Genomic DNA, 70,997 nt, shown 5'->3' on the forward strand with positions numbered 1-70,997 from the left:
AAATAGTGCACAATCAATATATCTCAATACCTTTCAAAAAATGAAACACTAAAATGTCATTACAGAATTCAACAAAAGCAGTTGGTGCAATCCCTTGCTTTTAGACATATCCAAACTATTTGAAAACAAAATAATTTGAACTATTTATAAATTATACATAAGTATAGAAGAAAGTTTCGCACACCGGAGAAAAGCAACTAATATATTCCTTAGCAAGAACTAGAGGTTAATAAGGCAATGCAAAAATCGGAGAGTATATACTATTTAAAATGCAAAAGTTCCATGAACTAAATTATGTAAGAACAAAATACTGGTTTGACTATGCAAAGACTTGGTAGATGCACATTTTAAAAAGGTAAAAATCAAACCAGGGAAATGCTATTACATGAAGAAACCAATTCACATTATTTCGAAGCTTTTATAAATGTAAACTGTATCAAGAGTTGATTATCGATAATTTAGTCATCTATGACATCATTTCTATATCATTTATTAACTATATAACTATTTCATAAAATATATTATAGTTAAAGCGCTAGCAATTACGCCAAATATTCGAGTGACAAATAAGTCGAGTATACAAAGTCTAGTGTTAATTAATTTAACATTTTCTTTGGTGTTCTTTTCTTTCCGCAGCAAAGTTTTCGATTGCTCGCATATTGTTTTGTACAAAATTCATATAGTAAATGTCATTAAACTTGCACTCAATGCATAAGGCTATAATATACCCTTAATCAAAGAACCCAATGAAATATATTTTTACATTTGCTGTTAGATACTCTTGTTTTAATTAGGTCTTCAGTTCCTTGAAATTATCATTTGGAACATATATACTTATCAGACATGCAACTCGCATTATTAATACGCCTGACAATGCCTTTGGACAGTTTAGCTGATTTCGCATTTATAAACAAAATTATTATGCTTTTTATATTGATTTGCTTTCGCATATTGTTTTAAATAGCCAACAATTCCATGTTTACTAGTTACGTCTTTGCATGGTGTATAAGCCTTGCTAATGGCTTTCTTCTACATTGCTTTGTTTTTGTCGCTTTTGTCACTGTTATTAAATCATCTATGATTCGAATAAATATTTTATCTCCATTATAATCCATTTAAAAAGCATACAATGGCAAGTGTTCCTTGTGTGTAGGTTAATAATCATATATACGATTGATGATCCTGGTGAGTTGTACGATACAATCTAATATGAGGTATTATTTAATGAGCATGATTCATGAATGATACGTCTACTGATAATGGATCTACTGAGATGTTTCACACTATTCAAGAGTCACGTATAAATATATTTCACGAATGCATAGCAGAGCACACACAATATTAAAAGTGGTTTTAAATCGAGATGACGATAAATTATATGATTATATATTGTGTATTCGAGACAGAATATTGCATTACATTGAGTAAGCTGGAAAAGGAATTATATAGAATCAATCAAATGAAAGCTTCCCAAGAAGGAATATATGGAAAGGTTAGAAACGATAGTTACAGACATACATTCAATAACTATGTATGATAACCGTGATAGCAGATGTTTTAAAAGAGATAAGCAAACATATTATAAACCAAAGAAATGAAAATGATAATCATGAGACAAGTGATTTAGAAAGAGTTTATTCGGAAACATTTGACTATTATGTTCTATATCAATAAGACAAAGAACCAAGAGGCTATGGAAATCCTGTTAATGTAGTAAACTAAAAATAATACTAGCTATCAGATGTTCAAATTTATGATTGACTGGTAGATGAAATAAGAAATGCTATAAGCGGTTTATACGATGTTAGAAACAAAACCAAATTATAGGAAATAGCGCAGACTTTCGACAATAAAATGGCTTTAATGGTTTGGCATTTAACAGATTTACAAGAAACGTTTACCGAAAATATTTAACAAACTTGATCTAAAAAATTTATGAAAACTACCATTATGTAAAATGTTATAAACAGTGTTTATAAAAGGCTTCAACAATACTGTTATAATTACAGTAATAGTATATTTTCGTAAAGGTTTAATAGCAAAAGGCGGAAAAACAAGTCCGTGAAGTGGTGTTAAAGGTAATGCACACGCATAATTTGGCGAACGTCAAAGAGATATAACATTGGTTGCAAAGTGTTGATATGGGTTAACTAAACTAGCATCGTCATCTTTACTTCGTATTATTGGTAATGTAATAAGCAGACGTTTAAGAGTAGGTTGAGATGTTTCGCATTAGCTTATATTTCCGCCAATACATATGGAAGCTATAGTGCTTTGTTATGCTAATTTTGAGCCATGTCCTGAAAATCATGCGCAGCGTCTTTTATATTGAATTCAAGATTTTCACAATTTTAATTATAATTATCAAATTAATTCTTAATCCCCATCTTTAATTTTATGGCAAAATATGTCTATAGTCCAAATTTTACAGGCTGGCTGTTTACAAGCTCGTGTAATTATATATTATCACATTACTGGTCTGTACAGCTACTTATCCTCAACAAAAACTTCTAATATAACTTTAATAATATGATATTATAGCCTACTATACTATCTTGTTTCATTATAGGATCACAGGTGATGTAAGTCTAAGATAGACGTCAGGGTTCATTGTCCCCATTCATAAAACCTTTTCCGAACGACCGTCTCTATAATATACCTGACTGTGCGTAATGCATTCACATAGTCACAATTGTCCTGATTGAACATCTTGATTAGGTTGTGTTGAGAATAGTTGACGCAATGGGACCTTACGTCTGTACATGTAGCATAGGATACCATGGAAAATGTTGAAAGTGAAGACTGTAGTGTTGCGCGCCTGCTATGGATATAAAGTATACACGAAGCGATTACGCAATGACTGTTACTATTGCTGCTATATTGTAACACGTGTTCCTGTTATAGATAAAGATGATTTCAATTTAGGTTTTGAATGACTTCTTTGATCGCCGCAACCAGTATTTTCCAGAGACAACCATACCTCCATCGCCATCATTATCAAAGTATGATAACCGCAGAAAGAAAAATAATGACGTGTTGTTGCAAAGCTTTAGACAAATCGACAAAGAAAAAAAAAAGTATTTCATTCAGCAACAACAGCAGACATGACATAACATACAAAACTGTATGCATACACAAAAGACACACCGTGTTAAAAGTGGTTGAGAATATGTTTGCCTTAAAGATGTGTTACGAATGTTACGAGTGCCTCTAGTATGCGATTTCATTCTAGACCTGAAGTATGTTTTATCTTCAAATACAATGTATTAAAACTAATTACAAACAAAACAATCAAATAAAAGGAACGTGCAACTGAGAGGCTCTTATTGGAAAGGAAAACGTCACTGAAAGTAATCAGTGGTATCCCGAAAACAGGGATTTCGAAACTCTACAAAAGCTCAACTGGGTGATCTGGATGGATTTTCCAGATATTACACAATTGTAAGTGGACGAATTAGGTTGATTTTGAAAGTCAGACAGATGCCTTGAGCTACAAAACACTCAGTCGTAATATTAGTCTAGCATTGGTTTTAGAAATGAACTTATCTTTATTATTACAGTCCCGGTAATGGTTGTAGTATTTATTTTCAGCTGACTCAACAAGTTCTTACTAGTTACACTATGGCCTATAGACAGGTTAACTGTTTATATTAAGTGATATTCGAGGTGGAGGAAAACGGATACCTGGAAAATGAAACCACCTTTTTTGCAGGGAAATGTTTTACTTGTCTCTGAAGTCTCATGTCTGAAATATGCCCTTAGATTATATTTATTCGTGGTCTTTCAGTTTCACCTACATTCTGCGTGTTCCACTCAAACAATACAGTACATAAATTAACGTTGATATGTCACATGGAATATGTTGCTGATTCTGATATATCTACCCGTTGTCATGTCTTCTTTATGTCTGAAGGAAGTAAACAACAACACAAGTAACAACTATTAAGTTTACACTTACTCTCGAAGCTATCCTTCATGTCGTTATTAATTTCATAAGAATTAGCCACGGTGGCAAATTCAAAAGCTTCACGAAATATTGGTGCCAATCACAAAAATGGTGTAAACCATGTCTTGATGTAGAAAATGAATGTCTATTTAAAGGAATAGCTAATATAATCATTTCTTTGTTACGATAGGTATCTTTCTTAATGTCTAAGATAACATCTTTCGATGATTTTGTAAATAATTTCACATAAACTTGCAAAATGCAATGATCAAGCATTACGAAAGCAACTAGGGTGGAATCGCAGCATTAGGAATATAAGAATCCAACTGAACATATGCCGTGTATTCGAACTATTTTTGTTTACCAATTGATGAGTATCAGTTTAGCTGATGCGTAACTTAGTATCCAGCCTTTCCATATCTCTGTATCAGCGGTTTTTCTCTTGTATATGGTTATTTCTAAGCTTTCTACACGTTCGTAAAAAAATAGTTTTATATATAGTTGGTGAGTGGCGTTTATTTGTTCCGTTCAGTTATGAAACTCCATTACCTCTGAGTGAATCGAAATGAATAGAGTATCATTGTATAACCTAACATAGGAAAGTGGCAGATATTGAGCCGTAACAAACAATTATTTATCAAATACAGAAAACACATGTTTGTAAAGGTGATCGTCATATGCTGTAATGTTCTTTTGGAGATCATGTTTTGCATTAAAATTTAAACGTTATTTTCAGGCAATCAGACAGATACAACTATACGTCGGCAGATATATGTATAGGTGTGTGTTAGGGGGAGAATGCGAAGATGTTTAATATATAAATTGATTGAAGATTCATGGACAGACGGTTATATTTACTTCGTTTTGATATAATACTCGCTTTGAAACTAACTGTTACTACTTACCTATGTTCGCTTTTTATTCTACAACTCCCGTCTCGTGAGCACAATATATATTTTCATGATATACCATTTAATATGATGCAACATCTATGTTAGCGTTTATTCTAAAATAACATTTAACACATTGTGAGGAAAGGTAAAACCTTGCATTAAAAAAGATTTAGGCCACTTTGACTGCAATTAAATTATCATTGCGTTACACTTTAGGATTTTAGTAGATTTGACCAATAATTTGAGTAAAGAATGTGATAAGTGGTTGTCACATACTAGACAGGAATTACATAACTTAAGCACAACGAAACATATATATTCGATCCAGTCTAATAAAGTCAAAATCTACCGTCATATATACCAGATCGTATTTGAGTTGATAATGAATAAAAGAATTTTTATTTTTTGTCGGTCTCCCGGCATATTTTCCAAGAGGTAAGTCACCCTCTCTCCCTTTTTCTCTTTATATCTATAATCTTTTCCGGTAAAACTAACATATTTTTTGATACCCAAAAAGAGCATATTGAGAGAACTATTGATAACATGCCAAAATCACTAAAGTTTTATCGAAACATTTGGCCAGCGCTAGCGTGAGAAACATTTTTCTAAGGTTATTAAGAGGGGTGGGATGTTAAGCGCTTGAAGGGTGTGACCGGACGATTCCAGACAGACAATTTAACACTCAGTGATGCTGACCTCACTGACCAGTTAACCAACTCATAATAAGCACTTTGAACTGTAAACTTCACGAGCTTTGCCAATAGGAACATTTTGCAATAATGAAGTATAATGCACTCTTGCCAATTTTAAGTTTTCAGCACTTTCATAAAAGTGAGGAATGTGCTTATGTACATCTTTTGGCTTCAAAAGGCGTTCTAAGCTTATAATTTTGCTAACATAGTTCCTCTCGTTTTGATTTGCCTCTATTCCAATTTCTCTATCTCGCTATCTCTCTCTCTCTCTCTCTCTCTGCATTTTTTATTTCAATTTGTCCATTTTTTCTCTCTCACTCTACATTTGTATAGTCCTATTTTCCTTCTGAAGCTGACGCTTACTTAACTATTTATCATCTGTTCATATGTAGTGTAATTCGTTTAATTTCGATTCAAAACAAGGTGCAGAGATACTTAACAAACTCAAAACACTAGAATCCAAATATTTTGTTTTCAATAAATACTTATCAAAATATTCATTTTATCTTGCTTTGCTATATAAGCTTTTGCTGGCGAGATCATAATATATTAGAAGATTAGACAACTCGTCCTGTGTTCAAAAACTGTTATCCTTCCTTAGTAAGTTTTGCTGCAAATATAGCATTCATAATGCTTACTTGTTTCACTACGTATATTCTGAAATATGTAAAATTAAAATCGTTTACATTAACAGCGAAATTAACGAAATGAATTAATTTAAATTTCAAGGTCATTTAATATCTCGTTTGTTTAAAGTCAGATCCCACACAATACTATAAGGCTTTACACTGAGGTACAGAAAGGATCATAGCAAACACGTTTAATAAAATCAAGAAATACATGTATTTATCAATTATGTAAGTTTCAAAGTAACAATTTAAGATGTACTTACAGCATTGTAAACTAAATCCAGAATAATTTTAAATTTTCGATCACGAGTCCTATAGTAATGAATGTTGCGAATCAGTTTCAATAAAATCGCTGAAAAAACAGTCGCAATGTATCAGAAATAATATAATTCAGAATAATATTCAATGAATTCACAATAATACCAAAATAGTGCTTTAGGTGCAAATAATGAAAAAGGAGCACATTGTAATTAATAGTGTTATTCCTCTAAATTTATATCTGAGCAAATAATTAATGATCGCATAAACTGTATGTAAATGCCTAAGATAATAAAATTACAAGTATTTGGGTGGAAAGGTTTCTTCCATAACATTCAAGACCTTGGCACAACTATAAGTAAACAACTTTAATAAAAATAACAAAACCGTTTAGGCCTTCGCAGATATATTGTCCATCACGGAAAAGTGTAAAGTACACAAAATAAATTAAAAATGTATTGTGGCTTGTCTACGATAGGGTATATTGTACAAATACACATAAATACTATATTTTATATTTAGACACTCGATGCATCTTAGTGACAGGAATCCTAGTTACAATGCCGGTATGTATACAGTCTCTCTCTCTCTCTCTCTCTCTCTGTTTCTTTATCTCTCTAGTAGCAGAGTCAAATGTACCATAACACTTATGTTATACGAGCTGCAAACTATGGACTGATTTATTATTTTGGAGTCACTAACCATTAGACACGATGGAATATTCAAACTGTTTCCAGTTGGTTTGATAAAACATAAATGTTTAAATGGGGATATAGAATGTACTCTCATTATATACGTACAAAGTCAAAATTATACCTTTTGTGTCACATAAACAGTCTAAGATTAATGTTAGCGGTTATATTTTCCAAGATGTGTACGTTTACAACTATATGTGATCTTATTTACGACATACCATTGTATAAGTCATACTAATAATGTGCTCCTCAATTAGTTAATACAAATATATTGTAATACCTGCATATACAACCTGTGAATTTGACCAAGAAATTTGAATCGTAGTTACATCAAACACTCTTTAGTGACATTTGTCCCTTGTTCCTCGTATAATAATTACCTACGTCAGTCATAGATCATGGAATTTATTCTGCATTTTTTCTATAATAGTTTTAAATTTAATCCGGTATTAATTGCATGACGTGTCCTAACCATCCTCAATTGGATCATTATACTTCATTTCTGTTTGCTCACCCGTTTGTTCTCAGGTGTATATGCTTCACATTGTGGGGCATATGTTTTACATGTGAACTCAATAATTAACCTTATAACGCAATAAAATATTGCCGATAGAAAACTCTTTTAAAATGTAGCACTAACAGATTCCATTCACAAAATGACGTACATGCTAACAGAAAAAACCACATAAACAGCATATGGTAGCGTGATGGGCAATATAAACTGTATACGATATAAAAAAGTATAAACTTGATAGCATATTATGAGCAGCTAAGATCCGATAGTTGTGACTGTGTTTATTCAAGGGTTGAAACAGCGGATTTTCATAAGTGGATAAAACCATGCTCCTACACGCTCGTACATATAGATGCAGTCAAAGCTTGTTATCATGCCAATATTTGTGCAGAGGACAAACATGGATTAATAATCAGGAAGGCGTAACTTTGTCCTGAGAGATTATTATAACAATAACTATAAGTATAATTATGAATATTTATATGTTGAAGGTATTGACTTACAAATATAGACTAAACTGTAATTGTTTCCAGAAAAGGTAAATGATAACATAAACAACACCAACCGACTTAACTCAAGCTCAATTCAATATCATTAGTTACGTCAATAAATATAGTCTGTTTCTAAGTGATCATTGTTATAAACAATATGAAATAACATTATATAACAAGATTACATCATAGCTTATATATTACCAAGCGTAACTGGTTTATTCTTGAACGAATAATTGACATGGAAATACAGCATCGATAAATGATATTTTAATACATGAAAGCTACATACAACTTGATCTTAATGATACATACATACATACATATACATATATATATATATATATATATATATATATATATATATATATATATATATATATATTGATTACTATATAAACATGTATGAAAAAAGACAGTTTTATTTGTATTTTTATATATGCATGATTAACATCATTTCAATAAACATTATACCTTAATATATTATTAACGAATGTTCAATATTCCATCAAACCTATAATTAAATAACAAAAGTTATGATGTGCATAATTATTATTAGTGTATAAAATATTGCGTAAATAATTAATCATAATATAATGAAAATTTTTATATAACGCACTATTTTTCATATAAAGAGTTAATACGTTTAGTGTTATGATATTTGTTTATGGTTACAATATTTAAATTATTATGTAATTTAAAAAATAAAAAATATTATTAAATAATTGTAAAACGAGGACATTTACCATAGTTACATTAAAAAATAATGTTATTCTCAGTGACAATAGATAATGTTCATTTACATAAGACTAAGAAAGACGTTTAATGTCCTTTATTAAGTCTTTATTTTTAATTAGAAAAGATATTAACAGTGTAATGATTCGAACAAAACTACGCATACAAATACATGAAATGGAAAATATTTATAATAATAATAATAATAATAATAATAATAATAATAATAATAAGCTGAGTACTAACAGTGCATAACACTATGTAGGATTGCACTGTTCTTAGTAAGTTTATTACATTTATCTTAATCAATCCCTGATAAACGTGATCCCTGTCTCGATCCAGTCCACTTGCAAGAACTGTTACTCGCCATATATATATATATATATATATATATATATATATATATATATATATATATATATATATATATATATATATATATATGTATATATATATATGTATATGTATATATCTATATATATATATCTATATATATATATATATATATATATATATATATATATATATATATATATATATATATATATATATATATATATATATATATATAGATATAGATATATATATACATGTGTGTGTATGTGTGTGTGTATGTGTGTGTGTGTTTATATAGCATTCTGAGTTTGCAATGAGGGCAATTCTTTTGTTTGAAAAATTAGTTTTTAATTAGTTTACATGTTTAATACCTAATTTCGTGCAAAATATTATATCTAGCTATACATGTTAACGATACATAAACAAATTATTTCTTCAATACAGATTCAAGAATCTTGAATATCAATGATTAGACATCTCATAAATTGTTAAGAGTGAAATGTGATTTTGTTATTATAGTGATTATGAAAAATGCAATTATAGACTTTAATAAGGTAAGATTAAACAATGTATAATTTGCAATTATGACGTAAAAGATGTATTATTGTTTATATTAATTTTGGTGTTCGTAATGATCAAGTAATTTGTCTATTTAATAAAGCATTTTTTTCTTCTTCCCATTTACTTTTGCAAAAAACCAGCTCGCATGCGTTTTATTAAAACATTGTAGACTACATGCAAACAATGCATGAGTTTTATTAAAACATTGTAACCTAGATGTAAACAATAGTTTTCAAAGAAAACCATATTTTTAAGAAAATAAAGTTAAATAAAATGACTTCAGTCTTTTTGTAATCTAAGGTCGCACCTTTCATGCCATTATGTGACATGGTATCGGATGAAAATATTTCAATATTTTCATTAGACTGAATTGATATAATAAAACTTAATACAGATATCGTAACATATGAAATCGTGTTGGACGCACATATTTATGTACGCTTACTAGCCTGAAATAGAGGACGAAATGCCAAAATAGTGAGTATAAAGTAATAGATTCAAAGCAATACTTAGATCAAAAGGAAATGTATCTATCCTTCTGTTCTTGCATCTTCGATATTTCTATATATTAACCATCTGCTTATCCTACCCCAAGCACAAACACACACATACACATATGTATGTGTGTGTGTGTGTGTGTGTGTGTGTGAGTGTTTTATAGAAGTAAAGAAGTCAAATTATAAAAGTTATGCCAGAAAAAGGATATATATAACCCTCATTTACAATATCTGTGTTCTTTTGTGTTCTATTATAAAGATAATTTTGAATGTTCAATTCTGTATCCCATGAAAAATCATCGACAAGACGTTAAACAACTATTATGATGCAATCTTATGCATATCTAATTAGTCTGTGATACGCGTGTTACGTCACATGATGGACTTACTCTGATGCTATTATTTTACGAGTCCCTGGCCAAATCTCCCCCCCCCCCCGGGCTGATGGGTTGACACATAAGTGTCTGTTCTAAAATTCAGTAAGAACAATTCTTTCTCATAAATCATACAAATATCTAAAATATACATCTTTTAACGCCAAAAAATGTATTGGATGAAGCTATAAATAATTTTAGGAAATGAATGCTCCATCATTATGAGACTAAAGCCAATGCCATACTCATTAAGAAGGTGCTTATAAACAACTTCATTGCTGGCTTACTGACAACTCACTTTTGATTGCAAAGCCATCTTGTTTCCTCATAGGTAGCATAATCAATACTCTAAAATCGGACGTTACCTCTTCTACAAATATCTTTAAGTCCACGCGTCACCATTCGATAGGAACTATGTGCATGCTCCAGTAGCTAAATCAGATACTCTTAAGGTTAAAACCCATTTACTGCAATATTCGCTTGTGACGCATTAATTACGTATTTAATATTACATACTATCAACATACTAGTGGAAAATGGAATTTTGAAATGCAAAGTATACAATTATAAGTAATATGCATTTAGGCGATACAAAATGTAACATACATTACACAGTCTTGCCAATAGAAAATCGTTTGTCGAGAATGTAATGTTGTATGAGTAAGGGTATGAGACAGGATGAAAGATACATTCAGAATTCAAAAGCCTAATTCAAAGCCGTAAGTATGGCTAAACTATATCATAAATGCGATGGTACATTTTGAGCCAAGTTTTACGGTTTGAAGTCTCAATCTGTACTCCAGACTTTAGCTAAATTGTGGAGATAACGTTCTACTGAACAGGTGGCAGATAAGAAAGCATCTTTGAACGTTTCAGCCACCTTAACAATGCAAGGCTAATACACAATTTTTGTAAACTTCCATATTGAGCCTGCAAAGGATTATACTTTTGTATGGAGATCCAACTAAGGTAAAGTAATTAATCTTTGCTACTTTGATAATGTGAAAGAATCACAACATAGACATTCCGCCTCAAAACTCAATTATATACTATCTTGAATATAGCTGCTTTTTAATAGTAAAGTGATGCATGAATAATGAACCAGTAAATTAGTACCGTTGGACTCACGCGGACCTGCTATCTTGTACCTCTGTATCTGTCATGTATAACTCGTGAAAGAAAATTCATGCATAAACTACAAATGGAGAGTAAAATAAAAGGCTGTTGCATGTAGGTGTCACATTGGCTTTATGAACTTTTTTACATTTTAAACAAAATGTACTTTTTTAGTCGGAACAAGGTTTATAAACGCATTTATCCCACGCAATTCACCGATAGGCACTATATATAATCTGCTATTGATATAGTAGTCATGATTAACAAGCAGCATGACGATAAAACCAATAATCGTAGACATAATACATGTCTAGCGAGCTTTTTGCAAGCACTTATGAAAAACGTTAGTTACGTGACGTTCTTGGCAAAATACTACAAAAATCTTGAAATTGTTTCTTAGGTACACATTAGTCCTTCCCTGGTCATGCAATTGTTTGGTGTACAGATAAATATGGATGATCCTTATATTTAATACTGTTAGGAACTGATTCCAGAGACAGGTATATCCAAAATAATATCTGACTAATAATGCTTAACATGTATTATTATAAACTTATATTAAATATGATAACATAAAAAACCCAGATATTTCAGGCATTTCAATAAGTCAGTGGTATTTAAATGTCGTTAGGACCTTTAAGTTGTGTTTTGCAATGCGGTTACTAACTTGCATCAGAAAGGTGAAAACAGACGTTACCGTTTTTAGTTCAACACACTAAATTTATTATTAATGTTAATATGAAATATTCGTTTACTTAATGCTTATTATGTATATTGATTTGCATAGATTCTCCCGCGTAAAATTACGGGTACATTATTTACTGCTAGGACGTGAATTACTGGATTTTCCAAGTAAACCAATTCTGATAATTAAATGGAGTGAACTACTTTAAATAATTTCACTCCTGCACCGATAACACGATGACCGTTAAATTTGCGATCATTCTTTGATGCGCATTATTTCCTCATGTGTTATTTTAGTTTGAATTGAGAAGGATAATTAGGTAACTTTGTATATATTGAAAACTTAATTTATTTACAGCCTACTATAACACAATATTTATATTAATATGTGTTCAGCGTAATTACAGATCATTTACTTGATTCCTTAACGTGCTTTATTGTTATATATGTATTCCTTCTTGTAATGCAATTCATGTATAATGTATTCTCAGAGTGTTATACGTTTTTTTTTAAATTATCTACAAGTAGCCTGACAACAGAAAACATGCAAGTTGCATTGGACCTGACCATACGTTATTTCTTCATATTTAGAATGGTGTCTACTTCTTTGTTGGCCTTGGCAACATTAGCAAAGCCAGTCCGTTTGTGCAAACATAGTGTGCATTGCTTGCGCTCATTATCGAACCCACCAAAGATCGTAAAACTAAAACCTTATATTTATATATTTCAGAGGGGCAACAATCTCAGCCAAGCAATAGCAAGCACGCTCATAATTTAAATCTGTATAGGCGTTACTGATATAAGCATTGATTCCATGTTTAATAAACATCAGAACGTATATATGGTTCCAGAATGGTAACGAGGTTAACGTAGCAGTTGCAAGATCATCTCATGTCTGTGAGTAATTAAGTTCATATGTGATTTTGTAGATGTAATTATATATTATAAGTTTGAAATCGAATCCAAAAAATTACACTTCAGACTGGTTACAAACAAATGTTGAGAACGAAGCATAAAGTACGATGGAAACGCATCCAAAGAAGACCATGGGCAAGTTATGTTACCAGAAAAAATGGTTATTAAAGTTCATCATGCGTCACGTAAATGATATCTAATATTTACAAAAATACAACGGGGCATTATGCTGATCATTATAAATAGGAAGACTTTGAAAATGTATACACGTTATGTATTTTTATTCAATCATACTTATTTGTTCTGAGAAACTCTCAAAACAATGGCACTCATACAATTAATAGCCTATACTTTTTAAAGGAATAATTAACACAAAGAGAGAGGGAGAGATATAATAATGTAAGGATATATATCACAGTGATAAATCAGATGAACGTTTCATTTGAAAAGCGAAATTTAAATATATTAAAGAAGAATACAGATCAAATGTATTATTATAAATACAAAAGCTAAATGGAAAGTAGGAAAGGTTCTTTTTTTAGATAAGGCACTGACAAAGTGTTAAACATAACTGATTTAAATACAGTCGTGAATGAATAAAATTTATTCTATAATGATCATTATTCTTCTGTACGTTATGTAATTGACCATACGCAAATAATGAGTTTTTTTATCAGCTTAAACCCATTCGTAAATAATTTGGCATCAACTGACGGAACATTTTTTGAAAGTTAATATTTTCGGCCCGAACGCATTCCTAACTGGAATACTATAAATGTTTTCCTTTTGAAGTCCATGTATTGTTTTGGGATAAATTTAGACCGTTATGGTATGGGTCCTGAATTTTGAAAATGCAAAATATTAATCTCTGGTGCACAAAAATACAACTATTTAGTATGCATCTTCCAGATATTTGGAATATACCAATTATGTTCGAAACGCTGGGGATTTGCATCAATTTTGAATGTTGGCCTCGAAATTCAGTTATACAAATATAATTTTTAAACTTTTAACAAAAGTAATCAGCGAATCTCAATCAGGTTCGAAAAATTAGATACAATGTAGATTGTACCCGATCCGCTGTGAATGACATTGACAAATAAATAAACAAGCAAGATAACCAAAATAAAACATCATCAACAACAAGAGCTAGAACAAGAAGTAAGATATTACAGCAATGCAAGTCGTACTGGAGTTTTTATTATTATGGAATCCGTGAACTTGTTTGAACCGAACCACTAGATAATCAAATCGCTTACATTTTTCCAATGCATTTAAATTAATGAACACTGTTCATATATGTCCCACTGAATAGGGATTAAGAATAGTTATTGGCTACATTTTTCAAATTGTTAAGTGCTGATTTAACGAATAATTAGCGTATACTTAGCAATACATTTTGTAATCACTAAATGTATACGACAGTGTGTATGTATATCAATCAACCCTTACCCTAGCTGATGATGACACCTGTTTTTACACTGCATTAGTCGAGGAAAACAAAGTATCACAGATTAGCTAGACATCTTCTAGCTGAAGAGGTAAGGACATCGAAGATTAGTCTCTATAGTCAAGAAGGTTTTATGAATTTGTTGGAAATACGTCGAATCTCTATTGAAATCTATTTTTGTATATATTAGAACATTCGAGGCAAACGTTTCATAGCACGGTCCGTTTAGATATGAAAGAAACTATTAATTTGAGAAGATTCAGGGAGAAATTGATGTGTGCATTCTTTGATTACTCATAAAAATATTATGGAGCAATTTTAAAGACCATTTTCCTAACATTTAGAATACTCATAAATACAATTTCTTCGAACACTCAGGTATTACCCTTTCGTTCTTCTCCTCACGCACAACACAATAATTGTAATTATTCAATGCAGTATTTATTTTACGCACAAAGCAAGAATGTTTATAAAAAGGTTTGTCAAGTGATTAAGAAATTGCAAGTAAGCTCAAGTCATCGTAAGTGATTTATTTATTAACCAATGTTAAGTAATTATTTGACTTAGTAAATCATTTACTTGGTAAGATATATTTTCTCAATAAAAATTTTAATCAGTGAATTATTACTTATCAATTATTTAATTCAGTAAAATATTACAAAGTACGTATTTGGGCAAAAATATTTCATAGTAATACATTTACTAAAGATGTCATACTTATTAATAACTTATTAAATTCATTAAGTAAGTTTTTAGGAAACAGAAGAATTAGTAATGATGAATACTTAAAGTCGAGCAAGATCATCTGTTCTGGAAAATACAAGCTTGCAAGGAGGTGCAGAAGAAGAGGCAGACATAAAAAGAGGTGGGACGACTACATTAAAGAATGGACTTTGCATGGGCTTAGGTGATTCCCATAGGGCAGTAGAAAACAGAGAAAGACAGAGAGAACTGATTGTAAAGTCAATTGTAGTGCCCGAACGACCTATTGGGTTACGAGATTAATGATAATTATGAAAGACAAGGAACCATAAGTCACTTTAGGTAACACATATCAGATTGGTGAATGTTGCATCAACATTGTGGGCAAAAACTATGTTCTTATCAGTATGCAAACAATATAACTCGGTAAATATTCGCAATTTAAGAAAGCAATTGTTTTCTATTCTATGAATAATAAAGTAAACAATGTATTGCTCCAATCACCAGAATTTAAATTAAGTAGCTTTCCAATAAAATTTATATCACTGTGGAAATCCCAGTGACGGTTATTTTTATTACTGAAATTTGAAAACAGTGTACTTGCTTCAAATTTCAAGTTTCTTTCGTTTTATTACAGGTCTTAGAAGCTTGTATATAGACTAAATACTCATCTTTGCATGTAAAACTCATACTTCATGTTCCAGGGAGGGAGATACGGCCTGGATAAAAAAGACCTTCGCATCTTCGATATAAAATTATTCATTATTTATAAGGTATGAACTGCCACATGAAAGCTGGGAACTGGGCATAGGAGGAGGACTGTGGTCAAGTAATTCACTACTGTGTGTCATTTCAGTTTAGATTGTTATGATTTTTATAGTAGTAATTATGGGTGAAGGCCATGTAGTAAGCTTAATTTGAAGATTAAAAATAAGTTCATCTAGAAAATATCATTGGTGTTTGTTTTCGTGATGGACATGCATCTATTGTTAAACTTCATACTAAATTGTAGAAAGATTTCATACGGTAGCAACAACAACAACTTTTCACTATGATGATGATGATGATAATAATAATAATAATAATAATAATAATAATAATAATAATGATAATAATGATAAAAATAATAATAATAATAATAATAATAATAATAATAATAATAATAAGAAGAAGAAGAAGAAGAAGAAGAAGAATATTAACGTCAATTTGTGTACCACACACGCAATGATCAATTTATTAAGTATTCTAGTACGGAGATTTATAATGCATGGACGTTTTCTTAGAACAGTCATTCTACATTATCTAAACCGAAATCGCAAGCTATTCGTGCAGGCTTGAGACAACTTTGATGAAACTTATTATCGTTCAACATAGTATGTAGAACTTCGCAGCGAGTTGGCGCAAAGCACATACATGAAATATCATTAGCTTGAGAAAAATCGCTGGAAAAATGCACAATCCAAAATATTGCAATTTATGTGATTAACAAGGCCTAAAATTATATAACGAACAAATTTGGGTAGCCATAATCATTTAGACACCAAGCTTGCACAATCTATCAAAGTTAGTGCACACTTATTGAATACTCGTTTGTGTACAATACTGCACGCAAAACTAACATTATAAACAATGCTAATGCTCTTCATGATGATGAAATAGTTGCAGCTAAATTAGACAAGAGGTTATAAATAAAACAAGAGTCAAACAAATTTAATATAATGTAAGTACTTTTAAGGTCGATTTTTTGAAACAGCCTTGTTCAAATCAAAGTTTTAAACAGTTTTTATAAAATTAATCTTGCATTTAGTAGGTCAAAGGATAAAGCTCTGAAGTCTTGCTTCACTTAGTCATTGAGACGACAACTTTTAAGATGATTATTATGTCCTGTTGTGCCTGTCGAACTGCAGTTTTCTATACAATATTGACAACATTTCATTAAGAAGTAAACTAATATTTGGGAAACATAGATCTGCAAAGTTATCGTCTCAATGGACCAAGGTTGCAAAATCGTATAATTTCTTATTAAATTGTAAAGCATACAGCAACCGTTACAATGTCGACCCGTAAACCCACAAAATGCAACGAATTTTGATTTTACTGATCAACATGATAATTCGTTGATTTTATATTATCTCTAGCGATGCAAGATCCGTTGCTGCACATGTTCTTGCTGATACTGTTTGGAATGAAATGTCCCAAATTAAATAGTAAGGGTTCAATGATTAAAATGCAGACTATTTGAAAATGAGGCTGCCGTCTTAGTTCCGTGGTCTAGTAATTTGAATATGTTAGGAGCATTTTTGTTCGTAAACCATTCTTAAGAATGTAAATGAGGGAAGTAGCCTCAGATAAGGTCTTAGTTAGGTCTGCGTACTTTATTTAAAACCCAATTTTACCTTGCGTGATTTGTTCTTTGATTTCTTTTTTTTTGAAAAAATAAACTCAGGCAGTTTTATTCTTTATAAACTCCGGCAGTATGGAGTATATCTCTGTCTCCGTCTCTTTTTCTCGAGAAGAACACCTATTATATACATTTTAATGTTTTATCTCGTATGAGAAGCGCTGTAAATATTGGCAGCATATACTACTATTACTGATATTATTGCTCAACATCACGATAATTATGTTGTTTAATAATAATAATAATGGTTCAATGCTTAAAATGCAGAATATTTGAAAAAGAGGCTGCCGTCATAGTTCTGTACTCTAGTATCTATTGCTCTAGTATCTTGAACATGTTATGAAAATTTTTGAAAGTTCGTAAACCATTCTTAAGAATGTAAATAAGGGAAGTAGCGACAGTTAAGGTCTTAGTTAGGTCTCCATATTTCATTTAAAACCCAATTTTTTTGCGTGATTTGTTCTTTGATTTCTTTATTTCAAAAGCGAAACGCAGGCAGTTGAATTCTTTATAAACTCTGGCAGTAAGGAATATGGCTCTCTGTATCTGTCTCCGTTTCTTTTTCTCATTGTGAACAGTTATTATATACATTTTAATGTTTTATCTCGTATGAAAAGAGCTGAAAATACTGGCAGCAGATAGTGCCATTACTGCTGCTACTGCTCAACATCACGATACTTATGCTGTTTTATATATTCACAGCAACACATATATTAATAACATTAGGAACTGGCATAACATGTCTGATGATAAGAAGCATACGATTCAGAATAATACAAATTTACAAATAATGGGCAACATATTGAGATATGCTTAACCTTGTATGTACTTATATAAAACTAATCAATTGTATTGAGTGATGTTACCTTTCTATACAAATGCAGATAAATGAATTTTGCAATTACTAGCAAGGTTTTAAGAACGTTGTATCCCGTATCACACAGGACCGTACTGCAGAAATGATATTATGATTCTATTGAAGCTTTCCGTGCAATTCTTATAGGAATCTCTAGATGCTTTTTTCATGCAAGTCTTTAAGGGAAATCCGATAACTTTTACAATATATAGTATGTTATTCTATAATATGGCTATCAATCTATATCAGTTGGAAGATTCAACGTTAATGGTGATAGAGGGACATGATTGATTTCCAATCATTTAATATCGCACGAAACTGCTTTAGACAGTATACATTTTCCCCACGAGCTATTAAAATACCGACAAATTATCCTTTTTCAGTAGTAACGTTATTGGTCATTCTCATCTTTGAGCCTTATGACTAATATGAGATTTGAAAGATTTTTATACTTGTACTATAACTTATTTTCAAGTGATTGCTACTTGCGATGTGACACTATGTGCTGTTTAAAATTAGTATTCGTAAATTCGATCTTTTGGGGGAATCGTTGCATTTGACCTTATAGAATTTGCTGGGCCTTCAAGTTGTACTTATAATTTATGCGGATACAAATGAGTACATTCTATTGAATATAACAAAAAGCACATAATGTATTTCGTACTCGTACCTCACTGATTATATTTCCTATATTGCATGGTTGAGTTGAACATTTTCGTCTTCAAGCGTACAACGTTTCAATATATTTAATGAAAAGTTAGATTCTTTCCTTATTTCATAACAAATAATTAATAACTGATCTTCATAACAATTACCTTTGAGCATACTTTTATCTTCCAGATATTTAAAAGCATAGGTCTTAGTTTGAGAGGTCGACAAAGATGTTTGCCGTCTACAATCGTGAAATATTGGAACCACATATATGAAATATGAATATAAGGCATACTGCATATTTTTGTTTTCTCTATTCTCGGATTTGTCTAGAGCTTTTCTTGTTGAACATTAGTCATGAATGTTTTTTAAATATGACGATGCATAAAAGTAAGCAATCTGAATTGACAGCATCCACATATACGAAATCTTACAGCTCACGCAATCAGCTCTCCGAAAGTGATTCGTTCTATTTTCTTCCACAACCATAATCACAAAAACTAAAACTAAACTAGACTTTACTATATCGTTTGACAAGTCAGGGTAGAATAAAATTTTGATCGACGACTCACGTACTCACAATTAGTAGACCAACTTTTAATTTTTTTCAGCATGACTCAAAGCACATAGTTAATTATTTATGTTACAGACAAACGACCTTTTAGGAGGTGCACTACTTTTCTCCTTACTCTCTCGAATGTTCCTTCAAAATATTTTATATTTCTAAATAGCTAGCAAATATACCAAAATAAGAACTTTCAGCAACAATTATAAATTGCTTGTTTATGGTGCATCTTTTCTTTCGTCGAAATAAGGTCATAATCTTGATTTGGATTACAAGGCTAATGGCTGAGGATTTCACTTATTAGAAATGAAGTTATTAATGACATTGCACGTCTTTCAGGTATGGGACAAATGGCATACATGTTGTATTTATAACTGTGATTTAATTGTTATACTAAGTTGAAATAAACAAATATAATGGTGTAAAGGCTATATATTGTAATACATTACAACAACACAAAAAAACATTTTAACAGTAAAATTATTTTCAACGAAATAGCAGGACACCAATATAAATGTGAATTGATTTCGTTTTGGTAGGAGAAGCAAAGAAATAGACAAGAAAGCCGACTAGATTACAACTATTTATCAAATATTGTCAATTCTCATAAGTCAATGATTTACTCTGAACATATATGATATGTGGTAGAAAGTATCATTAATCACCATATAACATTTAATGCTTCAAAAAAGATATGTATGTATATATATATATATATATATATATATATATATATATATATATATATATATATATATATATATATATATAGAGAGAGAGAGAGAGAGAGAGAGAGAGAGAGAGAGAGAGAGCAAATTCTGAAAAAATGGATGCAAACTATCCGAGATATTTGTTTTTTTTAAATTAAATTTGTGATATAAATCGTGCATCTTGGGGAGATTGTCCTATAATATTGTCCTGTATAACTCGCAAACGGAGATTGAGTGCAGTATTTTAGATCTGATGCGAAAATAGTGTATATATGTAAGTTTATCTCGAATTTATCCGTAAGGTGATTGCCATGTCGTATTCATTGCACTAGACACATTTACTTTATGACCAAAGTAATGAAACCGTTGGATCCATTACTCTAAACAATATCAATTAATCAGCGGATTAATCACGATATTGCATCCATTTCGCTTGCAACATGACAGTAATATAGAAGTAATCACCGTAATGCAGCCATTACGATAGGCAACATGACTGTAACAGAGACTTAATCACAATACATCATTAATTCCGCTAGACAAACAGATAGCAAAGTAATCACCATGTTGGATTCATTATGCTAGGCAACATTACTCTAATAGCAAAGTAATCGCCATAATGCACCCATTACGCATGACAACTTGACTGTGTCAGTAAATAATCACCAAGTTGGACCATTACGCTAGACAAACTGACAATAAGAGCAGGATCACGGTAACAAGGCGTTACGTAACGTAAACTTCAAGGAAGTTCAGATGGATAGGTGTATAACCGATACACAAACAGACGAACGAACGATGTAACACTATTATGCCCGTTCAGACATATGTATCAACTATGTGTACTGGATTATATAAGAATACCCTGTTGAGTGCAATTTATGACATATAAAAGCGTGTGAGGATGTAAATTTTTTACTGGGATAAATATATGGACATCATAACAGTGATCTGACATAACATGTCATTGACAAATTATAAAATAAATTTTAATATCGTGTCAAACAACTCGGAAGCCCAGACATATTTCATTTGCATACTTGGCATAGATTTGAAGACTGCGGTATGGACCTGGAAAATACAAGAGACTGATTTAATTTACTGTCACCTCGAATCAATAAGGTTAATTTGTTCTCCTCAATAATAAGTATTCAAGTGCATATAGTAATTATCATTGCAGTTATCATCATCATCATCTGAATCAGGATCGTCTTTACCAACATCAACGTAAAATAATAATTAAATGAACCTCTAATTGTAATCCATCGCAATAAATGAATTAAAGATTCAGGTTTTATCAGTAAATTAATCTGAAGTGTACTTTTTGCATTTGTTCCCTGTTTATTGTACCATCAAAATATACACACGGTACAGAGGCAAATGGGATGCTATCGCGAAGGAAACACCGTGACTACCGACCGCTCTTGAGCCGAGTTGGATTTTATGCTGCATCCTTTTAATACGAATCTGATAGGCAAACTATTGGAACATTGGATACAAAGAATGTACTCACTTATTTCAGACCTTTTTAACACATTCTCCTTGTTGACACCACTGCACAAAAAAAGAATAAATATTTGAACAAGTGCTAATTCATACATATCTGAAAATTACACAAATTGAACCTTTAGATTTCGAAGCAATAGGCACATCTGCTTCTTAATTTGATTGAGTTTCAATTTAGTGCATATAGCTTAATAACTGATTATATTTGCGTTGCAATTACTGTACAAAATAGTAAATAGTTTCGTAAAGAAACAAATATAATTTAATTTTTTAAAACTTCCGTTGCTTACGTCATAGCTTTTCTTACGAACTGTCATCTGATTAAGACGAAGATACAGTGAAAAAGACAGATAGAGACATCGAAAGATAGAGAGACACGCACAGTGACTGAGAAGGATATTACCATATTTATTCCACACGTGGTTCCAGGAGCTGCACTGAAATATTTAGCTATGCATTTGAATGTCACTGGATGCGTGCAATACATAAACCGACAAATCCTTCCAGGCAGTGCCTTTATGGAAAATAAAAACAAACAAACCTTTGTACATCAATGGGTATGGAGTTACGTGATCAGCCAAGCTCAATAGGATAAATCTTTTTAATGCTGTATTAATGGCTTTCGATGATAGAACGCATCTTTGAAAACGAACTATTAGACTGTGATCAGCCGCTATATTGCCCCTTAAAACTACAAGCAAGATCCTATAGTAAGGCACATACCGTTGCAAAGACAAGCATGGCTTAATTTGCAAACAATTGCCAGAGACTAATTCTTTCAGAAGCTGGACGACATAAATTACCTTTACAATCAATCAAGTCAGGATTGTGCCAGTAATACAGCGCTGGGAGATAAACGTATTTAGTAAACGGTAGATGGCGTTATTCTCTCGACAATATGTGATTCTGTCCTTTCCTCAAAGGTAAGAATTACGTCAAAGCATACTGGTTAAGTATGCAATATATAGAACACCCGTTTGTCTATTAGATTTGCTCAACTTTGTGTTGTTTTATCTCTTGGAGTAAATTGCCTCTAGTGATTACCAATTTAAAGAGTCCAGACATATTTGTATTTTTATCTGAAGTGTTTGTTTTTGCATATATAATTTATTGTTTGCACCATTTTTTTCTGAATGCATCTAAATAGTACTAGAGCTATGAGGATTGAGAACAAATTTAAAATACTTCATACTACTTAAAATACGTAAGTCAGAATTTCAGACATTCCCAACGAAAACTTAATTTAAAGCAGTACAAATTCATTCCTAAAATCAACATGTGAATGGGCGAACTATAATTCCCGAGTACATTAATATAAACCCAAGCCTTTTTTTTCCCAAATACAATTACCACAGTGAACTTACTGATGTAAAGCAGTAACACTTCAACTGTTTAATCCGTCTATGAAAATCATATCACACTTTCTGTGAATCGTTAATGAGAGAAAGTGGCATAGTAGCCAAGCCACAAGCAATGTCTTCTTTGTTTAAACATGCCGTATTTCCAGATGGGACAAAGATGAATACCTTTAAGAAGAACGAAGGAAGTGATGAAAATAGCAGCAACGTCATCATGAAACTAATCTTCGTAAAAAGGAACACCATGCAGTTGTGTAACTTTACGTCGGAAGCATTCATCTTTCTCGCGATGGAAAAGTAAACAAGGAGGAAATAACTATTTACGGCATTGTAACTGAGTAAAAGTAATGAGGGCAGTATGAGACTATGTTAAACTGGTCTAAAACAGTGCCCTATATTTCTTTAAAGAAACGAAACGAGAAATATTTCACAAAATAATTCATAATTTAATTAGGATCTGAATTAAGAATACGTATACAGCAGGATATAGTGTGATCTATAAATTCAAAATTGACAACAACCAAATGTATTTTTTCAGGGAACAATAATTAATAAAAATATAATGAAAATTTAAAATTAAGCAACATCCATGCAGTACTCTAGCTAACTTTGAAAATGACATATATTTGCATTACGTGAAAATACGTAATACGAATACAGGGATCCATTTCAAGGTTTACTTAACTTACAGTATCACCAACACAAACGTTTTATTCAAGCTGTAGTGGATGATGAATAAGATTTGAGGATTTTCAGTAATGCCTTGAGCCATTTTACAATGTCTTTGCCTGGTGAGGCGCATGACTACAATGCAAAAAAGGTAATTTAATGAATTTTTATGTCCGTTTCTTTAACAGAAGTAGCCATGGTAAGTCACTCCATCGTATTGTATGGAAATAATTGCAAATTCACCATCTTAACTATTGTTAATATCTTCATCGTTTTGCTAGCAAATATATTATAGATAAAAATCTTGGCGTGTACCTTCTAAGGCTTCAAATAATGTCCTATGTACAATTGCAAATATAAACTCTTGCGGAAAAATACAACATAATATGGATAATGATGTATTAATATCTGGAATTCAACTGTTATTTGAAATTTCGTTCCTCGTGCTGTGACATGAGATACTTCTTTACCAGAGTTCAAAACATTAGCCGATTTTGTTCATAACATTTTTAGTTTTCTATTCCTTATTCTAAACTATATTTAGTTTCATCTTACAGGAATTATCAGTCTAAAATCTGTAAACGCTATGAAAATATATCCATTCAAGGACAATATCAACTCTTATGTAGCAAAAAATGTTAATATTAGGCATTGTTTCTAAATTGGTTACATTTGTATTGTTAGCACCTCGTGTAACCCTTATATGGAACGACTACATACCTGGGAAAATTAAGACATTTGGCTCAAACCTAAGTGTTGGCACTTGCAACATGTGTTTACATTTTGGACTATATGTGTGTTTGTACCTGTAGTTCAACGATCCTTCATATTTTACTACCGTTGACATATGTCATATTTAAGTCAGCGAAACATGAGAGGTTATTCCCTTTCTAATGTCAGATGTGCAATACGCAAATGAACCTTAACACCCATATTATCTGCTATAAAAATATACCCATAAGTTATTCGCCAATCAGAAGACTGGTAAAAATCAAGATGACATGATGTTTATTTTTCTCAGAAACAACATCAATATGGTTTAAATAATAAGAAAATAAATTTATATAAATCATATATCTTCTTATTTACCAATCCTACTTTGTTCTCCAAATCGTACAATTAAATAATGGAACGACTTTGATCTAATTGTTATATCTTTTTTCTTTGTTTTTTTATGTTGGTACTTTGTTCACATTCCCTCTACTGAGCAACAATTTCATTAAACGTAAAGACACATGAGCAAATCCATATTAAACACCGCTGATTCATTTACCTTATCTTGTTAATTTTGGTGTTAACTAGAATGTGTTATTTTGAGAGATCTATTTTATTATCACCTCTTTAGGGTTTTAATGTTTTGTTTTTCATTCAATATGGTCTTTTTAATTAGGTTCCATTTCATCCGTCTCATACATATTTCCTTCTAACACACCAATATTGTTAAGTACCTCTATATATGTATGGTGTATGTTTTAAAATTTTTAATGTTAGCACTGAGCTCATCTTGAAGAATTTCATCAGGTTTTGATATATTAGTTCTTTAATCTTAAAACGGAAGTTGGTAAAATACCAATCGAAATAGTTTGTTATAGTCCAAACCATACATTTATTTTTGTTTATTTTGTTTTAATTTCCTCTTTCTTTCAATTTGTTATGTGGCTTCATTTTTTTATTTGCAAATGTGATAACATTTATCTTTAGCGTATGGTTTTCTTTCAACTGGTATCACGGTACCAATTGTTTTTCCATATACCTCAATGCTAATGTTTTGTGAAATAAATATACTTACTGTCCTACTTTGGCATGCATGTCACACGCTGTCATATAGAACAATGCTAGATTGTCAATTTGACAATGACATAACCAGGTACTCCATTGCATTCAAGAGAGATAACTCTACTGGAACTAGACAGGGGTAAGAGTTATCTAGTCACAACAAGCACATTTTCAGTCATGTGTACCATATTTTAAAAAAATCATAAAAAATACAAAATATGATCTAGATAGAAATTAACACAAACTCACATGTTGCCAAGAGGCTCAACTTTTTTTAAAGCCAAACAGAAAGTACAAGTCTTACATAATGCACCAATCACAGCTAGTTTTGTTCTTTAATTCTGAATACAATGTTCCATACACCTTAAGCTCCGCCCACCTGGACTTGCGCAATTGGTACCGTTATACCTATAGCAAACCTTAATTTTTCCAATAATCTGTGAAATAGTTCGGGACTGTATAAGTAACAAATATACTTAGTCTCACTTGTGAAAAACAATTTGATGAGGTACTAACCTATGTCTTATATGAATGCGTATAGAAATGTCATTGAGCTGTTTGAACTATTGTTTTCATACTTTTGCTTCACCATCAAAATCATCTTTTGAAATAAAATGAATTCTTTCAAGTATGAGTTGTATCTTATTCATATCGGCAATTATTGAACTTCACATAGGTGATATGGGATAAATCACATTATATCATATTATGTAATAACTAGGTCAAAGGTCAATGTGCCAAATAGTATGCACCTGTCCTACTTCAAAATGTACAATTCACCTAAAAGAAAGGAATTTATATTTGTTTGGTGGGTGCAGAACTTAACATCAGAGACAGGTGGACATGACCCAATCTTATTATAAAGTATAAGCTTTGACCACTTTACACTATCTACAGATACAAGAGGTCACTAACCACCAGTCCTCACACAAAGGTCCACCTACCCATCCTCTTTGTAACACAAATAGTAAGCTTTCCTCCTTTGTAATGTGAATAAAATTGTTTCAATAAGCCAGTCAGTCACCAAATATAGTAAATCGCAGCTTCTAAGTGGTTATGTTTGGATTGGGAGGTGAAATTAGGGGAATAAAATACAGAAAAATGCCAAATATAAACACTAAGTATAGCACATCAAATGGAGTTAAAAACAGGAGGAAAGTGTTTATCTAAAAGGGAGAGGTAGCTTATGATAAAGGAATTAAAGGTGGCAAAATCAGCAATGCGAAAAATGAGAAGTGAAAGTTTGATGACCTTACCTTGGACAAATATATGGGGCAGGGCCCAACAGGTCCAAGGACAGCCCAAAGGCAACTGTGCTATAACATCCCTTACAGGACCCAAATTTCAAGTGAAGTTGTGTTCATTTCCATCTAATATAAAAGGGTGAATAATTTAGATAATATAGATACATATAAAGTATATTTCTTCTACATAAGAATTTAATAATAATTGGCATAAGATAGAGAGAAACTTATCTCAGAGCCAAGCAGAACATACCTTATCAGTTTTTAAACTTGTAAACTTTACTGTGAGAAATTACCAAATTGCTTCTACTTACATTTGCATCAAGATTGAGGGCTAATATAATACTTCACAAATCTTCTCTTTATTTTCATAATCAGTCACTGAAAATGTGAGATTTTATTTCCTTGAAATGTTATGACTGGTGTAAGGGAGATAACTGAATGATATACATAAGGTGTGGTAACCTTGAATACATTATCCATGTAATATAGATGAGTTCATCAACAACCTGTATTAACTTCATTGCAATTAAATTATCTCAAAATACATTACTGACAAAGTGAGAACCTAACATTTAGATTCCTATGTTTAGTGGAGACCTCAAGAGTCATGTAATTTTAATTTCTAAGATGACGCAGCTCTTTCATATCACATAGTTCATATTTTCTACAATGCCGGCATGTAGAGTGCAGCCTTCCATAACCATGCAGATATCATCTCATGCCAATTTGGATTCTTGCGATGGGATGCAAAGTTTCAAGAACAGTGTGGATTTGAATGGAATGAATACGCACTGTGTGACTAAAATTGTTATCATTCTGTAATGTTGGACCAAACATGGAAATTCCACAGGAGCAGCTTGACAGAAAGAAATAGGATTAATTGAAAGTCAATAGTAGATTATAATTGGGCTTATACAAGTGCCAATGGGAAATGCTGCCTTAAGGAAACTGTTCTTGTTTGTTGGTATTCACTGCTACTTCAACAAAAGGGAATGCAAGAGAACTGAACTAACTACATGAACAATTTCAAAGCAGGAGAGTGTAAAAAAAAAGGGACAATTAGAGCAGGACAATTCAAATCAAAATGGGAAGGAATACCAAATCCTTAATAAATTACCTAAAAATTACTCATGCCAGAACATCCCACATGGTACAAGTGATCTATCTACAAGTGTACTTAGAATGTTCTCTATCCTGGTTTATGGCATGCCTTACAAGAACAAGATAGTTGTTTTTGTACACATGATTTTTCATCTTTTGCAGGTACAATAGCCAATATTTGGCCAAAATCAACTATATTATGTTTACATAACTTATTTTGTTGCATGCATTCCAATCTAGGAGGTAACAGCACATACATAAAGGCATCAGGTAACACAAGTCTATATCTATCATAGCTATAGTTATCAAAAGTCCCCATCCAAAGCCATCTTGTGCTATTTTCTAAAGATTTCATACATTTTATTCTTAAAGAACATTCAATATTTGACCAAAAGTGTTCAGCATACATTTGTTTTCCTACATCAAACTAGTATAGTTCATAAATGCCGCCCACATGTATGCGTTTCTATGGAAACACTGTGAGGCTATTCTTTCCTTTAGGTATCACGGTACCAATTGTTTTTCCATATACCTCAATGCTAATGTTTTGTGAAATAAATATACTTTCTGTCCTACTTTGGCATGCATGTCACACGCTGTCATATAGAACAATGCTAGATTGTCAATTTGACAATGACATAACCAGGTACTCCATTGCATTTAAGAGAGATAACTCTACTGGAACTAGACAGGGGTAAGAGTTATCTAGTCACAACAAGCACATTTTCAGTCATGTGTACCATATTTTAAAAAAATCATAAAAAATACAAAATATGATCTAGATAGAAATTAACACAAACTCACATGTTGCCAAGAGGCTCAACTTTTTTTTAAGCCAAACAGAAAGTACAAGTCTTACATAATGCACCAATCACAGCTAGTTTTGTTCTTTAATTCTGAATACAATGTTCCATACACCTTAAGCTCCGCCCACCTGGACTTGCGCAATTGGTACCGTTATACCAACTGTGACCAAATATCATCGTCAGCGGTAAATATATCTTCAAAAGTCTTCACAAAAGAAAAAAAACCCCACGAAATTACTTAATAATCGTTCATCGTTCTTCCAGTTTTCATGTTTTTGATTCCTCCAAATGAGTCTCGAAGGCATATATGTAACTGTTTATCTTTCGTTCAGCGGGTTGTAAGAATAGCAGCGGGCTGTCAGTTATCCAGTTCTTTCTATCTAATATTTCTCCAGGTATGTATATCTATGTTCAAGGTAATAAAACACTTGGCAAATAAAATAGAGAGGATTTGACATATTCTTTCTGTTTTCACGTTTTAAACGAACATTTAGTTACTAATGTTATTTAAAGATTATCATAAAATATATGTTCTCTCTATCGTTACATGTCTTTGCAATGCCACTCAGAAATATGAGTAGCGGCCATTGAAGAAAGTTTATGTTATTGCACTGCCAAAAAAAAATTAAATATTAGTACATGTTTACAAATTTGCTGCTACGTTCAGTTAAGTAGATGCTATAAGAAATCTCTGATTATGGAATTATCGTACTATGTTGATATGGGCTTTTGTTAACTCTATGTAAGACAGATTTTGTTTTATTCTTTTCACTGATCCAACATAACATAATACATTTCACAATTAGCAACTTTGTGTATACTCAGCAAGTGCTGAACATTTAAATGTGGTGAATAATAACATCAGATATAATTCATGATTACAAATATGTCAAATATCGTTAGATTTCTTGATCATCTTTAGATTTTTTTTTATTTTTTAAAAACAATAATGTTTTCACCGGTTGAACACAAGATGCATGGGCTCTAGTGAAAACAGGTCTTTATACGTACACCATAGCAGGACATAATAGAGGAACAAATTATCAAATGAAAAGATTTGTTATTATGGAGATTTTAAGTACGATATTCTAAACCATTTTATTCCATTTTCCTAAACCATGTTCTCTTTAGTCTCTACAATATTTACCTGCCTACTAGAAAGACATCTTTTATAAAAAAATAGTTGCTTGATGTGTGATCAATGTAATCAATTCATGGATTACAAAACACACATATCACATCATTTGTTGTTGACCAGCATAGCTACTATAGCTTTGATCTCTGTGCATTTTGTCAATTAATCATAAGTGTTTAAAAGTTACTAAGCTGACTATCAATGGAGTATTGTCTTTTCAAATTGCAAGAAATCTGTACAATAATTTTTTTCATTTCTTCTTCATATAATCTACGTTTTATCCAGTCTAAAATGTGGTTCAAACACTAAATTTAGAAAACCTCTATAAATATATCACTCAGTGTATAATTAAATATCATTATGAATTTTGTATGCTTTCTTTATTTCTTCAGGTTCATTATTTCCACCTACCAGTAAGAAAAAGTTGTTTAGTTTTTTGGTCATCGAAAAGTGCCGCAATGGAAAGGTGTTGAGTTTATAATCTGAGATGATTTGTGGCATACTTGTCATGGGTACAGCGTTGTCTTTTAAAACTTACTAATGTATCATGGGGTAGGTGTTACGATTTAAAGTTATGTTAAGAATTTGTGTTGCCTGCTGTGAAACCAAACACAATTATACTGACGATGTTCGAGACCAATGCATCAGGCAGTCGAAGCATCGTTCCCATGATAAACACATGAAAGTTAACCCAGCAAGCAAGCGTGTCACACGTATCTAAGATTAACAAATCATTCAACATTGTACATATTATAGCAAGTTATATTTGACTATAACAGCACCAAAGTCTCTTGTAATCGTAACGCAAGGTAGTCAGTTGGCAAATTCTCTCAAACGTGTTGGTGATAATTGCATAGTTAACAATGATTCTTAGTGATTTCATTTTCAGGCTAATGTCTTATGCAGACATTTTATTCATCATTATATGGTTCCAGTGTATATTTTGATGATGTATATTTCCAAATGTGTGTACGTTGCAAATCTGAATGTGAGCTTTGTTTTTCTTCTGATTATATTTTTTGTCAATGTACACGGTCTTCCATGCATAAACTACATTACTTACTCCACAATGTCTTTATTTGCACTAGATCTCCTTAACTCTCTGAACCTGTACAGCTTATTGTGGAGAAATGCAAAGAAAACAAGTTTCCTTCATACTAGAAAGGAAGACAACAATATGTTAACTAGTTCCGCTGCCAATGCACAGTCTGGGGAATTTGTTAGTGAAGAATTGTCATACTCCAGGAGGACCTTTTCGAAATAAAATCTGACATTAAGTCATTAATGATTAGAGATGGGTTAGGTATCTGACATGGTATATTAGCTGTTCGATAAATTTAAAGTTGATCCGATTAAATATGTGTAAATTAAAACTTTTGAACAAAACAAAAAAATTGGATAAGAAAATTGAGCCATTGATGTTTGAATAAAATACCAAGTTGAAATAAAAATGAGAGGACACGAGGACAGAAATTAAAAGTTAAAGATAAAAATTGAAAACAAAAATGAAGATCGCTATAAAGAAGCCATGAATACTGCAAACCATAAAAACCAATACTTAAGAATAAAAAGCATCAAAAGTTTCATCTTCCATAAACAAAAATATTAAAATGGCAGAGCACCTTTTCCAGATATGGTGGAAAATATAACATTCCAAGTAGTAGTTGCATACATACATACGTACATACATACATACATACATACATACATACATACATCCATACAGACATACATACATACATACATACATACATACATACATACATACATACAAGCATGTATGTATGTATAGATATGTTCATATATATAATGTTTGTGTGATTGTGCGTGTGTCTGTGTGAATGTGTGTATATGTGTCTTATGTTTCATAAGCTTTGTACACACTTGTAGATGTCCAACAAATTGCTGAAGAACTTGTATGTACTGGCTTTTAATCTTTAGGCAAAGGAAGAAAATTGAGAAGAAACGCTCTGTTTTTGTATTTTTTATACAGCTACACTGTCTTGATGTTAAACGTTCGTAAGTATGACAGCACTCTAGTATAAAACATAATTCATGTTTATTATGGCAATATCATACATATAATAAGTGTAGCATGACATTTTACTACACTAATAACTTTTGTAGCCATGTTATGGCTGCGTAAGAGTTTATTTCAAGGTGCAAGCCAATTTTGTTTATGATATTGAATGTGTATATTAGCTCTAAACAACTTGAACTCAAAAACAGAACTAGTATTCGATGCCCAGATTAAAATTGCATCAATGAATGGTAAGGATCTTCATAGTTCCAATTTAGACAGAAGAGATATTTTGCTGGGTGAAACACGTGAATGCATCCGTTATTTGTCAACAAGACGAACATAGTACACGAAAAGGTTTCGTTGAAAGATATCAATACTTTTATTTTCTTGCCAGCCTTCAAATCTTGCTTGCAAGATAGATTATATACAGATTACTTCGTGGAAACCAACTGCCAAAATCTTTCCTATTATAAACATTGTGTTTTATCATAGAAACAGCTGGCAAAAATATGCTGCTAAAGTGAGTAACATTACTGATGTGGCTTAGGAAAAGTGGACCCTTTGTTAATTTTGTGTTTCACTTTTTAATTTGCCTTTATTTTCGCATTGCAAGAGCAAACAAACAATATAATACACCAATGAGGATGTAAATGCGAGGTAATTTTGTACAATATTTGATAGTTTACCTGTCTGTGTGTGCTAGTGTGATTGCGTTGGTGTTCATGTAGGTAAAGGAGCATGAGTAAAACTCAGGATGGAGAATAATCTTAAAGTAATGGCAAACACATATTCTTAGATGGTAATGTTGAAGAACATATAAAGTCTTGACAACTTATGTTCAATTAAAAAATGTCAACTGATAATGCAATTTGAAACGCAAAATAAAAGTAAAGAAAATAACAAAAAGAGAACAAAAGACAAAATGTATACAATTCTGATCATTCTTCAGCATGATCATGTCGAGTGTATCTATTTTTGCTCTATGATATATATTCTTTATAAAGTATGTGTGTGGGTGTATGTGAGACTTGGATTTGTAACGTAGGATTGACAAGTTTTCAGTCACATCGCTACGAAAACAGTGTGGCAGTTAATAGTGATGTCTAGGGCTCGGTCACCATGCTGTAGACATATAACATGATGTACCACCATCTCACATTTACCTGACACAAGGTCGACCAGTCCTAACACTAGCCTCTTAATTCTGAGTGAAATACTAGGCATTTAATCAGTACCATACTTATGAGTCTTTGGTATGACTCGGTACGGGTTCGAACCCGCTGCCTCCCGAATCTGAGTCTAGATAATGTTTCACGAACGAAATCTTTACCTTTCAAAACTGCTAATATACATAAACACACTCACACGCACAGAGAAAGACACACACACACACACACACACACACACACACACACATATATATATATATATATATATATATATATATATATATATATATATATATATATATATATATATATATATACAACGAGAGAAGGAGATATAAAGAGACAGACAGACAGAACCAGAGAGAGATAGACAGACAAACAGAGAGAGAGAGACGCAGGAGAATTACAAAACTATACTACACAGAAGGGAAACTGCGAACACTGGATTTCTACAAGAGTACGCTTAACAATACTAGACAGAATTATTTTTTAATAAAAAGACCATCATAACGTTTAGACACTATTTAATCAGTATTCAACTGGGAATCAAACCTAGGTCTACTGGAAAGCAGCATTAATCACTTTGCCTGTCCGCACTAGTATATATTATATCAGGACAAAATTCCTATGCTGCACGTATGTTATCGTTTACTTTTATCCTTAATTTTATATGACCTATTTTGGCCTTTTTGTTTGTTTGATGGAAACAGGTAATATCCTGAAATTTTTAACATTAAAGTTTTTGACCTTTACCATTGACGGGACATATGTTGTATCGTACTAATTAATTAGAACTTAGCTGCTATACTCCTGAACTCTATACATATATATGTACTGCTCATTAATCTGTCGCTTGATCTATGTAATTAAATGCCGCATAAAGGACTCTTGAGTGAAATAGGATTTGCGTGCACAGTGACAAGGTCACAGTGCTTATAATTCTACACACGTCCTTCGCACCTTGGTACTTAGTTTTATTACATACCCCACAGTAAGAAGATCCACGTCCCATGATGAGTTGACATTGCATAGAGGGTGTGTACTTCTGTCCTGGCAGTTTTTTCAGAAACTTGTTTAATTCGCTCAATTCAGCTGGAGTGTAGATAGGTTCCCTGGTTACACAATTTCTGAAATATGAAATGGATTGTTCATAGCGACAGACACATAGATATTCATACATAAAGACAGACTGATATATATATATATATATATATATATATATATATATATATATATATATATATGGTAAGATAAATAGATAGATAGATAGATAGTTAAATAAATATGTAGATAGATATATAGATAGATAGAAAGATAGATAGATTGGTAGATAGATAGATATAAATATACAGTTATATATAGACAGATAGATAGTCCGATTGACAGTTAGATACATATATAGATATATAGATACGTAAATAGATACACACACACACACACACACACACACACATATATATATATATATATATATATATATATATATATATATATATATATATATATATATATATATATATATATATATATATAGTATAGACATATAGATATGTATTTATATATATAGATATACAGATAGATATATAAATATATATATATATATCAATCTATCTGTATTATATATATATATAATACAGATAGATATATAAATATATAGATAGATAGACATATATATATATATATATATATATATATATATATATACAGAAATAGATCGATCGATAGATATATAGCGATATAGATATATATAGATATATATATAGATATATAGCGATATAGATATATATAGATATATATATATATATATATATATATATATATATATATATATATATATATATATATATATATATATATATATATATATATAGCTAGATAGGAAGACTGATAAATAGATAGATAGATAGCTATATATATATATATATATATATATATATATATATATATATATATATATTGTTAGATAGATAGATAGATAGATCGATCGATATATATATATATATATATATATATATATATATATATATATATATATATATGTCTTGATAGATAAATTGATACATGTATAGATAGATATTCAATTTACCTAGCTACATGTTCACCGACTAACGTTATAACTTTGGTATGTGTGTGCCCTACCAATCTCAGTATATATACTATTGCTCGAATGTTTTTATGTTCATAAGGGCATAAAATATATGACCTAAAAGGACATGTTATATTTCGATCTGTTATTTTAACATTACTATTTAATTGCTGACGTTACAGACCAACCAGTTTCCACAAACTGCTGTGAAAACTGTGTTGTTCCTGAGCAGTTGTTCACACCAGGTACATTAACAAAAAGACATCAACGAATGCATTTTGTTATCATATTTGTTCCTATGTAGATTGTACATACTTGTTCGCTAGTGTCTTCTTAAACTCCTTCACGGAACAGGTAGAAAATAGCCAGGGGTTCTTGGAGTATGTCTTGTCCGGATCGAAATCTTGTAGAGAGGGAGCCATGATAAAGCCATCTTCAGCTTTACAAGCTGTGTCATTGACATCTCCGTCATGTACAGCTCCAAGGCTGGGGCAGATAATTCAGTCATGAAACATGAACTAAGAAATTAGATCTTGTAATGATCATAATGTATAGCGCAGCGAATGCCTTGCATAATTTCCAAAATGCAAAAATAAAAATAATGTTTGTATTTGTTTATCTAAATAATGTTCTCGTCACATATTTTACATCTGAGGTAATTTAAAATTCTAGAAGATGTTTGTAAAGAAGCATGTACAATATCTTGCAATATTGTGTCTTGGATAGACACAATGTTATTTAAAATTCGAATAAATTTTTTACTATTTATATAATCAGTCTTTGTTATTATAGTAAAGTTCTTAACATTAAGTCTTGAAAACAATTGAATGGATGACAATTCCTATAAAACCAAGGTATTCACATATGATGATACTGACGAAAGGGCGTTGAACCAAACATTGATACTTGACTGAACCATAATTTATATCGCAAACCACAAAAACGGTATCGTTTCATTGACTAGTTTTCATATGTAATTTACGTTTAAAACTGCACAGCGTCCGTTTATATAAAAAATATCCCAGTACACTACATATAAATATTCTTTCCATTTTTCCGATTTCAGTGTACTTATAAAGTCCAGATATTGTATAATTATCAGATATCAGATCGATTTATATTGGACACTTAAACATCTTTTGAATGTTAATAATAATTAAATAGAATCTGACTACATTTCGCGTATTATCTTCTTATTGTTGCGTACCATCAGGTAATTTGTCTTAATATACAAACATGTAACTTGTAAGTTTTCTTCTTTAGGAGACAACACAGTTCAATCAAATATTTGCTTTGATATAAGCAATAATACAATTTCACATCTTACTACCATAAATTAAATTAAACGTTGGAATAATTTGTTGTTGATCATCATAGCTGATAATATGATTTGATCAAAATTATGCTATTTATTATTTAGATTTTTTTTTTTTACTTTTTGAAAACATTTGCTTACATCGGTGTCAATAATTGTAGGAGTAAAACAAAATGATTCTTCATAGGTTAGAATCTTTTATTACAACTTCTCTGAATTTTTTTATGCAAAAGAAAATGGGTAACAAAATAACATATTGCAGTAAAGAGTCAAAATATCTGTTCACTATTAAACACAAAAACGACTTAATACAATATTACATCTTTACGGTCCTAATCGCAATTTATGCCCTTATTAATATTATAAAAGTCGAAAGTAGAATTTTTCAAATCCACTATAATAATTCAGTCAAACGTTTACTCTTAAAAACACAAAGATTTTGTAATTCTTGATATTTAAACTTCTTGTATATACAAAAAACAAATAATTATTTTACCTATCTACGTGGACATTTATTCGTAGAAATAATTTTGCACTAAATTTGATACTAACAATATAAGCTAATTAAAGACAAATTTAAAAAATAAAAAAAAAACGTTCATAAATTAGACCTCCATAATGAACATTGGATATATATATATATATATATATATATATATATATATATATATATATATATATATATATATATATATAGATATATATATATATATATATATATATATAGATATATGGTGCATGTTTTGCTTCCTACAGTCAAATCACAACTTCAACAAAAGAAATGATACAAATAAATTATCACATACAATACAAACGATTTATGCTCCTGAAGTGTCGCCCTTTAATTCCAAGTTAAATATTCATTTGCATACATGTTTAACATTTTGGTGAATTCTTACATTGCTTCTATTATATTTCATACGGGATCTGAGTGTAGGAAATTCAAGTCGTAAGTGATTAATATGCAGATCAAAAGTTAAATGTGATGTGATGTGATGTGATTTTGATTTTTAACGTAGCTTTAACAATTTTTCAGTCATATCGCTACGATGTCTGCAATGTGGCAGTTTATAGTGATGTCTAGCACTGGGTCATCATGCCGCAGACATGTAGCATGATGTCCCACCCAGTCACATTATCCTGACACCTGGCCAACCAGTCCTAACACACACCTCTTAATGCTGAGCACCAAGCAAGCAGCTGTTAGTACCATTTTTTAAGTCTCTGGTATGACTCGGCCGGGGTTCGAACCCACGACCTCCAGCATCCGAGGCGGACGCTCTAACCACTAGGCCACCGGAGCGGTCAAAAGTTAAATATTTTTTTTTTTTTTAAATCGACACATGTTCAATATATTCATTTATGTTTGTGTTTAACTTATGTTTGTGCTTAATTTTGTTATATCATTTGTGCCTACAAAACTATTATATGGTCGTCTGGTCTTTACGTCCTTCAGTACAATATGATTCTGAATAAACTTGAATGTTAATTTCTCACATTCTACATTTTGTTTGTCCACGCAGCTAGTAAAGCTCTAAGGTATATTCACTAGCATGTCACAACATTTTAGTATCATCATCACGCCAACTTGACTTAGCTTCTACATTAGTATTATTACAAATTGTTATGAAATATTTGTACTATTTCTATACTGAATCTCCCGGGAAAAAATCAATTTGGTCTTGGTGTATTAACATATACAGCAATATATATTAGATCGTATCGTTAATACTTAGATTTGTTCGAATCCTTTAATTGTAAATATCTTCTCAAATTATAAATAAAGAAATAATAAAGGACACCAAATGGATGTAGTTGAATGTCATTATAGTTTTGATATCGCTGGGCAAATTTTTAATGAATATTTTACAACTTAATTCATAAACCAATGTAACTCAACATTATCTGTTCTCGCGGGAAATTCAGTTTGTTTAGAAATGTAACCGGAAAAGAAAAGCCACTTTTAAACCTCATTGAAACCTAGAATCAACAAAATAAAACATACACAGATTGCATGATAAAGCAAATGAATGATAGAGTTCAAAAGGTTGCTGATTATTTTGATGTACAGATTTTATGTTTATTTCATACCTATACAATATATTCGCCGAAAGATGAGCTACTTCTTTAAATGGAGTAAACCGGAAAAGAGATACAACTTTTAAACCTCATTGGAGCATATTGAAACCTAGAATCAACTAAAGAAAATAAACATAATGCATGATAAAGCAAATGAACGATAGGGTACAAAAGTTGACTTACCTATGACCAAGCTCGTGTGCTGCAATGGACGTTGCCCTAAAATAATCACTCGAATGAACAATCTCAACTCTATAACCAGGCACACATACCTGCCCTGGGAAGGAAAGACCTTAAGGAAAATAAAAAGACAGTTCTAGATCTGTAATAACAAACTTAAATGGTAACAAATGATACCGACTGAATGATGCACCAATCCATATTTATTGTAAGAGAATGTATTTGAGTCATTAAAATAAAATGGAATCCTACAGAGCAAATACGCTCGCAAATCGTAAATCTAGCGCTAACATTTTATTTGGACATTAATATATAAATACTTGTATTGACATATTCTTTCAACCAACTGTCATAGCTGATTCTGAGATGGAACGTCTCGTAAGGAAACCTTTTAGATTCACCGTCTGAATGCGGTATAACCGAAAGTTCTAAATTCTACAAATCTATACGACATTCATTAATAATTGCTTATATAATTATTTATTTAAAATAATGTGCTATGTATTTTAATTATGTTATGACTTGTATTTGTTTTATGTCACTGATTTACATTTATTACAGAATATTTATTCATTAGTGTCATTTACAGAATAATATAAATAGTGAATGCATAAACTAATATTATAAAAATATCTTTACTAATTCTTTGAGAAAAGAAGAGGCGTTCTAACAAATCAATATATAATGATTAATTATTTTTTAGAAATATTTTTTATTTATATGATTATAAGTTTTTCACATCATAATTTTATTATATAATTTGAATTCTGATGAAATATTGAACATTCATTAATAATGACTCAAGGTATAACATATTTTCAAAAAATGGGCATTAAACATAATAAAAATTTTAATACAACTGTTTATCTCGTTTTCCTCACAAATTGTTTATATAGTTATCAATTTAGATCTTTGTGTTATTAAGATCCAGATTTATGTATTTTTATCTATTAAACTATAATTTGTCTGTGTTCTGCATGTATTTTTCTAGGTTAAGTATTCGTTAAAGAATAAAATAATTACGCGAGCTAAAAAAAGTATGATGTTATGTTATGTCACATTGTTTATATCATTTGTCACTTAGAAACGAAATATGTTTAATAAAATAAGCAATGTAAATGGATTCAGTTTGAATTAAGTATATGATGCAAGGAAGCAAAACCCGTCACACTTTATACGTGTTGATTTTATTTATTTATTTATTTATTTTAAATAATTGTATTTAGTCTATATTTATAAGTCAATATCTTTAACATATAAATATGTATAATTATACTTATAATTCTACTTATAATAATATGTTAAGAAAAAGTTCTGTCTTTTTCATTATAAGACTATTTCTGTTCTCTGCACACTCATTGTGATGATAACAATCATAGACTGCATCTGTATGTACGAGCGTGTATTCATCCACTTATACAAAAAGCTGCTTCACCACTTGGATAAACACAGTCCCACCTATCAAACCTGTGATGCTCATAATATGCTATTAAGTGTATATTTATAATAGTAAATACGATTTATGATGCTCGTCACGTTGCCATAAGTTGTTTTTGAGTTATATTTCAGTTCGCATGTACATCATATTGTGAATAAAAGCTGTTGGTGCTAAAGTCTATAAGGATTTGCTTTCGGCAACAATTTACTGTGTAATAATGTTAATTATTGAGTTCACGTACAAACGTATGCCCCACAATGTGAAGTTTTTACACCTAAGAGCAAACGAAATCGCAAACATAAATGAACTATAATAATTCAATTAAATAAGGTTTGGACAAAGCACGGTATTTAATACATTTAAATTTATTATAACAAGATAACGGTGTAAATTGCATGGTCTATGGCTGATGTCGATAATATTATAAAAGGAACACATTAAACATGATACGTATGAGTGTTTTGACGTAACTATAAATCAAAGTTCCTGGTAAATTTAAAAGGTGGTATCTAGATGTATTACTATATATTTTTGTTTAGAAACTGAGAAGCAAGTGATAATTATAGTATGTAGTAAAGTATAACAACCATAGTTGTAAACGTACATATTCTCGGAAAATATATCCGATACAATTCATCTTTGTCTGTTTTTGTGACACGAAGATTATCGTTTTCACTTTGTACGTCTATAATGAAAGTGCATTATATTCCCCCCTGTAAACATGTTCTACCAAATCAATTAGAAACAGCTTGAATATACCATCGTTTCTAATTGTTAGTGACTTCAAAATAATGAATCAGCCCATGGTTTGCATCTATTAAACTACAATTATTATGGTACATTTGATCGCAGAGAGGTAGAGAAACAAAGAGATGAGGTGAAATAGAGATAAAGAAAGATATAGAGACCGTGTACTTACCGCCAGATTGACTAGCATGCATGTCACCAAGGTACATCGAGTGTCTAAATATAAAATACAGTAGTTTATATGTATTTGCACAACATACGATTTTTCATACAAACCGTAATACATGATTAATTTTTCTTGTAATTGACCTTTGTACGTGAGTGACAGTAAAGTACAGAGGCCTAACGTCCTTTAGTCATTTTTACAAGACTTTTATGCTGCTATTCATGGCCAAGGTCTAGTTTTGCTTACAACCATATAATCTTGTAGAATAAATATTTCGACCCACATTCTATTCATTTTATTTTATTAGGATTCTAAATGTGCCCCGGTTTAATTATTTTGTACCTAAAACATGATCTTGGTATTATTGTGAATTATTGCAAATTATTCTGAATTATATTATTTCTGATACATTGCGACTGTTGATTCCTACAAATATTCAAGAATATTTGCATATCATAACATACAAGTTTATTGAAATTTTATTCGCATCGTTCTTTACTGCATTAGTCGTGAACGAACATTTAGGATTATTTGGAATTTAGTTTACCATGCTCTAAGTACCTCTTAACTTTTTACTTTGAAACTAAGATGAAAAATTTATTTCCTGATTTTACTAAACGTGGTGGCTTTGCTCCTTCTTGTAAATCATTTTAAAGCCTCAGAGCTGAATCACAAATTGAGGCATTGTGTGAGATCTGACTTTAAACAAATGAGATATTAAAATCGCTTTGAAAAGTATATTTACTTCAGTTCGTTAGTTTCGTTGTTAATGTAAACGGTTTTAATTTCACATGTTTCAGAAATATTTAGTAAACAAGGTTACTAATGAAAGATAACAGTCGTTGGCTAAAGGACGAATTGTCTGAGATTCTCATATAGTACCCTCCCGCAAGGAAAATGTTCTTTAACAAAGGAAGAGATACTACATATTTTGAATCTTTATTTATTGAAAACAAGATGTTGTGTTTCTAGTATTTTGAATCTGATTAGTAAGCATGCAACTTGTGTTGAATGGAATTGAACATATTTACACTACTTATAAGCATATGAAAAAGAGTTAAGAAAACGGCAGCTACAAAAGATGGATAGGAAAATACAAAGTAGAGTGAGAGAAAAAACATGATCACATGGAAATTCAAACAGCATAAAAAGAGAGTGATATAGAGATACATAAATAAGAAGATAGGCAAATGAAAAAGGAGAGAAAAGATGTTTGCAAAAAAGACCAGCTTTGACAGAGATGCAAGTATATAAGGACTTCGATCACTTTGATGAAATCACTGAAAATTGGAAATGGCATAGACAGCATTATACGTTATTATTAGAAAGTGAAGTTATTGACATAGCTCGTCAAGTTTACACTTCAAAGTGCTAATTATGAGTTGTTTAAGAAATGCATCTTGCAGGTTTATGATTTGCAATGGTATACGGAACGAATAAGTGGATGCTTAATGTTGATCGACACAAGAGTGCAAAGCAGAGCTGAAATTAATAAGAAAGCTTGAGTTCAGTAGGATGTGTACATGTAAATTTTTGCTTCTCGTTTTATCTCAAAACCGACCATGCTCATCCAATACTTAAATATTATTTTCAGCTAAACTTTATTAAAACATAAAATTCCTTCTTACAGTGCGGTGAACTCACGGTTTACTGTTCTGTTGGTTCAATTTGTAAAAGATGTTGCTCGTGATTATTGCTTACACATACAGATATCCATTCAAAAAATCAGTCACCTCATCCAATGACGGACAACCGTCATAGGCGAGTGTGTTGATTGATATATCAGTGGATAATACAAGAATTTCGGATACAATTTTTAAATACAAAACACATTGGAAATACACTGTACTATGAAATCTACATTGTGCCAATTTTCATCTTCAATTTTTTCACTTCAATTTTTCTGCTTTGAATAGTTGTCTTCGAAATTACATTACATCCACTATGGACTCGAATGAATCAATGACTTTTGATAAATATGTTTCGGAGTATACAAATTTCAACATTAGGAAAAAGTGCAACAACTCCGACAAATATAATATAAATGAGATAGATAAGAAAAAAGACCCCTGTTTCATTTGTGTTAACGTACACAGCAAGTGACTTGTAAGGAAATCACACTAAATCAAAACTAGAAGAATACACAGATGTGGAGCCAAGGTCCATTACAAATTATCAAAAGAAAAATGAACCATTTTAAAAATATTTAACAGAGATATGTTCTTATTGCATAATGTTATGGATGAGGATATCTCGTAATGACAAGGCATTTATTTCTAGCATTTACCAATTTGCCGCTGATTCATTAATTATGCATATGGTAGCTAAAAATAAAAATAACTTTGGCAAACGAGGAATTTATTGTTCTGTGGAAAATGCATGCTTACTATAAATGGAACTCGCAAATATGTACGAGATGATTATTGAAGAAGTTGCGAAAGGTTATTTTAATCTAGCAAAGGTAAAGGTCACTTTTCGGCTACACATACTAAATTAATATTTCAGAGTTGGTAAAAAATATAAAGACATGTTTATTTGACAAGACTGTGGTTCGTCCCCAAAGAATAATATTCATATAATTTGTGCGCTGAAGGAAATAACATTAACAAATTAGGTACGGTTGTGTATTAATAATGATGTAATAACGTTAACTACTACTACTACTACTACTACCACTACCACTACTGCTATTACTGCTAATAATAATACTAACGACGATACTAATAATAATACTAGTAAAGTAATAATAATAATACAAATGACAATACTAACAATAATATAATGGTAAGAAGAAGAAAAAGAAGACGACAAAGAGCAATAGCAACAATAATAAAATCAAAATATATCCGACATCAACAGCGTGCTGGTAATATGCTTGCATTTTGTTATTGTGGTCTTGATTTCATTTTACAATTACCACAATCTTACATTTCTTTTACAAGCTTTTTTACATTGTTGTCTATTCAAACGTTCCATCGGCTGCAATCATGCCAACGTCTTATTTCGTATCTAATAACACCTTCTGTACTATACATGTTTCATGAAGAGCACATCTACTACACAAGTGGCTATAAACAAATACACTAATCACAACATAGTAGGTCCTAGTCCAATATTTAAACGATGCATCGTTTATCAGACGAAAAGGGAAAAAATGTATCACAGGTACATTTCATTGGATGGTTTACAGCAGTTTATTAGGCTACATCATGCTGAGAAAATAGCCATTGAAGTGCTTTTCCTAAGACCTCTTTTCACCTGGAAAACATTATTATTACCCCCAAAGCGTTCATTATCTGGTTGATTATTATTGTTCTCTTGTTTTTCACATTTTTATCTGCATAAATCACGATTAATATTTTTAAAAACAAAATACAGATTAAACACAAGCTAAAAATCGAACACTTTCAGACATATTATAACAGCTAATAAAACCCCAAATCATAATATTATAAAAATATAAAATTGTCTCGTTGATATTTATTAAACGAAATACATTATGAAAGTGATTAGTGTTGGAATAGACATAATATATAATCCAAAGTATGTCAGAAAAGGTTTTATCAGTGGTCAAGTGTATTTCAAATTGCTCTCGCGGACGCCTCCATAATTAAACATTGTACAGTACAGTTTAACGTTTAAAAAATTGTAATATGTTGTTATATTAATTACATGTAGGTAGGAAATGTATTAAATATAATATTCTAAGCAATAGGCTTATTTATCCAATGTACATAGTTTTTGTCGAAATAATGATATTGCATATTTATCAAAAATATTGAACGTTCAACGAAAAGATTGAACATGGTATGATATTGGCTAGAACGATTGTACAATTTACTAGGCCTTTTTGAGAACATATTAAAATCCATATTTACTGTTTCCGTAACATAGTTTAATCTAATATTCGTGTATCACGAGCGCAGTCATTATATTCGAGGTGTAAATGCACTTACCTTGTAAAGAGTATAATTTGGTCGTATTCTGGAAGCATCCTAAATACACCCGATAAGTCCAAGTTAAAGAGGTCAACAATATACCCGCTTCCATTAATCATTTTTACTCCGTTTTCTATATGCACTTTAGATACATGGTGTGGAAATTGTGCCTCCCGCTGTAAAGAAAAAGGAAACAAATGAAAACAATATAGCAATTATTTCGATTTAGTCCTTCGTTTATTGTCGCTATTTACAAGAAAATATCAATGCGAAACTAGAGATACAAGACTATGAAACACACATAATTAAACAATAAAAATATAATGAGTTTAGTAATACGGACAGGAAGATATATAGAGGATTAGTGCCAGAGATAGGGAAATGTGTTTAGTAATACGGACAGTAAGATATGGAGAGGACTAGAGCGAGAAATAGGGAGAGAGTAGAATAAGTAAATCATTCCTCATTACGTTTCCATTGCAATTTTAGTTTTGAAATGGAATTTTTCAGTATCTCAATTTCGCTTCGAAGATAAATATTGATTCAACGAATGAAAGCTTCTGAATTGCTAAGTATCAACGCAAATCTTTCTCAATCTGATAGTGCCTTTTAACTTTACCTTAAGATGATTGTGACATTATATTGCCTTGTTCCTTCACACCTTACATATGAACTAGTTTTGTTGCCAGCAGTGTCGTATACAATCTATACTCTGATTTTCTGACTGAAAAGCATTAATAATTACAGTGTCTTTTAATTTCAGTTCAGTTTTTCTCCGGCATGATGTCAAATTCGTCCTGTGTCTAAACAGGCGCGAAAAGCTTTGAGAGATTATGCTTTGAAGCTGTTTTACAATATCGGTGTACCTAAAGTTAAAATGCTTCAACGAAGACAAGTAAAATAAGTATTACATACTTCTATGCATTATGCAATAACACAAGTCATATATAGAATATAAATTGCACTTCATAAACTCTAATTCATAAATTGTATTTATATAATCTTCATCAGAGCTTCTTTGTTCCCTGTACAGATTTTAGTACTATGCGAAACACCTATACAATTTGAAATATATATGCTACGTGGGCTATTTGTACTATATGATCCCCGTCTATTGGCATAAGTGATTAGAGCGGGGGGGGGGGGGGTTTGCGGGTTAAATCACGTGACATATTATGCCAAAGAGGTATGCAAAATGGTTGTACCCCTATTTTCTCTTGGCGTTTAGCAAGAAGACGTTAGAGTTAGGACTGGTCGGCCTGCATACAGGATACCATGACTCGATGGGACATGATGCTTTATGTATGCGGCATGTTGCCCCGGTGCTAGATATCACTGTAAATTGCCTAATTGCAGATAACGTAGCAATATGACTTAAAACAACTGTTAAATATAGGTGAAAAGTCCAGATCACATACACACACACACATACACAGACGTTGTACTATATAAAACAGTTGTCCTATTTGAACTATCTGTGTTATGAAAACTATCTCTCCTATGTGAATTATCCTATGTCAACTTTGTATACCATTTGTACTATGCATAATATGCGTACTACCTATACTATTTGTAATATGTATAATATTTGTAATACGTATGCTATTCATAATACGTCTACCGTTTGTACTATGTACCTATTTTACTATTTTCAATTAGTACTATGTATGATGTTTGTACTATGTATGATATTTGTACTATATATAGTATTTGAACTATATGTAGTACATTAATAATCTGAGCTATACGTATACAACTATCTACTTGATGGGTTACGTAAGTACAAGATAGATGTTATTTATTGAAAATAATGTGCCAAAAACAGAAAGACTAATGAAAATGTATTTATGTTTGATAGGGAAATATTACATGTTAATGTGGCTTTTTTTGACTGAAAGGGTGGCATATATATTAATTAAAACACTAGTAATATATTGTTTGAGACAGGTGATGCATTACTGCATAAAGTATTGTTCCAAGCTTATACCAAACACTGTACCTATAACTGAATGACTGTCTATAATTAAACCCATAGTTGAATCAAAGTCTCAATTTATAACTAAACCAGTACCAATATTTGTACCAAGACTTATAAATGAATACAATACAATTAATTGAACCAAAATAGCATATTGTTTATTCCAAAGTATCGAAACACAGAACATTTAAATGTAAACATTTTGAGATATAACTAATAGCAAATTTTATGATCCACTAAAGGTGGAAATAATAATTAAATAGGAAGCTGACTACTGTTGAAAATACTTGTAACGATCGACCAACCAAACGCACAGAGCTCCATTATGACACATAGGATATGATGGTGAATCTTTTAGATGTTCTATACATGTGTACCAAACGGTTATATCATCCATTAAATTTCCACCATCTATCGGTTTTTTCAACCATATCGACTATTTCCAATTTTCACCTTTACCCATTCATGGGTAGTACACATATACATGTGCGATCATCTTTTACGGATATACTGATTCTAGTTGTCCTTAGCTAGAACCACCTAGGAGAAGAAAATTAACTATCTGAAGTAGGAGCCTGCTATAGTTTGTTCTGGAGTGGCCACATTCATGAAAAGGTACATGCAATTTGTTTTCGGGATTGCTATTAAATCACGGCTAATCGGCAAGCTCACAAATAACAGACTAATGGAAACGAGACCAATATTATAAGGAGACAGACATGATATTATCATCTCGGATATGTTCATACGACGTAAAAGGAATGTGAGATCAAGGACAACTTTGTTGAAAACCTGGATAATTTAAGGCAGAAGAACCCAAAGCAGACAAGATTATCATCTTTGGGACGTCTTGGATGCCTACTTGGAAGCACTACGTACTGATGACTAACATAGACATTAGCTGACAAATCTGAAACAAAACTCATTTGAGGCCCACACTATCCACGTGTTTTTATCTCAGTGATAACATCGTCATTACCAAGGCATTCGTAAGTGCAGAATTATGAATGGACCATATACATATATTCTCAAGTTCAATATCTAGGTGAAGCTTTGTCAACGACTGCAAGACAAATACGTGCCACCAACGTAAAATGTTTCCAAAGTGAAATATAAAAATGCAAATTACATTTTTTGACGAAATGACCAACAAACTAGATTCGATATACATGTACTAGGATACATTAGAGCAAAACTGGTCAAAAACTATTATCAGGTACCAATGGATTCATGTAAATCGGTGTGTTTGTCTCATTAATCTTCACCATGCTGTTATTTCCTTTACATACTGATGCCGTCCGTGATTATGACGCTGAGATCGACATTAAATACTGGTCCAAATGGAAAGTCATTCTATCTGAAGAGACTGCGGGCGAAGATCAAGTTAGTGGAACTGGCTGTTAAAAATCTCTTATTTGTTGACGAATTATCATTGAACGCCTTATTAGAGTCTGACATGCAACATATTATGAACCATTTCTCTACGGCTAGTGCCATGTTCAGTCAAGCAATCAGTCTTGAAAACACAAAGGCGAGGCACCAACCGATAGCAGCTAAGACGTGCCTAGAGCCTACCATCTTATTAATGAACAAAAAACCGTGGCTGTGGACACGATCACCTATCTCAGCAAAACACTGTCAAGTACAGGCCGTATAGAAATCAAGAGTATTTGGTGGTTTGCGGGCTCATCGATTTGCAAACAAAGCTGAATATCAACGCGTCAGTGTATTGATAACCCTTCTGTATCCCTGCGAAAACTGGACGTCGTACTAACCCCATGGCTAGTTTGAACCATTTCACTTGGATTGCCAGATGAAACGTCTTAGGATTAGCCACCATGATATGTTCCTTTAGAAACGTTCTCACGCGGATAGGCCTTCCAGGCATCTGATGCCTGCTAATAAAATCACTGTTAAGATGAGCAGGTTAAGTCACATGCATGTCAGCAAGCAACTAAGAAAGATTTTATGATGGAGGAAAACAATGCAAACACTTCAAACATTCCACAAAGTCATCGTTGAAACGCTTCAATATTGACTTGGCATTATGCAATGTACTCGCACATAATCGTTCCACCTTTTGCAGTTTGATACATAGTGTAGCTACCTACTTTGAATTGACAAGAATTATAAAGGTGGTATATTATCGTAAATATGAGATGACGTGTTGAACAAGAATTATAATATCAGTGCGGTATTATATATGGTGTATGATGTACGTATTTTAGTGTATCGCACCTTTTGCACGGTAACACTAATTCTTTGTTACTAAATTTGATGAATTACACTAGTAGATATTGACAAACTGGTGATGCTATGACAATTAAGTCAATCTGATTAAGTCAATCTATCAAAGATGGATCCAGCTGAAGTATAAACGTAGCAAAAATCGTAACTTTTATGTGATGGAAGCTATTTCGTAGTATTCGTTATAAGAATGTTACAATTTTGCAATGAAATATCTGAATTAAGCCGGGTGTTTACCAACAATCATACACGATAACAGAAGCACCCAATGACGTGCAGGTATCAAAAGATTGAAACATATTTTACCTGGAAAACTACGAATGCGCGAATCTTTACATTGATGGCTATATCAGGATCGTTTATTCCTTTGTAGAGTTGGTCTACCTATAAATAGACAAATATAATTTTTCAGAGCTAATATAATTTACCTATCTGGAATAAAAGTGTACAAAATACTGCATTTCGTTTGCAATCCTTCTAACATGTTACGCGTCATTCTATCATTTATCACCTGTGAAGACAGAAAACGAACATGTGACCCTATTTGTCATCAAACAGGATGCAAGATATGTTTTACAATTTTACAACGGACGCTGCTTCCTGAGTGGACCAGGTTGCAATGGACAGGTTCACTTTACTTTGTTCTACGAACAATAAAATACATTATTCTAAGACGAACCTTTGAACAAATGAATTTGGAGTGTCGCATCTAGGTAATTAAAAAAGACTCTCCAGCGCGTGCAATTACAAAGAGATTTATTTAGTCCACCTTGATCAGGCTCGATTCGTTTCTATACCTTCTCGTTTTGAACAAACACATTCAGAATATACCTTAGATGAACATGTATATATGAGAACAATACTTACACCGTTCATAATGTGTGCATAATATCTTCTGATATTCTTTTTTGCCTTAGGTTCCCTTTTTGTGATCTCTAATGAGGAGTTTAGCAACGATACAAATCTACAAGTGGAAAGTATACATACATGCATGCAAACTTTAACGTCGATACAAATCTGCAAGTGTGAATTAAACATACATAAATTAAAACATATGCCAACTGAAGTATCTACCTATATTCATTGATATATATCTACTTAGATGAATACATACATTCAAACGTGCGTCTGAATGTATGTAATCATCTAAGTAGGGAGAGAGACAAAGAAAATGATAAAGATTTACAAAGATGGTGACAAATAGGCTAGTATATAACTATAACTTGGTATAAACCTTTCTCTCTTTCACCATATATATATATATATATATATATATATATATATATATATATATATATATATATATATATATATATATATATATATATCCATTGTTGTGTGTGTGTTTGTTAGACAGAAAGGTCACTTACAAGTCCCATACACTTGAATCTAGGATCACGAGTACCTTGACGTGGTATGCTGTCTTTGTTGTATCTGTGGATTGAATATGATTTTAGAAAACACACCCATATATATATATATATATATATATATATATATATATATATATATATATATATATATATATATATATATATCTTCATATTCAAAGTTAGTCTTATTCACACGAACATACTTGTTTCCATTGTAGTGATATCGTTAAATAGCATGTCCTTTCATAGAAAGTTATAAATTCAAGAATCATGTAATCCTCCAAAAACAGTCACTTACCTTCAATATATCGAAAGGTATCAATTATAGGCTTGAAGCAATAACGTTTGTTAGAAAACAAATAAAATAAACAACCATCTGCCTAAGAGAGCGTTAGTTAATTACTCTCTGTACACATCGCTTACATGATCAATTAAGAAAGCAGACATGTCATTAAATAACAACTGATACAACGATAAACAACGATGATGTTGCTGCTTGAAATATAATAAATATAGATTAAACAGCAAGCGAATCATTAATTTTCAATACGCGCCTTTCGTTATGACTATATAACTGTAATTTGCTTCAGCTAAATGTTTTAGCTTCCTTGACTTAAGCAAATGGTACCAGGATTGTATGTGAATATAATATATACTAAACATAATAACTTTAACAGACCTTTACGTTCTACAATCATATCTTTTTCGATATGAACTTGATCCTGCAGAAATGATTGGATTCTTTCGATATTCAACTTGTTTTGAACTGGCATCTCTTTTTCGATATTGGATAGGTCCTGTAGAAATGATATGTCGTTTTCGATTTTTGACTGGTCTTGCAGAAAATAGCGTTTGCCAAGAAGATCCGTAATTGCCAAGACGTTCCGTGATGTGAAGTCATTCTTCGATGGTCGAAGATCATAATTTTTGTCTCTGATTCTAATGTTTCCGTTCTAGTGTAGGATGCAGAATTATATATATATATATATATATATATATATATATATATATATATATATATATATATATATATATATATATATATGTATGTAAGGAAGGCTTAAAAGTTAGATTGTGTTTCCATGATGGTCTTTGTTTATTTGATGTTCATTCATCTGTCATTTAAAACATCATTGGTAGTGACAGTTTTGTCTTTGATAGTTGGACTACTTAATCAAGCTTTTGTAGAAAGGTCACAGATCCATCAATGGAATAAAATGAATATATCAAATGTGTTTGGAACACAAGGGATAGCTTTAATGGGTGATTTATTAAAATTGCGGTTTTTATGTGCACATGTTTTTTCTCTTTGAAACACAATTTAAGCTGATAAATAATTACGTGTCTGGCTTATTGTAGTATTATATCAGAACAACATTATGGTATTTATTAATGTAATATTACAAGTACTTTAATGATATTTTAAATACGTTATGGATACAAAATACAATACAAAGTATTAGGATAATACGAAATATAGATGTATATGAAAAAGGAATTTGACTACATATCAGTTAAGTATCAGAACTGTATCGTAACGGACGAAAGGATTTTAAATCGTGTCAAGTCTATAACACAATTAGCCTGTGTTTTAAGACAAAGCAATATGTACACCGTCCGCAATCTACTTAAGATACGCTCATTGTAAGAAGTTCAACAGAAGATGGTGTATGTTTATAAAGCATATATCAGTTTTGCAATGGTTATCTAAAGTCTTTGTTAAAATATGTTGGTGTCCTTGTTTGCTCACGCTTGGATAATAACAATGACTTGTCCCGGCGAGGATTTCACAATGTTGTGAAACTAGCATCACAAACGCCACTTATAAGTGACTATAGAAGCGGATTTTCGATATTTATCACGTGAATCTTATATTGAGATCAAGAAACATAAATCACCGATGTTATCTCAATTTTGCACAGTGCATTTTAGCCATTGTCTTGGTATGTTTTCCCATCGACCTGACTCTACAGATGGTATTGCTTTTGGGGTCTAATGATCTTATTTAAATGCATAATAGGCTACACATAGCGAACAGTATAGTTGGCGAAGGAAAACCTCCCGTAAGAATCAACGACATGCCACATGCAGGTTTTATCACATTCCGAAATTGTCCGAGCAGAGACTCGAACCCAAACGTAGAAAGTGAGATGACAATGGTCTCAGAAGGGTTTTCGCAAAGTTCACAAGAAGTAGATAGAAAATTCGCTTCATACAATTATTAATTAACATCTAAGAAAAAAATAAAGACGTTTTTCTTGTTTGCATTTAGATTTTTCAAATCTTTTTAACCTATTATCCGTGTAAAATCAGTGACAGGCTGGTGAACGAACAATTGTGTAGTCTCTAGAATCTGTATTAATGTGTTCAAACGAAAGGGCATTATAATGAATCGTTTACCTGCATTGTTGATAACAGGCATAGTTGCGTATTATGTCTTTTGCTATTCTGTATATTTATAATTACGTTGGTGTATGACCTCCACTAAGATAACATCATGGCACGCTTATTGCACGATGTATGTATCTATCTATCAATATATATATATATATATATATATATATATATATATATATATATATATGTGTGTGTGTGTGTGTGTGTGTGTGTGTGTGTGTGTGTGTGTGTGTATATTGATTTGTAAATCGTGCCGATAGAGCTGCTTATTTACTAATGCAACATAACACTTTGTAGACCTTTTATTAGCTTTATACGTTGCATGCTAAGTTAAATACAGAGCAATTTTAGTATATGCGGAACATGTGGATGTTTCAAGAGTAAAGTCTAGTGAAGTTGCAAATGTGAATAAATTTCAGTGTAATGAAGCTATTTCTGCATGTTATTCTACCTCACTTCTGAACTCATTTGGACAACACCACACACAAAGATGATGAGTCAAGCGAGTCACATGGGTTACGAGAGTTACAGACATACTTTTCAAATATCGCTATGTGTATTTTCGAACGCACAGACTATAATAGATGGAAAATCAGTTTTGTTCTATCTCGCACTACGTCCTAAAAACAATATATTTCAGGCCAATAATTATGCTATAATCAAATGTCATAATCACATATTAATATATACACTTTGCATGTATATTGATTTACATCGTCACCTAAATGCAATATTTAGGCCACAATATTCCGCCGTTAATTATGCCATTGGAAAATGACGTCATAATGGTATTTCTCCTATTCAGTGTATGTGAATATAAGATTAAATGTACAACAAACGCGAATGTCACCGTTTTACAACCTCCACTTGATGCAGATCATATAAACATATTATGAAGTTTTAGTAAAAATAGACCCATGCTATCAAATATTATCTCTCTATTAAATATTAGAAGAAACTTATACTGTCACAAAATGAACAATATTTTACCATATGTATCTTTTCAATTCATGCCAATGAAACTCTCTCTGCATATAAAGGCAAGCGAAATTTTGTTCTTAGGTAACATGATGGCTATACCTTCTTTTCATTTCCTGTTCATGACTGGTTCATATATAAGACCTCACTGTAGAGTTGAGAACCTGGCAAAAGCTGTTATTACCTTTAAAGCGTGAACATCTGTTTCCACGTTGGTTTACATACGTATGTAAGCAGTCAAGTTCTTGTGAAATCCATACTTTATTAATGGCACAAAAGAAAGAAACTACATCATTCATACTTTGATTTTGATTCTTTTAGCAAAGCTAGATTATATCTCATGGTGTACATAACAATAATTTTTTAGTGAATTCGACAAATTAGCTTCAATCCAAATAGACTCAAGTAGAATATGTTTCAATAGCGTCGCTAACACTTACGTCTCTTAAATTAGTCACTAAAATCTTTATATCCTGCTGGACTAGAGTGTCTGTAACGTTTGAATTGCCACTATATATGTCTGCAAACATGGAATATTGTTGTTGTGGATGTTGACAAGTTCGTTTAGATGTTGTCCCAGTATAATGGCTGCTCTTAATCTTGTTTTATTTTTTGTATGGCGATGTTGTCCATCCATCTAATTAACCAACTTAGGCTAACTCCAACGACGATTACACGGCAACGTGACAACATTGTTTAATAATAATTGCATATGAGCTTCTACAAAGAGTGTGACGTACTTTGGCTTTAGACAGTAAAAATAATGTATGTTTGATATTGAACTAATATACTTACGATGAGCATCTCACACTGCCCATTTGACCTGTTGACACATCTGGCAGTCACGAATGCCCCATTTTCCCTGTCTTGGTAGTACGCCACATCCTGTTTAAGTAAACAGTCTTATGTTTAGATTCGAATTTACGTAGTTAAGTAGGTAGGCACTTAAACAGGTAGACAGTTGTGCCAATTATTGTGTTGACATGTCTGTAAAGTTTGTACTTGAATTACTTATTTGGGGAGGTATGTCAGTAGGTAGGTGAACGGGTAGGTAATACAATTTGACATATATTCGTTATCCGCTATTACTTAGTGGGTATTTGTAACAACCGCTAGGTGCGTAGATACATAGGTGATTTAATAGTAAGCTGAAGATTGATAGATGCACGTGAAGACTTCTTTCATTTTCCATGGTGAACAATCAATATTAAAATTTCCCTCTTATAACCAGTACAGCGATACACACACACACACACACACACACACACACACACACACACACACACATATATATATATATATATATATATATATATATATATATATATATATATACATATATATATATACAAATATATACCTGATAACTATAAGCATTTGAAGATATCTATATTCATGAATGTAAGAGATTAAACAGAGAAGACAGTAGATAATAAAATCATGAATGAATGCGCTTTGCATGAATTGATTCTTCACACAACCTGAAAGAAGAAGAATACAAAACACAAACTTTATTCAGCTAAACATAAACATATTGGAAATGACGAACGTGGTATTCAAATGCATTTTGCAACATAATTATTTGTTAGTTAGGTAAATTAAATATTTCTCATCGATAACTCGTTTCCGGTTTAGTTTCCTTAATAAATATAGAGCGCACTATACACAAAGGAATAACCAATACATCAGAGATTAGATTCAGAGAACCACTGGCAATATTTGAGACGTCTGTTGCTAAATAAAATCATTGGTCTGATGCAAAATATATTCAAGCCAAAGTCTCTTTGGAACCGACGTATATTTTGCCATTCAGGTTCGTAACAGAAATTATATTTTATTACATAGCACATATATTAATGGCTGTTAATGCAAATGTCTCTGATACAATTAAATCAAAATATTTCACTGCTGAAATGAGGTGAATAAAACATGTGTATTAATAAGGTCAAAGAGCGAATAACTGCAAAGTCTCATAATATATGCACTGCTGATGCCCGATGATTAAATGAAAGCAAAACATTTAGTAAGAAACAACTACAAGGTCAACTCTAATTAAACATTACCCGGTTCTCAACCAGTTAGAATTATCAGTCTGTAGGATCCAGTTGCCAGTGGACTATATATATGTCTGCTAATCAGTGTACAAATAGCATGACAAAGGGCTTTATGTGGAAATGGATGAGGATAAGTGTGTAGCGCAAAGGCCCAGGCACTGAGGTTCTCATACGAGCAGATATTCAAAGCATCCAAACATCCACATTTTACTAATGTAATCACTCATAACAAGGGCAGTTCACGAAGCCAAGGTAGATCATATACTAGCTGAAATAGCGGAAGCGATCTAAGGTTACTGAAAATAAAAAAGTTCAAAGATTCCATAAAAATTATCCATGAACCACTTCACCATTGACAATGGACCTTGAAAAGATAACACACAGATAATCGCTCAGATTCGCAGTCTCTTCCATTCTGTAGATACAGACATTGGGGTGGAAGCTACATTTAGAGGCGATGAACGAGCAGCTGAAATATCATAGCTACTCCGTGTCCTGTATTGATGAAATTAACCAAAGCGATGTCACCTGTCTACCAAGTAAGCCACAAGGTTCAGAACGAACACACACGAGCTATATAGTTAAACAACAACATATGACAAAAGGAAGAAGAACTATTTTACTTCAGACGGTCAAACATAACGGAGTGCACAAGTGATCACACGATTGCAAAGATAATGAACCTACGTTTAAAAGAAACAAGAAAGAGAATAGTCGAGGAAGAACCATGACATAACATAATGAACTTAGATCAGATACGAGAAACTAAGGGACCGATACTTTCCGTCGATGTGCAAAATGCCGCCATAGAACTTAGGAAACTAAAACATAAATTAATGACAATAACAAACTGATATACAACTGTATGCACTACGAAATAAAGTATGATATTAAAACGAAAATCTAATTATAACATCACCGTAGAAATTAAATGATTGCGTTTACTTGGGGTCACTATGTATAGACACTGAATCGAGAGGAAGGGCAAGGGAACCTACCCAACATAAATAATTTTGAAGGAAGGTGAGTACTTGACCTGAAAAACTTATGAATAAGAAACTTTTGCAATTTACAACTTTGTACAGAAAGAAACTCATATAAGAACATTAGAGTGTGCTTTATCAAGTAGCGTACAAAGGTCACAAGCGCAATGATACAAATTTCGAATCTTAAATTAAACTAATCAAATAACTAAACTCACAACACTCAAATTGAAGCAAATTATTAAAATTTAAATTAAATTTAATTTAAATATGAAAATTAAATTCAAGTATGTAATTAGATTACATAAACATGATCCATAAATTAAACTAAAATATCGTTTGTTTTTTTTAATTTGAAATCAGTATGTGAGTTACACGTGTACATAAATATATCCATATCCACATTTCTACAAATATAAAACCTTTAGGTACTTATTAATATTTTTGATTGGTCACAATCCAATTTCTAACTAGCCACATTTGATGGGTATGACAAGGTTTGTGCTCATAAAAGTAGAAATGCGATGAAACTTTACCTCCTTTTCTACATTATCCGTCTTTTCCAGAATGGATCGGCCGTCATTTAATTTTCTCACAGTATATATGTCAGCATTAGGATCAATATCATAATTCCTCTTCAAGTTTAAGGTTAGAGTCTGTGATTTGCGTTTGAGGAGAAAGGACAACTTGTCAGGTAGGTCAAGGTCACTGATTGTTCGCTTGACTGTCTGAAGTAGAGAGGTTACATCTTCCAGCCAGACTGTTTCCGAGTCTGTTGTTGCTGGCAAAATCGATATAAGATAAGGGGTTAAAATGAATGATCAGACTACCGATATTAAGGACCGATTAAGCAACGCAAGAATCAATAAAAATACATACGTAACAAAATGAATTCATCTTTTAATTAATCACATTTTGCACAATGAAGATCGTATATTGATGTTCGTAAAAAATCAATATATGTTGATTACTTTGATAACATATTTGTTGCTTAGCTTTGTAAGGACAATGTACAATATTATATATTTGGCAAATACATATTTAATAAGTACTTTTACATATAAATAATGAATTCTATCAGGAATCGGGAAGATAAATAAAACATCGTGGCAGAATTAAACCTTCTTAGCAAATATGAAAGAGAATATCTTGAACGCTGTAGAAAAGAGACCAAGATGTACTTAAGAATATCATACTAATTTCAGTACGTATACTTATCCAGATGCGTTTTATCAACTGAAGAACGAAACAGCTTAGCAACCAAATGTTTAAATTCCCTCCTCTGCTTATAAAACGATGGAATTATGTGTCGGAACAACATGCTGAATAGAAAGCCAGATTAATCTAAGGCTTCAAAAGTTCCATCCATGTCCATTATGGTATTATGGGAGTGTGAACTACTAGAAATAAATTTGTTACAACATGAAAATTGTTTGATAAAGGAATTACTCGAATTACCAGGAATAAGAAGTCAATCACTATAATGGATAGATACATAGCATATCCGCTTTACTTAGAATGCAATATAGCACGAACGTTAGACAATTATTTTGTATGTCGGCAAGTAATATTATTTTTTAAACAACGTTGGCATAGGTTTGTACTCATTTTCTTTATTAGTTTCCATGGTCTAATATTTCTTTATGGTGATGCCGATGAAAGCAGCTTACATCTAATAGCAATATTGTTGCTGATGTAATTATTCACACAAAAGTGGAATTAAAGTGAACAATTATTTACTCAGTCTTCATTAATCACAAAGAATGCGCTTCTATATGTATAGTGCCAAGTGACAAGGATAGAGTTGTCAATAAAGTCATCGTGTTTGCTCTTTTCAGGTTTTCAAATATGATGCTGTAGAAAATGAAAGCACACACACAGACACACACAAACATACATACATATATTATTGCTATTATTATTATTATTATTATTATTATTATTATTATTAATAAGAAAAGTTAAACTGCAATAGGAATTATGAAAGAATTGATTATTCAATTTTAATATTCGTCGATAATATTATGAATCACGGAAAATTCTGAAAATTGTAAGCAATTGCGAGCTGATATCTCAATACAGATGTTTGGTTTAGATTATACCGTAGCTTCTAGATTTTTCTCAGGACGCTTGGCTCTATGCAATTCTGCCACATTTTCTAACTTAATTGTATCATTATATTGGAATTCGCCAATACGTAGTACATATAACGCTTAAACGGCAGTTTTAACAGGCTCAGGGAAATCGCTGCGAGGATAGCCTTGTCTTACCAAGCAATCATTCTCAATGCTAATTGCAACTCTATAATATATATATATATATATATATATATATATATATATATATATATATATATATATATATATATTTATATATATATATATATATATATATATATATATAGAGAGAGAGAGAGAGAGAGAGAGAGAGAGAGAGAGAGAGGCTGGCATACAGGCAGACTGACATAAACTTACAAACATGCATATATCAAAAAATATATAGAGACAGACACAGGCGGAGAGACGCATACAGAGTGAGATTGGAACATAGATATACAGATGTATACGTACCATTTGGAAAATATGCTGTGAAACAGTAAAGAAGAATAAATAGATTTTTCTTCATTGTCAACTCAAGACTGGCTGGCAATTATGGAAGTATTGTTTGACTGAACTATTATAATGGAGCTTATATATTTGTCTGTTAGACTTAGTTATGTAATTTAGGGCTAGCTTCTTCCAGCCACTTATTAAATTTGGTTTACCCATACAATTTGTGAAATCTATTAAATCATATTGAGCAACGCTGTGAGCCTTTAATTATAGTTAGTGAAAATAGCTTCAGGCCTTTTCAAATCAAAGGTCGTACCTTACACGCCATTATGTAAAACGTATCGGACGAAAATACTAAAGTACATTCATCCGACTGAAATGGTATAACAAACCCTAACATAAACATGGTAACATATGAAATCGTGTTGGATGAAAGTATTTATGTACGCTCACGAGCCTGAAATAGAAGAATAAATGCTAATATAGGTAGGTATAAACATTTAATATAAAAGCGATAATTAGAACCAAAGGAAGTATGTCTATTACGTCTATCATTCTGTCCTTGCGACTATTATATATATATATATATATATATATATATATATATATATATATATATATATATATATATATATATATAATGGCTGTCAGAATAAAAAAGGAATTGCTTGCTTGTCCTTTTTAAAGGAAGTTTAAACTTTGTACACACAATATCAAGTTTAATAAGAAGAAGCACAAGAGGTTGTAAAGTGAATCATGTTGTACTAGTAAACATACTAGTAACAATACTACATGGTTAATTCCCAAACATATGCATTAACAATACCCTATTTCCCACCACTGATTTTGTGATCTCTAAAACCAGATGTAGCAATTATACTACATAGCTCTCCACCAAACCCATGTAGTAATAATACCCTATTTCTAGGCATTGATTTGTTTTCTTCAAATTCTGATGTAGTGGCAATACTACATGGCTCTCCACCAAACCCATGTAGTAACAATACCCTATTTCTAGGCACTCATTTTGTGATCTCCAAAGCCTGATGTAGTAACAATACTACATGGCTATCCCCCAAACTCATGTAGTAATATTACCCTATTTCTAGGCACTGATTTTGTGATATCCAAAGTCTGATGTAATAACAATACTACATGGCTATTTCCCAAACACATGTAGTAACAATACCCTATTTCTAGGCACTCATTTTGTGATATCCAAAATCCTGATGTAGTAACAATACTACATGGCTATCACCCAAACACATGTAGTAATATTACCCTATTTCTAGGCACTGACTTTGTGATCTCCAAAGTCTGATGTAGTAACAATACTACATGGCTATCCCCCAAACTCATGTAGTAATATTACCCTATTTCTAGGCACTGATTTTGTGATATCCAAAGTCTGATGTAATAACAATACTACATGGCTATTTCCCAAACACATGTAGTAACAATACCCTATTTCTAGGCACTCATTTTGTGATCTCCAAAATCCTGATGTAGTAACAATACTACATGGCTATCACCCAAACACATGTAGTAATATTACCCTATTTCTAGGCACTGACTTTGTGATCTCCAAAGTCTGATGTAGTAACAATACTACATGGCTATCCCCCAAACACATGTAGTAACAATACCCTATTTCTAGACACTGATTTTGTGATCTCCAAATCCTGATGTAGTAACAATACTACATGGCTATCCCCCAAACACATGTAGTAATATTATCCTATTTCTAGGCACTGATTCTGTGATCTCCAAAGCCTGATGTAGTAACAATACTACATGGCTATCCCCGAAACACATGTAGTAACAATACCCTATTTCCAGTCACTGATTTTGTGATCTCCAGAGCCAGATGTAGTAACAATACTACATAGCTCTCCACTATACCCATCTGGTAACAATACACTATTTCTAGGGCACTGGTTTTGTGATTTCCAAGCCTGATGTAGTAACAATACTACATAGCCTTCCACCAAACCCATGTAGTAACAAAACCCTATTTCTAGGCATTGATTTATTTTCTTCAAATTCTGATGTAGTACCAATAACACATGGCTATCCCCCAAACACATGTAGTAACAATACGCTATTTCTAGGGCACTGGTTTTGTGATTTCCAAGCCTGATGTAGTAACAATACTACATAGCTCTCCACCATACCCATGTAGTAACAATATGCTATTTCTAGGGCACTGGTTTTGTAGTTTCCAAATCTGATGTAGTAACAATAATACATTGCTCACCGATGACATAATATTACTTGCAAATGTAGCATTTCTACATTGTTAAACTTGATTTCCTTTTGTAATAATGTTGTTCCTAGGAGACTGCATTGTTCTGAAGCTGTCATCAACAAGCCTGGTTTAATAGTATGACCAGTAATAATACAGTCTAGTTGAGATTGTTGAAGGTGCTATTTATAGAACTTAGAAGATATTCAGTATATTGAAGTACTTGTACATAACATTTTATTCATCATGAAATATAGATATTTTCAACAGTAATGTAATGCAAAAATTCTTTCTCATGTAATAGAATTAAAATGTCACTAGCATCTCATGCTGTTATTTCTGGTAGTTCTTCCATATAAGGCAGCTATTTGGGTAATTCTTTCCTTAGGAGGCTATTAAAGTTTCATATAAACTCTGTTCTGCTCTTCCATCGTCTTTTTTCAACATATAGCCTACGCATAGAGTCATTGTCTCCACTAATACAGAGTTTTGCCCTCATCAGTTTTCCGAAAATATAAAATAGTTTATTTGAAAACATTGCAGACACTAGCATGGAAATTGTGTTAATACTGTTTTGATCCACCATGCACATAGCATACAATATGACCTTTAAAACTATATATGGTTATAGGGTGCTCTCAGTAGCTTCCAGGAGCTTACCCAAGGGCATCACTGGAGAATGGGAAGACCCAAGAGTGTAGTTATGAAACCTATTACATATGCCATCTTTCAGATCTCCACCTGCATTTCTTAAGAACCTACAGTATGTATGTATGTATCAGCATACATATAGATGGATGGACATGCTGGATCGTATGTGTGCGTGTGTGATTTGGATTTTTAATGTAGCTTTAACCATTATTCAGTCATATCGCTACAATGCCCACAGTGTGGCAGTTTATATAGATGTCAAGCACTGGGGCATGATGTCCCACCCAGTCTCAATATCCTGACACCAGGTCAAGCAGTCTTAACACTAACCTCTTAATGTCAAGGCAGGATCATATAATATCTGCCTTTACAAAAAAGCAGAAGAATACATTTATTATGAAAACTGAATATAAACTTCTAAAATATTTTGTAATATTTAGTAGTGAGAATATTTTCAAGATGGCATTGATCAATTTCATATTAAATTATTTGATTTACCCAGTTACATTCAGTATCTGTTAGACCAGAAGTTGAAAGATTGTGTCAAGTTCCTGGCTACTTTGTAGTAATGACAAACATTAAACTGCATGCAATTGCAAAACAACACTTGATATTAAGGCCAATAGACTTCAGATTTCAAATGGACAGTAATGTCCATACTCTCATGATGAACATTATATGTGAGAGTTAGAGTCATTGCAGTGATGATTTATCACATAATCTGCATATGAACTATGGCAATTATACAAGTTACTTAAATCATGGTCTAAGAAAATTCCCTAACCTGTTTTATCTTCAGGTGATGGAAACTTTTATTCCACATGTCCAAAAATGTTGACTGACTAACTGCATGGATCATTTGTTTTTTCATGCAGATTCTGCTCGTATATTGTTAATTTTCTAGATTTGTAAGGCAGCATCATATCACCATTATCTGTCATTCTGTCAGCATGGTGGTATGCATAATCCTGAAGCCAAGATATTGCATGTTCTCTTCCTTGTCCTTGACCATTCTCTTTTCGGTATCCAGCTGAAATTGTGCCACCCTTAGATTTCTTTATGTATCTGTAATAGAAATATTTGTCAGTCCTATACAAACATCTGAAGCAAATCCACAAACACGCTTTCCATCGACCGCTCTGGTGGTCTGGTGGTTAAAGCATCTGCCTCGGATACGGGAGGTCATGGGTTCGATCCCCGGTCGAGTCATACCAAAGACTTACAAATATGGTACAGTAGTAACATTTGCTTTGCTTGGCGATCAACATAAAGATGTTAGTGTTGGGACTGGTCGGCCTGCGTGCCAGGATACTGTGACTGGGTGGGACATCATGCAACATTTCTGCAGCATGATACTCCAGTGCTAGCTATCACTATAAACTATCACTCTGCAGACATCATAGCGATATGACTGAAAAAGTTGTTAAAGCTATGTTAAAAATCCAAATCACACACACACACACACACACACACACACACACACACACACGCACACATTTTCCACCATCAGTAAAATAAGAAACATTCCTTTTTTGTCCTTCCCATCAGCTATTTTGTCCAAAAAAGCACTCAACTCTGCTTTCAAAACAATTGTTCAGTATCAATATCTTGCTTCTTTGATATCAGTTTCTGTTATCATTTTTAGACAGTAATTCACACATTGTTTTGCTTTCTGTAAGCATCTTCTTACATCTTGCACTGCTTTTCCCAGCAGCTTGGAGTTGTAAGTTCTTAATTGTTTGCTCTTATTCGATTTCCACGTATCATCAAAGATGTAATTGTATATGCTTAAATCATAAATGTATATGCTTAAATTGTAGGTTTTAGAGTTAAATTGTGTTACAAAATGTATAAGATTAAATTTGTTTTTTGTTCTTTTATTTTACTTCATATTTTGGTACAAGAACATAAACATCAGTAAAACACACTTTATAGCTATAATGATTCAACAATGAACATTTTATCTTCAAAATACAAGAAAATTAGAATTGTTTCAGCTCTCTTAAATGACACTAAAACCCTGAACATCACCACATAACCTATCTTCCAGCAGCAAATAATGTCATAACTAATTAACAAACATATTTCTTGGTAAAATGCAATTCTGGATAAAGTGCATACATTTGTTGTTGGGTTTAATGCCATTTTTCAGCACATGAAAGGCTATACATGGTGGCCAGTATTAATGGTGGAGGAAGAACCCAGAAAAACCCCGGAAAGAACCACCGACCCACGAGAAACTACTGGCAAGCTTTCTCACCTACCCACATTAGCCGAAACCAAGACTCGAACCCACACAGACAGAGGTGAGATGGCAGTGATCCGTAACGGAGATCGCTTACGACCACTCCGTCACTTGCATACATTTGATGTCACATGAAAACTAAGGATAACTAAGATCATGAACATCTATATATGATGAAGTGAACATTTAAGACTTAAATTAAGTGGATAAGTACATTTAGGTGTGTCCCTCTCCTAGTTTTGAGGCTTAAATTGCATGCTAGAACTGGAAACTACATCAACAGATTTACAGTTATTTATGTATTGCTGTGATGTGCTTATATTAATGGCACAATAAGAACTGTACAAATTCTACACATACCTACATCTATAAAATGTATTGTTCCACACCACCTGGTTAAATAATAAATGATACTAAATTTTAATCAGAAGTAGGATATTGAAAAATCATATAAAATAATGTAATTGCCAACCGCTACATCTGAAATAAAAAATGGTAGATATTACAATTAATTACAAGCAGAATATATAAAATCCTCAAATACATTGCATTTATTTTAAGGTTTATAAATATTTTGTGGTATAACATTTAAGAGGCTACATACCTTGATCCCTTCAGTAAATGATGGGTTTTCCATCTGGATATCCATGAAGCAACTGCTTGAATCTGCTGGTTTTGTAGACGTTATTGCTGATCCAAATCCATCAACATCATCTTTCTTAGTCATGTAGTCATCTTGAAAAGTTTTGTGTTCCTCTGCAGCTGATGTATCTGAAGTATCATGACTTTTTGACAGATCTTCTTGCAAAGAACTTCCCAATTTGTCAATAAGTGCTGTACCCAGAACACCATTACTTTTGGATATATCATTATCCTGTCACACATAATTGTCCATTAATGAGGTTCCTAAAGCATTATTACTTTCAGTTTCATAAGTGTTTTCCATGGAATTGCATAGTTCATCAAAGACAAAGTCTGTTTCACTGGCCATTTCAGTGTTATATGGCAATACATTCAAGGATTTACTTCAGGCAGCTTATAATACTATCCCATTTAATAAGTCATATGTTTACATTTACTGCTGGATATTAGCAGTTATAATACAAAGCATTGGGCATTGCATGAATCACATCTAGCATAGCTAATGTGAGTAATTGGATTTTCTCCAGTCCTTACCCTTCTGCATTGTTTTGCAACTAGAGAGCCAGTTGGGATCCCATTCATTACCTAACAGGTGTTGACATTTAGTTTGATACTCCCATCATCAGTTCTCAGACACTAGTTAATTGTACAAATATAGTCCAACAAAACCCACAATTGTCTTGCTATCAGGCAAAAGAACTGCTCTGCCATTCTCTGTAACTGCTATCTCAACAGCTGTTAACTTTGATCTTTTCACACAAGAGATTTGTCTCTCCATTTGAAGTAATTATAAAATACCTTTACCAAACCTGAGTTTTCTCCATAATACATGTGGGAGGGGGATATGCTTTCCTTCATTCTTGAAACACTCAATTTCCTTGCATGCACTCTGATTAGAAGTATATTTAAGATGGAATAATGTTTACAACAGATGTAGACAGAAATGGGGTTGCATTTCTGTCCTACAGAATAATGATTACATCATATGGACAAGAACTTTGAGTATGTATGTATGTATGTATGTATGTATGTATGTATGTATATGTGTATGGCACATCTGCCAGTAGCTTCTCATGGGTCGATTAATTAATTAATTAATTAAATAATTAATCCTGGCCACCATGTATAGTCTATCCTGTGCTGAAAAATGGAGTTAAACCCCACAACAACAAAAACATCAACAATGGCACATCTGCACTATCATGGCCACCAGACAGAGCCAGATTAATTAGGTAGTAATATTGGTTAAGTTTAATTTGCTGATAATTGTAACTGATGAGATAAGCCACTCTCAGATTTGAGCAAATTCATGTGGGTGCTCTTTGGACTGAGTGAATGTATTTTTAAAGTTTATTTGAAACAACTTCCAAACTCAATATCATGCCCTAATAGTCAGGGTTGGTTCATCATGCTAAAGCTATATATACACATAGGTAGACCATCTCGAAACATCAAAGCCTAGAGAAAAAAAAAACGTTTGGAGGACATGTGCAATATTATTAATAAATCAACTCATCCATATATCCAGGATCGCATAATCCCTAAATTTTCATAAAAATACTCAAGATAACTAGTAGATTTACTTTGTGGTTTTTTTGGAAGACTGTAACATTTCCAAGTCTGGACATATATTTGTTCAGTCAGAAAGTGCTCTTGTTTTTACATCTTAATGAATCTCTCTCTCTCTCTCTCTCATTAGGAATATATTTCAACTTTAGTGGTTTTTCACACACTGCTGCTGGGGAACTAATGATGTTTTTTTTATGACCACTGACCCCCCCCAAAAAAAAAAAAAAATTGGCTAACCTAGTCTGCCCTCCTGTTAAGCAAGATACATTGTATGATAAATAAACTAATATACTGTACTTGCTCCATTCAATGGAATTAATTATTCAAATTGTATTCTTATGCTTTAGTGACAAAATATAAATTATTTAAGTATTAACTATATTATCTAAATAATTGAGAATTGTTGTTGAAAAACTATTTTGCACATATATAAAAGCTTTTTAATACATCTACTACTACAACTACTAATGTTAATAATAATCTAATTTTAAACTTTTTTTGTCAGGCAGTTTAAGGCCAGCAAGGCAACAAATTTATTAAAAGATATATGATTTTAAAATAAATTTTAATCTTTTTCAAATGATCTTGCTAAAATATTTTTCTCATAAAATATATGCTGAAAAGGTAAATGTGTAAAAAAACATCAAACAAATATCCTCATGAAGGCAGTAACAGTCTCTAGGCTGAAATTTTGTTTTGAAATCAATTTCATTGCTTCTTTTTAACTGCTGAATGTGGAAACCATCTCAGATATTCTTCAACAATAACACCATTTTCAATTTAACTGCTATGGTGGACATACTGGAATCCATATTGGCATCATTATTTAGGACCAACAAGATCATAAGAAGTCTTTTGGTGGAAATCCCATGTTGATATTAAATTCTATTTTGGAGGAGAACAATCTGGTGCATGCTTTTCATGTTAATCTTTAAATAATCCTAGCCCTTTTATCTAAACATATGGATAACAACTTAGTTCACTATATGAATTTGTGGAAAGCATTATCATTATTAATGTCTACCATTTTTTCTTTAAATCAGAAAATATTTTATTCTCATCATACTAAAAATATTTACAACTCTCTCTCTTTACATTATTTGATTGTATAAAGGCCTCATTGGTTGTTAACACCTGCTGTGCATCCAACTGTATTTTGCTAACATCATCAGCATGCTAAACAATTATGAGCTCATTCCTCAGTAAGGAGAGTGCAAGGATCAGATGTTTACAGTGATAGCGTGTTTGAGCCCAAAAATCTTCTTTATACCCATAAAATAACAAGGTTTTGTATGGAGACTTCATTTATAATGCTATGGAAAGTAGAAGAAAGCAGGTTTGGATTACTGAACTATAATTTATACTCTGGAAAGCCAATATGCAGCTAGCAAAACTGCATCAGAAAAACAAACCAAATAACTCTAAGAGTCTACCCCCACCCCCACCCGGGAAAAGCCATTTACAATGAGCTAGCAATAACGACACAAGCACCTACCCGCCCCCCAACATGCAGTGGCCCAAATCGCTGTTTAAAACCCAGCAAACCCAAACACATGTACTCAAGTTATATTAGCACCCCATGACTCCGTTCCAGTTTATGCTGGTAAAGAGTTGGAGGTGTCACACTGCTGTTTGTTTCTAAAGATCATGGTTTGTAATTTAAGTATTCCCCGTTCTCCCAATTTTGGATTTCATGTGTGCATTTCTTTTTCTTCATGTCAGGTTGTTCTTTGTTTCATTTTGTCATATTTTTTTAGTTGTCCCTGCATGCTGGTTGTGAGATGTACTCCATTACCACCCGGTAGATAGGTTAGTTTCCATTATCAGGTCAATACTTGCAAACACTAGTGCTTGTGAGTGTTTTCCTGCCTTGAACCTTACATGCATGAAGGGGCCCCGAGTGGCCGAGTGGTCTAAAGCGCTCTCTGTTACATATCACTGCCATCTCACCTCTGTCACCATGGGTTCAAGTCTCAGATTCGGCCAATGTGGGTATGTGAGAAACCTTGCCAGTAGCTTCTTGTGGGTCGGTGGTTCTTTCCGGGTTTTGTCTCGAGTTCTTCCTCCACCATTAATACTGGCCGCCATGTATAGCCTATTGTGTGCTGCAAAATGACATAAAACGCTACAACAACAACAACATGCATGAAACTTAGGGTCGTACTCCTTTTTCCTTTGCAGAAGTCCAGGTTAAAATTTGTGCTCCCCTCCCCATTTTGTTATCATTATTATTTTGAAGTGAATTGCCATAGTCATTAAAGTCCGGTGTGGTGCTGTTTGTGTGTGTTGTGATGTAACTGTATGCTTAAAAATAATCATTAGAAACTAATTTAGACAAATAGTGCCTCTAACACAATGTGCAGGAGAATGTGGGCCGAAATCCCGCCAGCTGATGACAGATGGAAGACAGCAGGCGGTGAAGCTGTGATCAAATTACCAAACAAGACTGATAAGTGCGCCCATATAAACACGCAACCTAATGACGAATGATGAACACAGAAGGATCTAACATGAGGACATATACGAGTGATTCATGCAAAATACCACAGGGGAGAATTAGCAGAAAATAACGAAGAAATAGAGCACTAATTACAAACTAATTCTTACACACAGGGCGAAATAAGAACAAATGAAACTTTAGAAACCGAAATTTTCTTTACCTTGCCTACAATAAAAAAAATTGATACCCACGACAACAAAACTAACATAGTATATCTCCCTGGAAAAGCCATCTCAGGATGTGCTGGCTGAGAGGACATCAGACCACCTTCAAGCAAAAAACTGCATTAGAAAAATCGGTTTGGTCTCACTAGTGCACATCCCATTTGAGAGCCGCTCAGTGAGGCGCTGAAGAAAAAGAATTCTCATTAGAGCTAATCACGTTAGAGCGCAAAAAATCTCACTACATCGCATTCCCAATAGGGCGCGGAGAAAAAAAATTAAGTTCAACAAGATTGAATTGCCATCACGTTTGATGTTATATATATATATATATATATATATATATATATATATATATATATATATATATATATATATATATATTATAATATGTACAAAAACGGCGGTCTCGTCACTATTAGAAAATGTGATGTGATTTTGATTTTTAACGTAGCTTTAACAGTTTTTCAGTCATATCGCTGCGATGTCTGCACTGTGGCAGTTTATAGTGATGTCTAGCACTGGGGCATCATGCCGCAGACATGTAGCATGATGTCCCACCCAGTCACATTATCCTGGCACCAGGTCCACCAGTCCTAACACTAACCTCTTAATGCTGAACGCCAAGCGAGGCAGCTGTTAGTACCATTTTTTAAGTCTCTGGTATGATTCGCTTGGGGATCGAACCCACGACCTCCCACATCCGAGGCGGACGATCTAACCACTAGGCCACCGGAGCGGTTCTATTAGAAAATAATTACTAGACAGAAACCAGAGAAACATCAATACACATAATTTTATACAACTATTATACCTGACACCTGTTTATTCCTTTTGTACGCAAATAAACAAGTAGATAAAAAAATATAATGCAAATTAAAATATAATGTAGTCATTCCTTGCACAAACACGATATTACATGAATAAAACAATATAGATACATATATAACACAAACACAGTACTGTAATAGATTGATCCTTGGTCAAGATCAGTATAATTTAGAGACCATGT

The 70,997-nt window shown here is 32.1% G+C and overlaps 1 protein-coding gene across 1 annotated transcript; it reads right to left on the reverse strand.

The window, feature by feature from the left end:
- Positions 1–21,131: 21,131 nt before the first annotated feature.
- Positions 21,132–50,013, reverse strand: LOC149774473 (metalloprotease mig-17-like). The gene is made up of 9 exons (XM_089945275.1): positions 49,942–50,013; positions 45,429–45,586; positions 41,479–41,522; positions 39,125–39,233; positions 35,863–36,033; positions 34,447–34,588; positions 22,581–22,691; positions 22,185–22,225; positions 21,132–21,742 (listed from the first exon to the last, which is right to left on the reverse strand). Exons 2-8 carry the CDS (start codon positions 45,527–45,529, stop codon positions 22,190–22,192), a joined length of 714 nt encoding a protein of 237 aa, XP_089801401.1. The 5' UTR covers positions 45,530–45,586; positions 49,942–50,013; the 3' UTR covers positions 21,132–21,742; positions 22,185–22,189.
- Positions 50,014–70,997: the final 20,984 nt, after the last annotated feature.

The sequence above is a fragment of the Sinohyriopsis cumingii genome, unplaced genomic scaffold (assembly GCF_028554795.1).
Source record: "Sinohyriopsis cumingii isolate HCF-2022 unplaced genomic scaffold, ASM2855479v2 utg000229l, whole genome shotgun sequence".
NCBI classification, from domain to species: Eukaryota; Metazoa; Mollusca; class Bivalvia; order Unionida; family Unionidae; genus Sinohyriopsis; species Sinohyriopsis cumingii.

Bases quoted from the DNA above. Each gene is read 5' to 3' on its own strand.
- LOC149774473 (XM_089945275.1), bottom strand. From the start codon at position 45,529: ATGATTAATGGAAGCGGGTATATTGTTGACCTCTTTAACTTGGACTTA. The intron at 41,523-45,428 runs GTAAGTGCATTT...TTTTATATTTAG, and splicing joins CAAATTATACTCTTTACAAG to ACACTCGATGTACCTTGGTG. The intron at 22,692-34,446 runs GTATGTAATAAA...TTTTCCATAAAG, and splicing joins GTGGATCTTCTTACTGTGGG to GCACTGCCTGGAAGGATTTG.